The sequence below is a fragment of the Camellia sinensis genome, chromosome 1, assembly GCF_055761805.1.
Source record: "Camellia sinensis isolate YWXY chromosome 1, ASM5576180v1, whole genome shotgun sequence".
Classification (NCBI taxonomy): Eukaryota; Viridiplantae; Streptophyta; class Magnoliopsida; order Ericales; family Theaceae; genus Camellia; species Camellia sinensis.
In genome coordinates, this window is record NC_138961.1 from 189630062 (window position 1) to 189702150 (window position 72089).

The window sequence follows — 72089 nt, forward strand, 5'->3', positions numbered from 1 at the left end:
ATGCAAGACCTTTGGTTTTTGCATGCATATACATGTCGTAACAAGCACAACTTGCATTGATGTGCACTGCTCACATGCATTATCATGCATCTCAAGCGACACGCGTTGTCGCGCATTCGAGTTCACATGCATTATCATGCATCTCAAGCGACACGCGTTGTCGCGCATTCGAGTCCACATGCATTACCATGCATTTCAAGCGACGCGAGTCATCGCATATTCGAGTTCACATGCATTTCAAAAGCAGCGCGTTGTCGCGCATTCCAAGATCATTTGCATTGTCATGCATCTCAAAAGCCGCGCATTGTCGCGCGTTTCAAAATCATGCATCATCATGCATTTCAAAAAAAAAAAGAAAACAACAAAAACAACATGCATCATTTGCATTTCAAAATCAAAAAAAAAAAAAAAACATGCATTATCATGCATTTTCCCTTCATCATGCATTGTCATGCATTCAAAAAAAAAAAAAAAAAACAAACAAACAAACATGCCTATGTCGTGCATCATTGTAAATAGTGCATATATCATGCATTTCACTGTAAATAGTGCATATGTTATGCATTTCACTGTAAATAGTGCATATGTCGTGCATCATTGTAAATAGTGCATATGTCGTGCACCATTATAAATAGTGCATATGTCGTGCATTTCATTATATATAGTGCATATGTCATGCATCACTGTAAATATTGCATATGTCATGAATTTTACTATAAATATTCCATCCATTGCATATTTGTAAATATTGCATTGTAGCTTGCATGCATTCACTGCATCACCCCCATCTATGGCTTGCGCCTTTCCATGTTGAGCTTGGTCTGGTATGTGCCCATACTTTTCACGTCGAAGCATAGTTCTGCATGTGTACGTGCCTATTCCACTACTGGTATTGTGGTTTGAGGGTTGCGGCACCTTTTCTGTGTTAGACGTGGCTTGTTTGTGCCCATGCTTTTCCTAGGCAAGATGCGGTTTGGGCCGCAGGCCTTATCCATTGTAAATATTCCATTCTATTGCATATTTGTATATGTTACATTGTAGCTTGCATGCATTTTCCGCATCACATCCAGCTATGGCTTGTGCCTTTCCATGTTGAGCTTGGTCTGGTATGTGCTCATACTTTTCACGCCGAAGCACGGATCTGAGACTTTTGTGTATGCGCCTATTCCACTGCTGGTATTGTGGTTTGAGGGTTGCGGCACCGTTTCTGTGTTAGACGCGGTTTACATGTGTACATGCCTTTCCTAGGCAAGATATGTTTCGGTCGCGCTCCATATCCACTGTATATACTGCATTGTAGTGTAGTTCGATTGCATCCAACATTAGGATCATAATCTTTTCTGAGCAGAGCATGCCTCACTTATGTCATTCCACCCAATTACTTGTTCCTGTGTCCGTCTACATCACTCATAGTTCTGCATGTGTACGCGGCTATTCCACTGCTGGTATTGTGGTTTGAAGGTTGCGACACCTTTTCTATGGTAAACGGACTTTGCATCTCCATCAATCTATTTGACATTTGTGTGGTTTTGAACCGCTCATGATTGGATCATGATTCAATTGCATTGCATATCGTTTGCATTGTTTATACATAGTTTTGTATGTTTTGCATATTATTTGCATTGTTTTTACATTTGTTTTGTAATTTTGCATATCATTTGCATTACATTAGATTCAATTGCATATCATTGCACTGTTTGTGCACCCCTTGGTCTAAGGAGACCTCAAATCCTACATTCGCGTTGTCGCGCAGCTTTTGATTGCATTGTTATGCATGTTGCTAATGATATTGCATCTGATGAGTTTTCTTTCTCTTTCTGGCACGATATTGTATGTACGATTCATTTGAAGCTGGTGCAACTAGACGAGCCGCACAGGTATTGTATCCTCCGAGTGAGACGTATCGAGAATTGCATAATTCTCTTGCACCCTCTCTGCATTGTAGTGTAGTTTGGTTTGTGCTAGCTTAAAACTGTTGCATGTTATGCTTCGTTACAGCTTTCTTTGCATGATCATAAGTTATGCTCGGTTTCTTGCATCATCAATTGCATTTTTCCCCTGCCTTCGGGCGCATATCTTTATTGTCTTGCATGCTTTGTCTAAGTCTTCAGCCTTGTCAAAAATAGGTCGTCCCTCGGCATTGACACTCACTCCCGTCATTCTTATGACTTTCGAGTTCTGTCAAAGAGGGGCAACTGTAGACACACCATTTTTGACCGTCCTCAAGACTTGGACGTCACCGTTTGAACACTCGGTGATCATCCTTGTTTGTGTTCATCTTGAGTTCCCGAAGGTCTCGGCTACGCGCCTTGCCTCAGGATCTCTCGACTCGACTGTTTTGTGTTTGGTTTTGCACCAAACACTTGTGTTTTTGCTTTGAAGGGCAGGGAATGGCTTGTTGGCCATCTCCACACTCCACCTGCCATGGATTGAGGCCACCGGCTGTGTTTTATTGCCATTGGCCAAATGTTTGGCCGACCGGCACTCTAGATGGTCGACCGGCCATCTATTTTGGTCAAATTGCATTTTTGGCTGGTCGACCACTGTTCATCTGCTTTTGCAGATATTTTTATGCCAGCTGTGCTAGCTAGCATACACTTTGCTCCCCTCCATACACGTGTATAGAGGGATCTCTCTCTTGACTAGCTTGTTTGGAAAGCTTTACAAGAGGGATTGTCTATAAGAGGGAGCCTCTTCTCTCTCCATTAGGGTTACAAAATTTTTCTAGAGAGACCTCTGATATTAGGGTTAGGGTTTGTATCCATTCTATCTCTATATCTCTCTCTTTCTTTGCCTTGTGTGTATTTAGTCTTACTATTGCACACATACACATAGAGTTACACCTTTTCTTGGTTTCTGAGGGGCCAGAGAGCTGTTCTTGGTGTTCTTGAGTGGATTCAAACTCAAAGAACCAGCTGGACCATTGTTCTTGAAGGGGGTCATCAAGGGTAAGAACTTCACCCTTTATTCCCCATTTTTGCATAGCCTTTTTACCAATCTTGCACCTACTTTTAGGCTTTGTGTATAACATATAAAAGTCTTGTTTTTACCTGCCTAAAATAATTGTTTATGGTTGCTTTGAGCTTTGGGGTTGTTTGACCCCTCTTAGGGCTTGTTTAGCCCCCATTTTATGCCATTTTGGTGAGCTCCGGGACCACCATGTTTGGACCTCCTCACCACTGAAATCTTGAGGGATTTCAGTGGTGAGGATGGTGGTTTAAGGTCCTAAGAAGGAGAGGGCCACCCCCTCTCCTTGTTGTCCTTGAAAAGGGCCATTTTAGCCTCATGTGTGAGCACCATTTTTAAGTGCATTTTGGCTATGTCTTAGTTGTTATTTGTGCTTATTTTGTCATAATATAGAACTGTTTTTACTTGGTTTAGGCACACCATGCTTGTTTAGCATACATGTCTTGTAATGCCATCATTTGCCTTAACATGTACTTAGCATGTAGATTACCAGGCTTGCTTGTTTTGGCCAAGCTTTGTGAAGCTTTTAGGCTTGTTTTGCCATGCTTAAGGTCTGATGTAGGTTGTCTTAGCCATGCTTTCCATGCTTTATTTAGCCTCTTTGCATTCTTGGCTTGTAAGCCTCAAGTGTATGAACCATGAGCATGCATTACTTGCATTATTCCAGTGGTTTGGAACCATTTAACATGTCATTTCAGTCCTCATGACATGCTTGCATTTGATGCCCCTTTAATGTGTTAAAAGGTTGTTGTCTTATGCCCCTTGTTTAGGCCTTTGTGCATGCTTGCATGTTTAAGCCATTTAGATGCCATCTAGAAGTGTTATTGGCTTTGTCTTAATATGATAAAACTCTGATTTTGGTTGCTTAATTCATGCCATGTCCGATTTTGCTAAGTGTAGTTCAATACACCTTTAGCTTGCCTTGAATTTTGGCTTTGCTTGCATGCCTTGTTTGTCTTGTCTAGTTGGTTTGGCACCTTTCATGACTTGATTTTCAGAGCTTATAATGCATGCCATTTGTCCATGTTTTCATCCTTTTAAGTGTGCTTGAGAGTTGCTCTTCAATGCCTAAGTGTTGGTCCTTGTGTGCATGCATGCTTGCATGTTATTTGGTCTTCATTTTCTTAGCAATTGGCCATTGTTTTGGGCTTAGTATAGAGCTGCCCAAATTATTTTAAGTCCATTATTCGCATGTGTGTTGCATGCTCACCTTGTGTGTTGTTACATGTTTAGGTTGTTTAACATGTTTGCTCCGTGTGTTGCTACATGCTTGAACATCCACATTGCATCTTGCACACTTGTTGGTTTGCATTGCCTCATGCCTTGCATGCTTGCTTGCATAGGTTGTATGCCTAGTATGCATTGTGCATTGCATGCCCATGTTGCATACTTAGTTAACATGCCTAGGTTGCATTGCATTGGCATGCATGCTTTGCCTCTTGAATTGAGTATGATAGATGTTGAGCCTCACTTGTTTGTTTAATGTGTATCTCATTTGAAATCAAAGTGCATACTTAGTTTCTTGGGCCATCATGCATTGAAATGCGTGGTTAGTGGTCCGAGAATCGAGAACCATGTCCCTTTAAGTCACAAACATGATAAGGGATGTGTTGGTACACACATTTGTTTGAAATGCATTGCCATGCCTTGTTTTGCCCTCTGCTGCTGTCAAAACAGGTTCTGCAGGAAGTTTTGGCCGGTCGGCTACATACAGTGCCGACCAACCAACAATTTGTGGCCGATATCTCCACAGGTGGTCGATGACCATTCCCCATGGCCGGTGACCATTCCTTATGGCCGGTGGTGTTCCACAGCACTCAGAGAAGCAACCTTGGAGTTTGTGCAATTTTCAGAGGTGCCAAACAGTAAAAACAGAGGCAACTTGTGCATGGCAGTGGACTTCCGAATGGAACCGAGCATGCATTACATTGGGCCCTCTTCCCGAGGTTGTTTACTATTTTATTAGATTAGTTAATTTGCTTAAGTAGTTTAATTTGTCTGTAATAATTAATTAGCTTGTAGGTTAATTAATTGTATTATTCTTTTGGTCCCTCCGAGTGAGGGCGAATTTGTAATAAGTGTGGGTGCGTGTGTTCATGTTTTCCAACCCCCACTTCTCTCTCCCTTTTACTTACCTGCTTTGATGGTTAGTATTAGGGCATATTTAATTTAGCATACCTTATGCTATGCATGCGTGCATCATTCATCAGCATTGCATGCACCGGGCTCGACGCATCATGCTAACTGCATAAGTATTTCAAATCTAACTTGAATATGTGCATTAAATGGTCGCATTTCACATGCCATCCTAGGATTAGCCAAGCCTATCCTAATTACATTCTGTATGCGTTGCATTAGGCACTTAACATGGACTTGGATCATACATTGATTGCTAACGAGTTCTTTGTTTTGGCTTGGAGTACACTGTAAGTATTTTGTGCCTTAGTATCTCGCACGAGTGTGAATGTTAACATGACAGCATGCTTACCATGTGGCTAGATGCTTATGTGATTTGAATTGCCTGAATGCCTGTGGGTGAAGGTTGGATTGCTTGAGTTGGAATAACTCATCAAAATCCGTGTTTTAGCCTACTCGCGAGTAGCAAATTTCAAAACATTTTCCAAATAAAAGGATATGCGATGCTTTGTTCCAAATTAGGCGATCTAGTCTATACTTGTTTTGCTGTGCGCATCACAGAGTAATTCTAGCTAATTAACCGGAATAAAAACACATAACGTTTTCAAAATTGGATATCATGGTTAGTAGAGGCCTATCTTCGGATTGGGCGAGAGGGGGTGCTCATAGCTGACCTTCCCCAATCGTACCCAAGTTCCCGAGCCGAGGCAACTTTGGTAATGACGGACACGTGGCCTTAGGCAAACGAGTCAGGGTTTCCTAAATTCCCCCATTAAAAAATATTTAGGTGGCGACTTTGTATCTGGCAAAGCAGTCCATGTTTGGCACTTCTTTTCTAAAAATCTGTTTTCTCAAAACGATTTGCCGGATTTGGACTCTTTGGTTCAGACTAAGAACCGTGACATAAAAGGGTGTCCGAACTGTGGTGGCATAAAGCCCGAGGGCGCGTCCACAACTGCCACCGTCTGACACCGGCGTACCTCACACTGGCCTTATTTTCCTCCTCTTACTTCAATTTCTTGTTTCGCTTTAAATAGCTATGCTTGTACACTGCCCTGGTGTTTTTATTCATGCTCTTAATTTGTTACTTGTGTGTTGATTTCCGTCATCTGTTTAGCAATTCTACTCTTGCACAATCTGTTGCTAGTATACATACACACACATATACTGTTCATATACTTGACATTCTTGATAGCTTGTCACTGTTTTTGACTTTTGCTTTCTGGGCTCTGAACCAAATGCATACTTATTTTCCTGCCACTGTCCTTGGCTTTGTACTATCTGTACATGTTTTGTAAAATGTTCTTGAGTTTTTGTTCACCTTCTTGAGTTTGAATCGTGTTCTTGTCTCTGTTTTCTTGTTGTGTTCTCCAGATTCTTGCCTTCAATCCTTGTTTCCGTAGTTTTAGGTTTTGGGACTTGTTCTAGAACTTACAAACTTTAGGAAAACTTGAAACAAATTCCCTTTGGATCCTCAAAAACTATTGCCCCAACACTCGTTTAGGTTTTGTCGAGGTCCTTTAAACCTTAACAAACCACTACCTTCTAAAATCCAACACCTTCCTCCTAAGCCAACGTCATGGGTATGTGGAGGTGGAGGGTAGACAACCCAATTAAGCCAGAATACTTCAGGCAGGAGTTTGCTATCCCTGCCGATGTTTATCTCAGGTTGGCTGGGGAGGAAGACTCCATTATGCCTAAGAACGACTCTATGCCCTTCCCAGTAGTAGCCTTCGCTGAATGTGGGCTTAGTCTCCCCCTTGACATCCTCTTTTGCGAGGTCCTTCACTATTATAAACTGAACCCAATACAGCTAGCCATTAACTCCTACCGAGTTATTAATGGTATAATTGCCTTAGCCAAAAGAGAGAATGCTAGGGTTACCTCGCCGACATCCAATATTGTTACACCATATGTGGCCTGAAGTCGGAAAATGGTTATGTCTATTACCTTAAGCCGAGGTCCACAGACTATAAACTTGTTGCCGACCTCCCAGACTCCAACAAGGGTGTTGGAGATGATTACTTCATTGTCTCGGGTAACTGGGAGTTTCAACCAGATGATGACCTTCACCTCTAACCCCTAAGCCGAACAGTTTTCAGAGAGGGAGATGGAAAGAGCCAAGTGTCACCTTTACTTGCTTTCAAGTCTTTCTTACTTTGATATTTTTGTATGCTCTAACCTCTGTTTGTTTTTATTTTGCAGTGCTTTCTCAACCTCCAAAGGACTTCCGCAAAAACTTCTACCCCAGCAAGGATTTCAAGAAGCTGATGGACTTGCCTGTTAATCAGCCCAAGGCTCCTCTGCTTCTGAATTTCATCCCAACCTACAGATTAACTTTGCCTGACGTCCCCAAAAAAAACAAGTCCCCTCCTTCTGCTACAACTCCTGTAACAACTTCTTTACTTCAGCCAGATCAGGGATCAACCTCGGATCCAGTAGAGCAGCCATCTACTTCAGTTCCATAACTGATTCTGCCCTCTCAGCGAAAACGCCGACATCGAGCTCCACTTTTTGCACCAGCAGGAAGGACTTGAAGCCGAAGACGCCGAAGTACCGAGGTGTCCTCCTACAACCCAGCAAATCCACCCACAGCTCTTCCAGTGATCCATTTTGGCACTAAAGTTACCGTTGCCATCTCCTCCGACGAAATAGGTCATAAGAAGGCAGTTGCTGATGATCTTCTGGGCGACATTCCGAACGTTGTTACTGCCCAATCTCTATCTTCCCAATCTCAACCCAAACCAAAACCAAAGAGGTTGAAGAAAGCCCAACCCAAGGCAACGGTGACTCAGATTGACACTAAGGACACCTTGCCAAATTCAAAACTGGCTGAAGGCGACAATACCACCTCCTCCGCCGCCGATAAGAGGCCTACCGAGGCCGAACCATCCGAATCCACTAAGTCAAAGAGGCCGAGGTCGGACTTTGCGGCCACCTTGGGTTCTCTCAAATCCGATGCCCCTTGGGCCCCCTCAATCACAATTAAAGACAAGCTAGTTAGAGCTAGTGGCAGCGCTGATGACATCGAAGTCGGCATTGCCCTCTCTACTTCCTTGCTTCTCCCAAAAGATCTCGATCGTAACGCTGAGATCAGCGAGTACAAAAATTTTGCTCTGATGTTGCAGCACTCTGTACAGGTAAGCCCCTATCACTTGGTACTCTCCATTCTCTATTTTTCCGTACTTAGAGAATTTTACTAACTCTTGTTTTTGTCTATTTCTTCTAGGTGATCCAGCATGGCCACTCATTCGTGATGCAGTCCTTCGCCATTAAGAAGGAGTTGGTCCAAAAGACCAAGGAGGCTGCTAATTTACTCAAGTCCCTTAACAAGGCCAAGGGCAAGATGAAGGCCCTGATTGACCAGGCCAAGGCAGCCAAACAAGCCCAAGATGAGGCCGACGAAAGGGTAGGCGCTGCTGAGGCCATTGCTAAGGCCCTTGAGGCCGAGAAAAAAGAGGCCGAAGCAAAGATGATCGAAGCCCAAAAAGAACTTCGAGATGCCCTAGCCACAAAAGAGGCCAAGATCAAAGTGGCGGACGAGAAGACATACGCCGAGGGGGCAGCCGACGTCCGCGAGGACTACAAGAAGCAAGTGAAGTAGGCATGCAACAAGGGTTTCAACGTTGGTTAGATGGTTGCTCTGAAGGAGTTGGCTATCCCTGAGGACTCTCCTCTCAAGAATGCTAGCAACCTCATCCTGCCATTCCCTCCCTCTCCAAGCCAGTCTGAGGACGAAGCTGAGTCCGAGGATCAGGCTGAGGCCGAGAAGAACAAAGAAGCTACTGGGGCCAGGTCCCCAACTTTGAATGAGCAAGTCTTGGACTTGACTCAGGATGAGAAGGGTGAGGTCTCAAAAGATGCTACCCCCGAGAAGACAACATCTGACGCGCCTATCGCTGAGAAGAGCATTGACCAGACTCTTCAAGAGATCGATGCTGAGCTTGCGGCTGAGAAGGCTACCGAGAAGAGTTCTCAGATGTCTTCTGAGCCCCAAACCGATCCGGCTGATGTTGCCAAATAGTCTAATTTTTCTTTAATTCTTTTACCTTGTATTTTTTCCTTTTGAACGATGTTTGGCTCTTATTTGGCCGATGTGCCTTTTTGTAATCTGAACAATTTTTCTTTAATGTCAGGCCGAAGTGCTTTCTTTCTTTATCTGAATGCATTCTCTAATTTCTTTTTTCACTGTGATTGTATGTTTGTATGCTTTACTGCTTTCCATACTTAAAATACTTTGCATGTCTTCAAAGTACACCCTAACTTTCAAAGTACACTGTGTAATCTCTTTGGGGTTAAATACCTCGGATATACCCACTGACTTGTTTATCTTGGCCTTGGCTTAACACTTGAAAACATTCTGTAGAAATATTTTCACAAGTGTTTATTTTAAAACTTGGTACTTCACTTTAAATTAACAAGACTTTTGTCTTCCGTTGTTTTACAAGTCTTAAGAATATGGTAATCTAGGCAAGTACGTAGATACTTCTTTCAACATAACCTCGGCTTAACTTCAACTTGTAAATATTTCTTAAATATTTCAACAAGTGTTAAACCAATTTTAGCTTGTAAATTCCAACTTCCAAGCATTATTCTCCAGCTCTCTGCCCCTAATGTGAACTTAAGTTTCACTTCTGTTCATATTAAGTATGTACCTATGATCTTGTCGCCAAGATTAGATTCAAATAGAGACTGGTCGAGGTTTTTAACCTCAGTCTCTGTTAATCTAACTAATAGGTATTTAGTGTCATTCAAAGTTTTTTATTCTGTTGACACAGCAAATCTAGGTTAATTCAACATAGTTCAACTTGATTATATGCACGTATAATTCAACTCTGCCATATAATAACTCTAAATTATTTGTCATGTTTCAATCAGAAACATCGCCAACTTAGTTCAACTCTATTATATGCAAGTATAATTCAACTTTGCCATATAATAAGTCTAAGTTATTCGTCATGTTTCAATCAGAAACATTGCCAACTTAGTTCAACTCTATTATATACAAGTATAATTCAATTCTGCCATATAATAAGTCTAAGTTATTAGTCATATTTCAATCAGAAACATCGCTATGTGATTGGCCAATCATTTTACACAAGTTTGAAATAAAAAATCGAGCTAAAATTTTATTAACTGCTTCGGCTAATAACAGAAAAACTTAAAAACAAAAGGAAATCTTAGTGATAGAAAAACTTCAGGTTACAAGTATTCTAAGGCCTTGGCAACTCTTTGCCTTTATTGTCTTCAAGCGATATGCCTCATTGCCTAGGACCGAGATGATTCTATAAGGTCCTTCCCAATTTGAGCCAAGCTTGCCCTCTCTGGGATCCTTCTTGTTGCCGACGACTTTTCTCAGCACAAGGTCCCCAACTTGAAACTCTCGTGGGTTGACCTTTTTGTTGTAAGCCTTGGCAAGCTGCTGCTGGTATGCCTCCAGCTGAATTGCTGCCTTCTCCCTTCTTTCTTCTAATTGATCCAGATCTCAGGTTAAAAATGCATCATAAGTCCCATTCTCTACTCCCTGGGTTCTGATCCCTGGGATGCCGACTTCCAGTGGAATAACTGTTTCTGTGCCATAAGCCATGGCAAATGGGGACTCCCTAGTTGATCTTCTCGACGTGGTTCGATATACCCAAAGTACACTGGGCAACTCATCCACCCACTTGCCCTTTGCTGCTTCTAGCCTCATCTTGATCCCATCCATGATTACCTTATTAAATGCTTCTGCTTAGCCATTACTCTGAGGGAAGCTTGGAGTAAAGTAATAATTCTTTATCTTATATTTTGCACAGAAGCTCTTGATTAGCTTACTGTCAAACTGTGTACCATTGTCTACAATTATTTCTCTTGCGATCCCAAACCTGGTGATGATGTTCTTCCATATGAAGTTCTTTACAACAATGTTCCGAATCTTTGCAAGGGGTTCAGCTTCAACCCACTTGGTGAAGTAATCTATTGCCACAAGTAAAAACTTTCTTTGTCTAGTCGCTTGAGGCAGTTGTCCAACAAGGTCCATGGCCCATTGGGCAAATGGCTAAGGGCAGGACACTGGGTTCAGACCTGCTGCTGGTTGGTGTATCAAAGGTGCAAACCTCTGACACTTTTCACACTTTTTGACATAAGCTTCAGCATCTTTCTGCATGTAAGGCCACCAGTACCCCTGGGTAATGACCCTATGAGCAAGTGACCTGGCCCCAGTGTGGCTTCCACATATTCCTTCATGTATCTCATACAAGAAATCTTCAACTTGTGAAGGATGCACATATCTCAGAAGGGGACCAGTAAAAGATCTTCTGTAGAGATGCCCTTCTACTGTCAGACTGAATCTTGCTGACTTCAGTCTGATCTTGTGTGCCTCTTTATGATCATCTGGTAGTTTTTCCTCTTTAATAAAAACTATTATTGCATCCATCCAGCTTAGTCCCATCTCCACACACATTGCTTCATGCTCTGTATTCAGTAGTTCTACACTTGGACCTAATAAGTAGTCAACCATTATTGTTCTTACCTCTTCTGGTTTCATTGCACTAGCTAGGTTGGCCAGGGTATTAGCATGGTTGTTGTCATTTTGGCCGACTTGTTGTAGTTGATAATTTTGGAACAATGCCATCAGTCTGCCCACCTCCTTTACATAGGCCACCATCCTTTCATCTCGGGCTGCGTATTCGCCTGTTGCTTGGTTGACAATAAGTTGGGAGTCACAAAAGACCATTACCTCGTCGGCTTCCATTGCTGCTGCCAATTTCAACCCTACGATTACGGCTTCATACTCTGCCTTATTGTTTGAGGCCTTAAACCCTAAATGGATGGATTGTTCCAGCATTTGTCCATCCGGTGATACTAGCACTACTCCTGCCCCCACTCCTTGTCGGTTTGAACTTCCGTCAACAAATAGACGGAAGGAGTCGCTGACGTAAATACTACATGGCCTAAGTTTCTCTTCTTTTCTCTGTTTGGCTATCCCAACTGGGTTTCCTCTTGTTCACCTGGACATCGTATACCTCGGCTTAATGGAGCCCAATGTATGATCGCGACTGGTGTGAACTCGGCCACGAAGTCAGCCAAACTTGGCCTTTGATTGCTGTTCTTGGTCTAAATTCCAGGTCATATTGGCCTAATACCACTGCCCATCTGGCTATCCTCCCTGTCAAATCTCCCTGCTATAATAGGGACTTCAAAGGATGCTCAGTTAACACCACAATCTTATGGGCTTGAAAGTAATGATTCAGTTTCTTGGAGGCCATTACTAAAGCCAGTGTCAATTTCTCCAAGGGCAGGTATCTGGTCTCTGCATCTGCTAGGGTTTTACTCACGTAGTAAACTGCCCTTTGCTCTCCCTTTTCTTCTATGATTACTACTGCACTCACTGCATGCTCTGAAACTGCCAAGTATAAGAACAGCTCCTCTCTAGGTACTGGATTTAAGAGAACTGGAGTTGTAGTCAAGTATTTCTTCAAGTCGGCCAAGGCGACTTCGCACTCCTCTGTCCATAAGAAGTCTGTGGCTTTCTTTACTAAACTAAAGAAAGGTTTGCATTTATCAGAACTTCTGCTTATGAATTTGTTTAGGGCTGCAGCTTTTCCAGTCAGCATCTGCACTTGTTTTGCCGATGTTGGGCTCTTTAACTCCAGAGTGGCCTTAATTTGATCCAGGCTTGCCTCAATGCCCTTTTTAGTGACCAAGTATCCTAGGAATTTCCCTGAGCCAACTCCAAATGTACACTTCGATGCATTGAGTTGGAGCCGAAACGTCCTTAGGATGTCAAAAACTGTCTTTAGGTCGGCCAGATAATCTTCAGGTTCCTTGGTCTTCACAACCATGTCATCAATGTATACTTCCATTGTTTTTCCTATTAGATGTCTGAACATCTTAGTTACCAATCTCTGGTAAGTTGCTTCTGCATTTTTCAACTCAAAAGGCATCACTCTGTAACAATACAGCCCCTTTTGGGGGTGATAAATGCAGTCTTCTCCTCATCTGTGGAGTACATGGCTATCTGATGGTACTCCCTATAAGTATCTAGGAAGCTCATCCTTCCATGCCCTGAAGTGGCATCCACCAATTAGTCAATCTTGGGTAGTGGGAAACTATCCTTGGGACAAGCCTTGTTCAGGCTGGTGAAGTCCACGCAGACCCTCCACTTCCCATTCTTTTTCTTCACAACCACTGTGTTTGATAACCATGTCGGGTAATTTACCTCTCGAATGGCTCTGGCCTCCAGAAGTTTATCCACTTCCTCTTCTACTGCCTCAACATGTATTAATGTCGGCCTCCTAGCTCGCTGGATGACAGGTTTGGCCGAGCAGTCCACATTCAGTCTATGGCAAGTGACCTTGGGGTCAATGCCAGGTATCTCGTATGGTGTCCATGTAAACACCTCAAGGTTTGCTCTTAGGAATGCTTCCAACTCATTTTCCTCTTCCTCGGCCAATCCTGAGCCGAGAAGGAAGAAGCGCTCCCCATCCCTTTGCTAGACTAAAACCTTCTTCAGGGCTTCCTCACTTTTCTCGGCTGGTTCCTCGTCGATGTCCTTAAGGACCCCCATATCCTCATCTTCAATCTCTGCTGCTTCTGCTTCTCGTATGTTGTAGATGGATTTCATTGCTGCCATGGAGCAATTTTTTGCCTGCACCTGATCTCCTCTGACCTCCTTAATCTTATGTTCTGTTGGGAGCCGTAATAGCTGGTGCAAAGTTGAGGGAACAGCCCCGATTGCATACAGCCATGGCCTTCCCAGAATAGCGTTGTAAGGGAAGGGGGTGTCAATTATGGTGAACTTTATTTTTACCTTCTTGGTGCTAGCCTGCACCTCCAAACTTACTACTCCTAGGGGCCATGTTGGCATTCCATTAAACCCAACCATTGGACCATTAGATTGTTCCAGATCATCCTTGTGAAATCTGACATACATGATGTCACAAAAGCTTCCCTGGTCGATCAGAATTCGCTTTACCTAGCATTCTCCAATCTGGAGGGATATTACCAAGGCATTGTTATGTGGATGTTGCACCATCTCCAGATCATCTTCAGTAAAGGACACCATTGGTCCTAGGCACTCGTCTGCCCTAGGTTTTTTCTATCGGACCTAACATACATGCTGCAAGTGTTTTGCCTTCTGAGTTTCCCCACGGATCTCATTTTTATTGACCTTTGAGTGAATCACATTAATCACTCGTGGTCCGCCTGCTTGCGGTTGTGGTGTTGGAGGAGGTGGTGCTGCCGGTGCCTGAGGCAATCTTGCCTGTTCTTCCATTGTCCTAGCCTCATCTACCAAGTCTCTTAAATGACCTTGTCTTACTAGGTCTTCTAGATGTGCTTTTAGGACTCTGCATCCTTGAGTTAGATTCCCGTCTTCATTGTGGTAAGCAGAGTGCTTACCAAGGCTTCTTCCCATAAATTCGCCAGGGACCCTTGCTAGTGCCCTATAATAAGGTTGATTCCTGATTTTTTCCAAAACTTTGTAAACCAGAATTCGGAATACGATGCTGACTGCCTGTGCAGCCCTTAACCCTATCTCTTACTTGTTGAATCCACCATTACCTCGGCCTCGCTTCGGCGAGCCATTTTTCTTCTCTTGCTTTGACGCTTTTGTTCCCGGCGTGTCCTCCTCGACCTTGGCATACTTTTCTATCCTGGCCATAAGTTCCTCCATACTTTTTGGCAATGTCTTTGCCAGTGATTTTCAAAGCAGGCAATCATCTTTCAGGCCATTCTTAAAAGACACAACTACCACCTCTTGGTTGCATCCTGGTATACGGTTGAACACCTCATAGTACCTTTTGGCATAAGCCCTAAGGCTTTCATCCTCACCAATTCTTAGAGCCATCAGGGCGTCCACCCTCAATGGCTGTAGTTTGTTTGTCACAAATCTAGCCACGAACATCTCGGCTAGGCCTTCCCAGCTTTTCATAGTTCTTTTCGGCAACTTGTGAAACCAGTCTGATGCAATTTCCCCAAAGGATGAGTGGAACACTTTGCAGAGCAACGACTCGTTCTCGGTGTATAGTGCCATTGAGTTCAGATACAAGCCGACGTAAAAGTTAGGGTCAAACTTCCCATTGTATATTTGGAATCTCGGCATGTGGAACCTCTTGGGGGCTTCAAACTTGTCCAATTCTACTGAGAATGGTGTTCTCGGCTTGATCGGTGAGGTTACCTCGGCATCTTGTTACTTTCTCTGGAGGTAATCCCTCAAGTCCTCCTTGGTTCATCCAGGAGCTCAGCTATCAACAGATTTTAGCATTTTCGGTGAGCTACTGCTAGTATCGTTATGAGTCCTCTTGGACCTCTCTCCATTAGTTGCATCGAAACAAATCTCCTTCCCTTGAACATACCGATGTTCTTTGGGGTCAGCTTCTCTGGTGCGATGTGTCCTATGAGAATCTCTCTTCATCGACTCTCCTCGTCCGACCTCTCTTGAAGGCCGGTGAGAGTGTTCCTTGGTCCTGGTGTGCTGGGGGCCTGTAAGGACTGTTTTCCGCCCTCCCTTCTGGGCATTGTTCTTAGGCATTGGAATTGGCGTGTCTTCTAATGGGAATGGTGGCTGCATGACGTTGTTCTGCATCATGAAATTGATGACCGATTGCAGGTCCGCCAATTTGTTCACCAGTCTCTTCATCTCGCCGTCCCTTCATAGGCATCTATCTTTCCATACCTAGAGGTCATCCTCATTATAGTACCTGACTCGGTCTGATTTCTTTGGTATGTCGCCCTCCTGGCCGACGTTTTTCTCTCTGGAATTCTGATCCCAAGTTTCTTCGTTGCAGTTATCCCCATCCACGTTAGGGTCAATGTGCTTACCACTCCCAGTAGGGATGTCGTTCCTAACCTTTTCTTTCTGTTCATCGTTGGCCATCGATTCTCCTTTCTTTTCCACAGACAGCACCAATTTGTGTGTGATGTTTTCTAACCACACTGCCTAACAGGTACTCAGCTAGAGAACACTAGCAGAATAGATTGCGCCCAAACGACCTGTCACAGAAAGAAAAGACTCCGGCGGTGGTTTGTCCACCCGGGGGCACTCCGACGATCAAGTCAGTTATCTCTCAAAGATAGCAAAGGTGCTTAACTCACTATTTAGAATACAAAAAGCTTACCTTAGACCCACGAGGGTGCCTTACTTTTATAAGCAACACTAACCTGATCCCTGTAGAAGCCTAGCTTCAATGAACTCTGGCTCAATGCCTATCCAGGACTCTCCAGTAGATAAATGTAAACTCCATAAGAACTTTATCCTTACCCAAGCTGAAGTCCTCTCTTATTCTAGGACCCTTGTAACTTATCCGCTCATCTCGGATTTCGGTATCTCCGCAGATAACCTCGACGTACCCGAAATTATCTCGGCGTCAAGTCAAGGACACGTGGCACCTCGGCTGGCACTTCGGTGCCACCTTGGCCACGTGTTGCTATCCAAAAAATATGTCCCCACAGTTATGTATTGTAATTTTATCTCAACTTATTAAAATATTTGTTGAAGAAAGAAATAGATTAAAGTTTTATAATACTTGGATATTCTATGAGTGGTTAGTTTCAACAAGACAAAAATTACTTACATTCTTCAATTAAATTGAGTGCATAGAGTAAGAAATAATAATTCTTACATTCACTACACAGAAATGCCTTTAAAAGAAGAAAATGTGCATTTTATAACTCACCATAAATGTAAGAAAATATTACTCCGTTTGTTTTTGTGTGTTTTTTATTTATTACTAGTTTATGTTTTTCTGATAAAAAATATATCAATAAAAATTCCTACAACATATTTATGGTTTTAGAGATTAAAAATTAGGTACAAAATCTCTTTTTAGGAACGGATTTTTTTGTTGTTACAAGAGTCATTGTTACAAGTGTCATTATTATATTTTTAGCGATGAATTAGAATTATTATACTTTTGAGACCAAATTATTTTGTCCCAAAAGGTATGTTTATTAGAGACATTTTAAAATTTTGTCACTAAAAGTCATTTTTTTGTCTTTTTCGGATGACTTTTAAGCAACCATGCTGGTGATGACATGAATTGGCCGCCAAATATTTTTTCCAACAAAATTTTTACTTCTAAAAATAAAAAAGTTCAGTCTTTAAAACTGTTAGTGTATGATTGGTTATCAAGCTGGATTAGTGAGATAAATAAATTTCTTGGATGCATGTTTGTATTGCAATAGATATGCAAATATATAGGAGGACTAATGTGTAGGTTTTAATAAGTGAACTTATTGCTCAATAGATCCTGTGATAATTAGCAGCGATTTTATAAAAATTCGTTACAGAAAATGTCACTCATTGTTATATTTTAGCAACAAATTAAAAAAATCGTCACAGAAAATGTCACTAATTGTCCGTTTTTAGTTATAGACTCAGAAAATCGTAACAAAAAAGTCACTAATTATTAGTTTTTAGAGATAGATTAAGAAAACCGTCATAAAAAGTCTTTTTTAGCGACGATTCTAATAGGATCAACTTTCAGTAACGAATTGATAGGACTTAATAAAGAGAATTAAGTCTAATTATTAGGACTTACTGGTAATTTATTCAATATATAATCGCAATTGCATGATTGCTTTGTATTATTAGTTGTAAGATTAAAAAATTATACAATTTTGTCGATAACATGTCTAATCTTGATAATATAAGTAGAACAATAAAATGTGAGTTATATAGATTAATAATTTCAATCATATAATAAAATCCACTCAATCAAATAAGTGATAGATTTGAATTCGTCATTATGGCTGCATTTGTTTTGATGTAAAATATTTGTCAAAAATATTTTATTTATTTTCTGTTATTTGGTTGAACAAAAAGTAAATAAAATGTTTTTTTTAAGGAAAACATTTTTGCATCATTGTTCTAAAATAACTTACCTTTAAAAATTTCGTAAATTAATTTTTACAAAGTTGACTCTCACTCACTATCTTTTCTATATATTTAGCATTCTCAAATAAAAATCGTAACTCATTAAAAAGTCATAAACGACACTTATTGAATCGGAATTTCTCTTTTAAGTAATAAAATATTTTTATTTTAAGTGTCAACTACAAGTCAGAAAATAAAAATATTTTTTCTATATAAAATTAATATATAAAAAAGTATTTTTATATGTAAAATATTTTACATCGAAATATATTTTCAAAGAAGTTAAGACCCTTCAACAGGGAAAGTAAATTGGACTTTCTATGCCCACGTGCTCGAAATGAGGTGACAAAGCTAGCATGACATACTTCTATATCTCTATGTATAATATATAATTAAGAGTGATTGAGAAATTGTCTAATATTTTTTAATATAATGCTTATAATAATGTGTTTTTACCCAGTCTTGTATATGGTTAGCTGTGTTTTTTTTTTTTTTTGAACTGTGTATACGGTTAGCTTGTTGTCTAACTCCATGACGAATGGTTCTACTGGCACCTACACTATAACATTTTTTTAGTTTAGTGGCATTTAAAAGTGCCACAAAACTATTCTTCTAATGATATTTTTTAGACTTGTGACATTTTAAACAAGTGCCATTTATACTCGTGCCACGCTAGATGCTAATGGCACCTTAGTGACACTTGCAAGTGCCACTACACCATCATGGTAAAAAACTTTCAATGACACTTTGATGTCATGATAGATACTATTTGTGACATTATCAAGCGCCATTAAAAAAGACTTAATGGCATTTCAGTGACACTTGAAAGTGCCATTACACCATCAGGGTTAAAGACTTTCAATGACATTTTAATGTCATGGTAGATACTATTCGTGACACTATCAAGTGCCATTAAAGAAGACTTACAATCTAAAAAATGTCACTATATAGATTTTTAATGGCATTTTTTATGCCACAATTGATATTTTTAACAATTTCATAAATGCCACTAAATCCAATTCCAATTCATTTGTGCCATTAAATGGATACAAGTGCCATTAGAGCTTATTCTAGTGACACTTTGGAAAACTACTACCACTACTATAAAATGCCACTTATATGTTCTTTTCATTGAAATTTTTAAAAACCACAACTAGGCATGTCTAAATACCTATAAAAATTGAATCAATTTTATAAACAACTGAATATTAATTTCATTCATCCTGTAATATTTTCATAATAATAAAAAAAATATATTACCACCATAGGATCATCACATCAAAAATAAAAAAAAAAATTCAAACCACAATCATTTTTTTCTCTAAAAACATAAATTTATTTATATTGCAATAAATATTATAATGAAAATTATAAAATATTCTACCACACTAACAAAGTTAAAGCAAAAAAATAAATAAATAAATAAAAGAAAATTATTCCAACCATAGGTTCTGAAAAACCATAATGATTTCCATCTTCCAGAGAGACATTATCAAAACAAATTTAGTTTCCAAATACTCAACCTCACTTGTAGAAATATTCTTGGTTAGCATCTATAACTTGCGAAATCTGCATCCAAAAGATAAACATATAAAGGTAATTGAAACTATATTAAGTTAATATAAATTTGTTAATGAAATTAGTATTTACGAAAGAAATATACCACAACTAAAGCGGGCCAAGCAACATGAGCTCCAATAGCTTGTCTAATTGTTTTGACAAGTCCATATGGTTGGATCAAGCTATCAATAGGTTTAACTGGCACTTGAACATGTATCTCCCAATAGTTAGGTCCTAGTTTTTCCCCTTCTACTTCTTTAGATGGGTCTGTGCTTTTAAGTACTCTGATTGAAATTGCTTCTGTTGGCCTAATGATACTTTTTAGAACAACTATATCTCCCACCTATAAATCAAGATTTACTACTTAAGTAATTATATATTTACAATTAATAAATAATATTTAAAAAATAAACTAGTACAAAGTACCAGAGTAAAGATGTTCATAACTGAAAGTGATATACATTTCTATAATAGATAAGCAAGCCATGTGATTTAATCACTTAATTGGTTCACCACACTACAACAAATTATATAAAAGTGACAACCGTAAGCCTTTAGACAATATCAAATAATAGCTTACAAAATAATAACAACCAAAGGCACCAATCAACAACAATCAAAACCATGCCCATTATCAATATTAGGATCTCCTAAACTCAACAATGTAAATCAAATGTAATTGTGAAACATGACAATCAACTAATTACTTTCAAACAAGATTTTGAGGGAATCAGAAAGAGCCCATGCGGTAATAAATGATTGAGAGATCTTTTGTTGAAGCTCCACAAGAAAATTATAATAAATTTTTTTCTTTAAAAAAGTACAAGCTTCGTCATGTCATGGTTTTTATTATGTAGCACATTTTGTCTAGATTTAAACAATGAAATTTAGGTCTACAATATTCATTCCTTGGTTAATTGTAAGACAAGTTTTGCATGTTGTTCTAAAATAAAGCTAGAAGTAATATAATATATATGATTAGCTCTTAGTGGGTACCTGAGGAAAAGAGGCATCTTGTATTGATGATATAGACCATACTTGATGTTGAGCTGCAATGTCAAGAGGATTAGAAGCTGTTGTGACCTAACCAAATTTGAACTAATTAATTTTACAAACACACACACACAGATATATGTATGTATATATTTGTGTAGGAAAATATTAATAAAAGTACATTTAATTCTTATTATTAGATGCCAAGAGACAACGAGTCAGTATACAAGTATACTGGTATGAGTACAAGATATGATACCCATGTGTCCACCGGACACAAACAAAAGTATATTTAATTCTTGTTATGGGACAAGTAGTTCCACCCGCACCGAGACGAAGTGTAGTTTCCCAATATACGGTAGCATTTAGTTTCTTGTCCGTATACAACTAAATATAAATTGAGTATAAAAAAATAATAAAATAAAAAATAAATATGGTGGGTCAGCCCTGTATAAAAAAGTTAATATGACCACTATTCTGCAAAAAATAAAGTTAGTATAATTTAATCATAAGTAAATTACTGAAGAAGTACAAAAATACACCGCTTTATGCTTAAATCATTCGAATTGACCAAAACCTTAAGAACAAAAGTTGTGAAAAATTAAATTTCTTAAAAGGCAACGTGAACGAATTTAGTATAAGCCAAACAGGTTGAGAGAAAAACTTGATAGAAGAATCTAAACGGAATTCGAATGAAAAATCTTAAGCTGAAAATAAAAAGAAACTGCCCTAAAATGATTTTTTATGAAAAAGTTCAAGACACGAAAAGTATTCAAAATTATGTTTTACTTCAGTTTACACGAAATCAATAAAAATGAGCTCATTTCGTGAGTTAAAACAGCATCTAAAATATGCATTCCTAAAATAAATAAAAATTATTGTAACCAAGATCATCCGATTACAAGTTCTAATCGATCTTTTTAATAAAAAGTTAAAATACAAAAATTGTCTAGAATTACATATACATGTCTCTTCCCAAATTTCATAATTTATTGAGGTCATTTACTATTTTTCAAGATGTACAAATCAAAGCAATTCAAACTATACCAATAAGTTCATTTGTAATTTTTTGTACCTTAATTCCACCACTTCGGCTCTTCATTTCTGGCTCACACATATATCTAATGTGCCTCCCGTATACCTAATATTGCTTTGAAGCCAAATTTGCACGAGGATATCGTCCTGAGTTTGACCCACACTCCCTAGACGGTTAGCATAGACGTACGCTCGTAAAGCAAAGCACTCGTCTATTCCTAAAAACGAGGCAACAATATATATAATAACAACTTCTCATCTACTTATGAGAACAAATATAACAATGTCAAGCCTAAGGCATTCAAATAAATCTCATAATCTTCAATTTTGTTTTATACACTTTTTTTTCACCAACACTCAAATAAAATAACAATTCATAGAGGCATGGTGAAATATTCAGAATTATCTATGAGTTCCTAATCTATTTTATATTCATGTATCCATGAGTGTGATTACAACCATAAAATAAATACATATAAAATCTCTAAACCTTGCATACAAAACTAACCAAAATAGTTGAAATCAATTCATTATCTACATGCAATTTTAATATCAAACCAACTTCAAATAAATAAAAATAATAAAATAAATATAAATCAAGAAAAGTAAATTTTGCACTCACAATTATTTTTTAAAAAATTAAAAAATACTTAAAAATTAATAAAATTACCAAAATAAAATTCGAACCCTTTTTTATTTTCCCTCCTCTTTCTCGGAACTCCCCCGGCTCTCCCTCTCTCTCGGTTTTTTCCGCCGCTTTCTCTCTTTTGTTTTGTTTTTTTTTTTTCCTTCACACGGGCGCAGTCCTGAGCCCTCTCCTTTTTTTTTTTTTTTGTTCACACAGGGGTACAACCTCTCTTTTTTGTTTTCCTTTTTTTTTTTCTTTCTTTTCTTTGCCTCTCAGGCTGATAACCTAATAATTATTATATTATATTTTATTATATAAATATAACATGTATAAATATACTATATAAGATTTATATATATATATAACACCTTTATATATATAGATAAATTTATAAGTATTTAGATTAATGATATATAATTAAATATCACAATAAATTAATTAAGTACCATATTAAATTTTCATATATCCACGCAATTAATAATAATAAATAATGACTTAAGAAAAATTAGGATCGCTACAAGTAGTGTACCAAAAATTTATATATTTATTTATAAATAAATTTGTTCACATTTTAAATAAATAAGTAAACATTATTTTTGATCTTTATATTTTTAATTAGATCAATTTTAATTTTTAATTTTGTGTCAATTTGGTCCAATTAATAATACCATTAGTGTTTTTGATGAAAATTGATGGTTGAATTTGTTCAGATTAACTCACCGAGTTAAGCAAATTTATTATTTTGCCTCTAAAAAAATGACATGTCACTTATACGCATATTTGTCATTAAAAAGTGCTAACAATTAGGGCAAATTACACTATTAGTCTCTCTATTTTGGCTATTGTGTTATTTTAGTTTTTGTAATTTCAATTGAATCGATTTTAATTTTGAATTTTGAATTTTGTCTCAAATTGGTTCAACTGATAACATGTTATATTGAGTTCAATTTATTTTTTTATATTTATTTTGTGCATTTTAAAAAATTTTGGAAGTATATTGACATTTTTTGTTTTTCAAAATGACATTAGATAGCTTGGAAATTTTTTGGTTTAGTGGCATTTCTCAAAATGCCATAAAATATTTGTTTATGATACTTTTCACTTAATGCCATAAAAAGTAATTTACATCTATCTAGTTTAGTGATATTTTAAAAAAATGTCATTACTACTAAAGTTTAGTGGCATCTTTTAATAAATGTCATTAAAACAATTTCTTGTGTCATTCTTTTATAAAATGTCATAAAATTGATACTATTAAATCACATTTTTATTGTAGTGCAGTGACACTTTTTTTTTATTGAAATGTCACTACAGCCTTGTATATTTGTGGCTCTTTGACATTTTTCTAAAACATGCCACCAAATATTCTTTTTGTGACATTTTTTAAAAACATGTCACTAATATAGTGTCACTAAAATGTGTTTTTGTTGTAGTGCCATATGCATCTTTATTTAGTATAATTATGATTTTTGAGTTTTGTCAAAAATGCAAATATATACATGAGGATATGTTCGAGATTATTTTTATAGCAATTTGAAGGACTATGTAGATAAAGTTATGGTAAATTACAAATATAGTCTCTGAGATTTATTTTAAATACAGATTATTTATTGTGGTTTTGAAAATTGTAAATACACTCGTCAGTTTTTGTCATTTAATACAGTTGATAGAAAAAATAAAATTTTTAACTATCCTTCTGCATAACAATAAAATTATTAGAGGTGTTAATTAATATATATTCAAAAGAATTGAGAAATCATCTAATATTTTTCAATACAAGACTTATAATAATAATGTATTTTTAACCAGTCTTCTCTTTTTGTGGTTAGCGTATTGTCTAACTTTACCATGAATGGTTCTTCCGTTGCAGCTATGCAATTTTTCTTAGGTAAATTATAATTATAGTTTTTGAGTTTTTGAAAAAAAATGTAATAAATTTTATAAAATTGGTATAGTTATATGGCCACTTAGGCCGAAGGTCCACTTCTAAAAGTTTTAGGATAATACGCTCAAACTTAAATCTTCTTGTGCTAAAAGGACATTATTTGTCTAAAAAGACGCATATTTGTTTATATCTTAGCTATCTATGTATCTATTTGTTTGAAATGTCATCTATTTGTTTGATTATATATTTTAATGTCTGCCTATATGAACACGTGACACCTATTTATTCACCTATCTATTCAATATCACATATTTGTCAACCTCACTGCCGCTAGTGGCTAGTGACTATTCCAGCAATGGTGATTTTCCAACATGTGTCCTAATTATCACAAAAAATGATTAAACATTAGACTAAATAACATATAACTCCATGGGTGTGGATTTTTTTACCAATTAACCCTTGTTATATTGACTTTTCTTTAAATAAGATTAGAGAAAACAGAACTGATATTTTTATTTTGTTGTCATTAATTTTGTGTTCTAAATATTAAGTACAAACACTTTTTTTTTTTGAGTTAATTATAATTTTATCACAATCTTATTTATTTCATTCTTAAACTATCGATTTTGTTTATTTAGTTCGCGAAGGTTTTTACTTCAATTTATGTGGGTCCAATTGGTAACATCCGTGCAAATAACTAACAGTATAACATTAGCGTGATAAGGGCCTCTCCACTCATAGTTAATTGGTTTTGAGTTGGATGTTTTAATAAAGCCACACACATAAAATTTGATCGGTCAATAATAGGTTGGGTTCAGGCCAACCCATCTTATATTTTTAAAATCTGAACCTGTTCATGTGCTTAAAAATATGGGCTTATGGGTCTCGGGGGCAAGTTTGGCTAATATGGGCCTAATTTGACCCAAATTTCAACTTTAATTTAGATTTTTTTATTAAATTCCAAAATAAGTATTAAAAAAAATTAAAGAATCACAATAAAAAAATTTGAAGTACAAAAAACAATTATAATCACCTTTTGAATCACAGAAAAAGGAAAGAAAATATTATTTATTAAAATACAAAACTACATCTATTATAATAATGTTATTGAATTGTATGCTTCTTTAATCTCAGAAAAATTTAATTTCTACTTTCATAGATGGCATGCTAGTAACTCAATTTTTTTACTTTCAATATTATTATTTACTAAAAATTCATACGTTCATGCAAGTTAAAAAAACTAAAAAATAAATAAAAAAAGAAGAAGAAGAAGAAGGATAAAGTGAAATAATAAATCAATTATTTGGTGTATATGGGTCCAATGTGCTCTTGGGATGAGCCTATGGGTCAAGTTTCGAGTCAGGCCTCAAAACAACCATCAAGCCCAACACATATATTTTAGCGTTTAGTTGAGTCAGGCCATCTTCGGGACAATGCTAAGTAGAAAATAAGGAAAGTTACAGTCGGTCCTTTGGACCGGACTTAATACCCATGAGATCCTATTCCAAAATAATTTAGCCCACCTTCCCATTTTACCCCTGATAACCCATACGTTTGACTTCTCTACTTTGTGCACGTCACTGCCATGATCTAATATCGCCCCTTCCATCCATTATCAATCATTTCCGATTGCCGGCTACAACCTTTGGTGACCTCTGATGATCACCTCTGGCAACTTCCAGCCATTGTCAATCATTTCTGATCGTCGGCTATATCCTTTCATCTCAAGTACATCACTACACCACCTCCTCCTCAGATCTAGTGGCAACAAAATAAAAGAGAAGAAAAATGATGAAGAGAATGAAGAAGAGAGACGATAACCCATTACCATAAAATAGTTCTCATTATTTTTCACATTCACAGATCAAGACAAAGAATCAAAAATCAAATTAAGTGATAAATTTATCATTTTTTGTTTGTAAAAATATTACAGAAGGAAAATCAAGCAATCACTATTACAAACCAACACAAGAATCAGAGATACATTCAGTGATAAATTTATCACCGACTGTTTACACACAAAAAATGCAGAAGGAAAATTTAATCATCAGCATTACAAATGATAAATTTATCACTGCTAATAAATTTATCAAGTTTAATATAAAACCAAACATATTCAATAAATTTACTAATAAATTTATCATTGATATAAACAGTAGATAGGAGCTCTGGTGACCATGTCAGTGCTACATCACCTTGTAGTGTTTTTAAAGGAAGGGGACTCAATCCATAACATGCATGGTTTCAACTTGATAATATCATCTTGAATTTGGACAATTAGAGCATGATTTTGAACAAATAGTTTCAAATTGGAAGTGTTTTCATGTTATACAATGTTTTTCCAAGTTTTTGTACCAAAAACGTAAGTTTTGGACCTTTGAATATCAAGTTTGGACTTCAAACACAATTTTGGAAATTCCAGAATTCGATCAGTTCGCTCGAGCGAGGAAATCTTCGCTCGAGCGTAAAATTCATGCTCCCAGCATTTTTGTAGACATTTTCATGGTAGCTTGAGTGGCAAAGTGCATGCTCGAGTGAACCTAATTTTTCTCAGTCTTTTGCTCGAGCGACCGTCGAGCATCCATCGAGCGAAAAATTCATACAACCAATACTTTTATAGAGTTTACAGACCGCTTGAGCGATAGAAGTTGCGCTCGAGCGACCACTCTTATTTTTGAACCTCCATTTGAGCGAAAGAAGCTATGCATGAGCAAAGACCTTGTTTTCAGCAACGTTTGACTAACTCTTTTAAGTGCATACTTGCATCCTCATGTCATTTCAAGTACTCTTAGGCACTAATTGAGCCCATATAAACATGGAATGAGTTAGAAACACATGAGAGAAATTTAATTAAAGCATAATGGTTATTGAACGGTACTTCAATTGTATTTTTGTTATGTGTTTTGTATAGGTGAACGTCCAAGGCCTAGTGACAACATAACCCACTGTGAGTAATAACTCTATAAAGATATGTTCAAGTTATATTTACTTTTGAAAATGTTATTGTTATTGAAATTGATATATGAATGCTCAAATGGTTTATTGAAACTTTAGTTTCTTATGAATGAATGAAGTTTCCTTTCGAAAATGTATTCATGGCATCCTTTAGTGAGGCCCTCTAGTTCCCTTTTGAAAATGTATTCGTGGCATCCTTTAGTGAGGCCCTCGCCTGAGGGATATAACACCATGGCCTATTGCTTAATAAGCCCTCACCTAGGGGATATAATACCATGGCCCATTACTTAATAGGCCCTCACTTAGGGGATATAATACCATGGCCCATGGATAAAGAGGCCCTTGCCTAGGGGAAATTAATACCATGGCCCATTGGGCCTTACTAGGGGGAAACAATACCGTGGCCTATTGGATATTTGAAACACATAGTTCTCTGATGTTAGACCTTCATGGTCACATTGAATATTGAACATTGATTGACCCTTGAGGTCCCATTGTTAATGATACTCTACTGGATGTGCGACATGAATTGAATGAAATGGTTATTAATGTCGAGATTGACTAGAAATCTGAAACTAATATTCGTAATGGCTTTGAACTTCATTCATATGACCTCTTTATTTTGTTATTAATCATTGGTCATTATCTCACTATTTATATATATATATATATATATATATGTAGGTGAGCAAGATGAGCATCATGGATAGAATTTGCCTCGGAATTTCCCAGTGGTCAGCCTTTTTGTGGAGCTCCTGAGAAGGAGCCAACTTGGACTCGTGTGGAGCCAAGCAAGTCTAAACCCCTTTTTATTATGAGCTTTTAGTTTGATTTTTGGTATAGGGGGTTTTTGGGTATGTATGACTTCTTAAGTTTTGGGAATTGTGGACTGGATGTTGCTTTAAAACTTTTGTGATGTATGCCTTTATCTATAGAATGGTTGTTCAGTTTTAATGCGAAGTCTTTTCATATACGCACGGCTCAATAGAAAATTTTTACGTTATGTTATACTTCCGCTAAGCCTCGTACTTTATATTCAATGGATTTTTTCTTTGAGGCCAAAGGTAATCTAGGATTATTGGCCAGTTATGACGCTAAACTTATAGGGGCTGGTTTGGGTCGTGACAATATAAATGAATGGGATGTACCCGTATCAATCAACACATTAACAACTGAATTGCAAAACAAGAAGGTACTTCTTACTATCGAAGGCGCTGGTACTAAATCTGGCGTAGTAACAGCATACACACGCCTTGCAGGTCTCTGTTTAACTAGCTCATCCCTTGGAGCATAAGCCTAATACACTGACTGAGCCAAAGAGGCTCCCCGATTGGCCCTTGAGGCCTATGCTGAGTGTGCCAATTGGTGGCTTTGTGTCTATCTCGAACCAGAAGCACTGGGTGTGCCACCCAACTAGGGCAAAATCTCTTCATATGCCCCACCTGTCGACACTAATAACAAGTGAGCGACTACCCTCTCCTCTGATTCTGGTTTCGAGAACAAGCCAAAGATGATGCAGACCATTGCCCTCCTCCTCTCTGTAGGCAAGCTGGAAACTTGTGGCCCAATAACAAGTGAAATCTCCTTGACCACCTCTCCCAAAACCCGAACTCGGTACTGAAAAAGTGGACCTCGACTGAGCTCCCTAGGACTGTGTAGACACCCTATTTTTGACCGCCCTTACGACTTGGATGTCATCGCTTGTACATCCAATGATGAGCATATATGCTTGTTAAGTACTCAAAGTCCTCAGCGGAATGCCACAGCTTTGAGCCTTCAAACCTTGCACCCTCGTTACCTTAATTTTAGACCAAAACCTTGAATTTTCAAGCCTGTAACCTTTTGTGGCCTGCTGGCCCCTCTTTATTGGTTGTCGGCCATTGTTTCTAGTTGCTGGCCACCAATGTGTTTTGCGGATATTTTTCTGTTAGCTGTGCTAGCTGTTGGCAAAGATGTGTGCACCTTCCTACACTTGTATGTATAGATATTTCTGAGGGAGTTTCTTTGTTTTCTATATATAGAGGGCCTTCCCTCTTGCTTTGGGGTTGGAAAAATTTTGGAGCAAAATTTTTCCTCTCTCTCTACAATTCTCTCTTTCTTGCAAATTTCTTCACCTTTGCCTATACACTCTGCACCTTTGCCTATACACTCTTAACCAAACCTCTCCATCTTTGAGCTGAGGTATCTTTGAGCCTTCTTTGAGTTCTTGAGGGTGTGTTTGTCTTGATTTGTTACCTAGAATTAGTTCTCATCTTCAAGAGATATAAAGCTTTGCTTCTCTACTTGTTTTATTTACTCTTTTTCTTACTGTTTTCCCACTATTTTTGGGCTATAAAACCTCTGTGTTTTTGGGCTGAAACTTAGGTTTTAAGGCCAATAAAGGTTGATGGGTGGTTCACCCTTCTTCACACCTTGCTTTTAAGGCCTTTACCCTTGTGTTTCCCACTATTACACTATCTTTTTTTGAGCTTTTAAACACTAATTTTCAGAGTTATTTCAGTGGCTAAAATCATGTTTTGAAGTCCAAATTGGAGGGGTTAGTCTTCCCTCCTTGTGTTTTGCTTAAGCCTAGAATGATCCATGTTTTAGCTTATTATTCTAACTATTTTTGTCTTAATTCCAGCATGTTTTAGGACTTCTTTAGTACTATTTTAGGACTGTTTTTAAGTGCTCATTGCATTTGAGCCTTATATTGCGTACTTGTAGTGTAATTGTCCTCATGAGTTTGGTGTTTTAGGCCTTAGACACCACCTTATTTGAGTTGATTACATTTATTTAGTGCTTTTCTTATTTGTTCTCACCTTTAATCACCTTTGCAACCTCCCTCCTTTCTTGGCTTTTTTTCTTTGCTTTGAAAGTGGTTTCAAGCTATTTGTTTGTCTAAGCATGAGATCGAGGTGTCATGCTTAATGGTTTTATCTCTTTAAGGGTTCATTACCAATGGTATGATATCTCTTTCATGCCCAAAGCAACATTTGGTTTGAGCCCTCTTTCCATTAGAGGACTCAAAATTCACTTGTGGACTTAATTTATTAAAGAATTAAGAGGTAATTAAAATGGAATAATAAAATTGGTGAATAAAAAGGTGAAAAATAACAACTTGTTTGGGCTCAATCGGATGTTAATTAAACCCTTGAGCCTTGAGTCATTTCATACTCATTAGTGATGAAAACGGTTCAAGATTCATTTTCAACTACTTCCCTTGATCTTTCATGATAGGGAGGTGGTTTTTGAGAATCATATTTTGTTGTATTCATTGAAATTGCACACTTGGTTCATATGCCATCATGCATTGAAATTGCATCCATTGGTGGTTTATGAATCAAAATTACTACTCCTTTGAGCTGTTCAAATGATAAGGAGGAGAGAGTTGTGCAAACAAACCCTTGAGAACACCCTGACTCTGCTCTATTTGCTCTTTGTTGCGTCAGGACAGTCCAGTCATCAGTGGCTGGCAGGCCGTCATTAGTGGACGGCTGGCCCTCTGTCGGCCACCAGTGCAAAATCTAGCAGTGTACTTTTGAAGTAGAACAGAGTTGGTTCTGAGGTAGAAAACAGTGTAAGTGTTCAACTGTGCAACAGAGACATCTAGCAGGAGAAATAATGGCCTTTTCAGGTGGAAAATCTGTGCATGCATGAGCATTCCCTGTTTCTTGAGGCAGAATAATTAGAATAGCTAGCTTAGTGCTGCTTTCATGTTGTATTCATTAATTCGTTTTGTTTTCTTATTGTAATTAATTAATTAGTTAGTTCAATTAGTTATTTAATTTGTTGTAATAATTAGTTAGCTGGAATAGTTAATTATTTTGTTGTTGTAGTAATTAGTTAAGTAGTTTAGCTAAATTATTCATTTAGGCTTGTAATAGTTAATTAATTAGATTAGTTAATTAGCTAGTTAGTTCATTTGGACCCTCTTGTGTGGGAGCGCAATGTTATAATAATGTGTATGTCTTCCAACCCCACGTCATTCTTTTTTTTTTTTTTCTAACTACTTACGATGGTTAGATTAGAACATCATGTTTTGATTAGCATTCTCCATGTTTGTATTCACCTGTGTTGCATGTACCGAGGCTGGGTTTATCATTCTAATTGCATTGTTAGTTTAAATATTTATTTGAATCCGTGCTTAGACCGCATGCTATCAAATTGCTTCACATGCCAAATTAGTAGCCGAGCCTAGTAATTGCATATCGCATGCATTGCATTAGTCGTATTGCATAAGTTAGGATCATGCATTATTCTAACTCTATCATTGTTTTTGGCTTGGAGTACTAGGTGAGTCTTTACTCGCTTTAGTATCGCATGTTGATGTTGCCATGTCTAGCATGCTTGCCGTGAGGCTAATTGCTTAAGTGCTATAATTGCTTGAATGCTTGTGGATGAAGGCTAGTTGCTTGAATTGGAATAATTTGAGTAATGTTTATATGCAATCATTTTTTTTTTCAAGTGGTACATATTCGAAACAATTTTCAAAACAAACATGAATCAAGTGTTCCAATTTTTGCAAGTTAGTCTATACTTGTGTGTGTGTGCATCTCAAAGTAATGCTAGTCTAAATAAACTGAAAGAAGAGCATATAATGTAAATAAGATTCACATCTTGATTAGTAGAAGCCGATCTTTGATCGGGCAAGCGGGGGTGCTCAATTCATGACCTTATCCTCTCGTACCTAAGTTCCCGAGCCAAGACAATCTTAGTGATGACGGACACATGGCCTTTGGCACGAGTCATGGGTTTCCTAAATTTTTTAAAAACATTTAGGTGGCGACTTTGTATCAGGCAAAGCAGTTCATTTTTGGCAATTTGATTCAAAATCAATTTTTCAAAAGATTTGGTTGATTTGGACTCTTTGGTGTTTATCTATTTCACATTGCATTTGTGAGATCAGATTTAGAATCGCGAGAGTCCGATACTGTAGGGTTTATTTGTCTTCTGAAAAAGGGGCACGAAAAGTCGAGCTACGGTTTCTGGCGACTCTACTAGAGAATTTAGAGAACTTGACTTGAACTTCATGATATGAAAGTTTATCTACACTTATATGTTTCTTTGCATTGCATTTACATTGGTACAACTAAGCCACTGTGTTTGCCATCTCTTATTCCTGGGCAGTTTGCCGGAGGCTTACCTAAAAGCTTGCTAAAAGGTTGACCAGTCACGGGCTCTGCCATGATGGGAACACAACCCTTGGATCTAGACTACCGCTGTACCATTTGATCCTCCTTTCACTTCTCGGTATTAAGTGTGAGAGGTATATTATGTAGTCTTGCTGAGGTATCCTTCTGACCATTCGGCCTAGTTGCATATCGAAAAGCCATGAAAATTGTTCTAAACTAGGACATGATACTCACCCGAACACAGGATTGTGTGAAACCTCTTTGTTTGAATAGTAAACCCTAGTTCTTGATGAAACAAGGACGGGGTAACCTTACCCCCTCATGGGGGTGTTTTGCTCTCACTTAACTGGTATGTGCTTCACAGTGAAACTGTGCAGGAATGTGCATATCAGTTGCAAGTTTGGTATCCGTTTTGGGGGGAGAATTCAGTATTGAGTGCAGTCCTACAGCTTTGATTACATCTGTGTTGGTAAAATCACTAACTGAGGTGCTGTGCGATTTCTGATTATTGCTTTCTTTTTGCTTTATTTCTTTTTGCTAGGTAGTTTAACACCATAGCTTCAGAAAGTTCGGATATCCCTTAAGTACTCTAGACTTGAGTCAGAAGGCTTTGCAAAGCCGGGATCTTGTTAGGGGATAGCCCGTGTTTACTTCACTCCCACCAGTTACAAGATGGAGAAGAGTTAGACAGAGTTCACCGGTCTAGTTTTTACAACAGTTACCCCTCAATTCACTTGCATCCAGTCAAGCTCAGGGACAGTCTTCTACTTCTAGTCTAGCACGAGATTTCTCGCCTATTCTGATGGCGCAGTGTCCCCCAGTCAGTATGGAGGAATTAATACATCATCTTCAGTAAACAGTTGAAACCCTACAGCAAGACACTTCCCGTCAGGCTGAGGTAATAAACAAGCTACAACAACAACAACCACAACTGACAGCAGCTTCTGCATCCCATGTACCTGCCACGGGTATTCCAGCACCTGGAGCCACTGCCCATACTGCTAATGTCCATGAAAATCAGGGCAATCTGGCAGACTCAATCCTAGCATAAGCCTCCAAAACATTTGTGTATCAAATTGAAGCTCCATTTGAGTTTGAGGTTGACCCAACTGTGCTTAAGGTCAATAAGCTGGAGAAGCTGTTCAAGAGAGAACAAGGTGTTAATTCCATCCCCGACATAGAGGACGAGTATACCGACTTTGCAGTGACATTGCCAGATCGGTTCAAAATGCTGCACATTGATCGATTTGATGGCTCCGGCGATCCCATGGTTCATCTATGGCTGTTTTCAGACATCTTGTAGCCGATGGGCCTGACTAGATTACAGAAGTTGTCACTCTTTGGTCGTACCATGTCTGGTATAGTAGCCATTCGGTATGCGAAGTTGGAAGGAAATGGCCGAGGCCTTTATTGCTCAGTACTCATGTAACACACAAATCGAGGTCACAACTCGTGATCTTGAGGCAACATGCGAAGAGCCGAAGGGGGGCTTTTTAGAATTTGTGACGAGGTGGAGAGCTAAAGCTTCAATGATGAGCACAAGGCCTTCCGAGAAAGATCAGATAAGGATGGTAGTCTGCAATCTGCATGGGAAGTTGTTATAGAAGATGATTGTCCTCCCTCTATTCACATTCACCGAGCTCCATGAGATAGGGGTGCAGATCGAAGACGCCATGAAGCAGGGGTTGATCACAGATGAGAAAGAGTAGGAAAAAAGGCCTTTTGTGCATAGTTCCAATGCTACCGCTAGTGGTAGCACAGCTACGAGGCCGTCAAATGTGAACGTTGTCACTACCACAACCCAGACTGCCAATCCTTTTGCCAACACAACTCCATAAACTTCAGCCAACTCTGCCCGATCCTAGAGCACCTTTACCCAACTCTACATGACCCTATCTCAAGCCATGAAGGTGTTGGTCAAAAAAGGGCACCTCAAACTATGAGAGCCTCGCCCACTACTTGATCCTCTTCCACCCAAACGCAACCCAGCAAAATACTGTGTGTTTCACCAATATCATGGTCATGATACCGACCAATGCTTTTGATTGTGTCATGAGATTTAAGACCTCATTGATAACAAGGTGATCGCACCACCCTAGAAACCAAATGTAACTACAAACCCTCTCCTGGCCCACAATCAAGTTCCTTCACCTCAAAATCTAAACCCAATCTGTACACTGGCCATCCCCTATGACCCCACCGTATATATTACCCCTTCCCACCTACCAAGACCGACGTTTTTCATTTCTGAAAGCATAGATTTGTGCATGATGGACACGTCCGCACTTCAACCTAAGCCTATGGTGGTGATAGTTGCAGTAGAATGGAGGCTGGCCTTAGAGGAAGGTATGAGTCCATTGCTGGAGAGCTCTCAGAACCTACCTAAGGGGGTGTACGATCCAAGCTGTTACATTATGCCGACTAGTCAAGTCAAGTCGGAATTGGTATTGCCAACTATAGTAGAGGTTAATGTGGTTAGGGAAGATGGCCTGAGCTAGGGGTTGGATGATTTGGCAGAACTCGAGGAGGATTTAGACAACCTACAGTTCTTTGATGAACAGGATCATGGGGACGTGCAGATTGGCTTGTTTGACTTGAATGGATCAACTGATAACTCAAGGTGGCTGAGTGATAAGCCAGATAAGGAGGAAGGAACTGAAATGAAATCTGAGGAAAAGGAAAAAGGAATTGCTGTAGTGGTCGGAAGGGCCGATGAAAGTGAAAAGCTGCCAGAGAACGCTATCATGGAAAATTCAACTCAGGAATTGGGCGCTGTGATCACTGTGAACACAGGACGGGAAGCTGCACTGAAGTGGTTTGAACGAGAGAGGGTTGAAGACAACCAGGAAGTTGTAATGGCCCAACACTCTATAGGGGATACTTGTGATGTGAAGGTAATACAAACGGAGCCATACAACTATTTTTCGGTTGCTGAAGATGTATGGTGGGATGATGCCGATTTATATCTAGCCACACCGACGAAGATTGGGGTGAGTGCCTTCTAGGCAACACATGGTACACAGAAGAAATAGATCACATGACAAGAAGTGGGCGGTATTTTAAGCCACTGCACTTAGATCGAGCTGAGGCAACTGGAAAAGACAGAGAGGCTGAGAAACAGAAAGAGAAGTAGCTGGAAGAAGAGGTAGTGTTGAAACAGCTTAAGAAAATCCAAGCTGACATCTTAATTTGGGGTTTGCTCATGGCCTCTTGGGTTCATCGACAGGCAGTACTGTCAGCAATGGACAAGGCTAAATTGTCCATTGACACTACCCCAGAACAGCTTGTGAGATTGGTCTTCCCAGGTGGCGCCAGGCCAACTCTAACCTTTTCTGACAAAGAACTACAGCCAGAAGGCTCAGCTCACAATAAACCCTTGTACATATCTATTGAGTGCAAGGAGAAATGGGTGACGGTGGTGTTGATAGACACCGGTTCGGCCATCAATGTCTGTCCTTCCCGCATAGTTTATGTAATCGGCCTTAGACCAGCAGACTTTGTGGCCACAGCCCAAGTAATTCAAGCATATGATAATACAAGCAGGGAGGTCATGGGTATGGTGCAAATTAGAGTTCAGGTGGGCCCATCTCAGCAAGATGTCGAGTTCCATGTCCTAGATGTGCTGGCCACCTTCAATTTACTGTGAAAGTTGTCTCCTCCACCCTCCACCCTCCACTCTCCACCCTCCACCAAATGTTAAAATACCCTCATAGGGCAGGAGTGGCTATTTTTTTTGGGAATTCATTCATCCATCCACCGCTAGAAGTAACTACACCAATGCTAGAAATCACCCATGGCGAGGAAGATGTATTCTTCTTAGGGTTCACTCTGCCTGAAACCCGGGTAGTGCAGACCATTTCTAGCCGTTGATGAGGGCATGCATGTCAGCGCCCAGTCTATCTAATTTATGAACAAACTGTATCATGTGCTAGGAATGAGACTCGAAAGAAGTTGCCGAAAAGGTGTCACAGCATTGACAGATGTGCCACATAACCCACATGCCCTTGGTCTGGGCTATATACCCACTAAAAAGGACTGGATCAGGAAAGGAGAAGAAACCAGAGGCAGAGCCAAGGCCAAGGCCAAGCAAGCCGGGAAACACTATGAGCCCATCCACAGGCCAATCTAGGGAACGCAAAATGGCTTCTTTGTTCGGGAGGGCGAAGATTTCCCCTTTTGCGGCTTTCTCGAGCCTTGGGTGAATTCCACGAAGCAGCGTATCCCTGGGTTTGAAATCTTCTTTGACCTGTAGCTACAAGATAGTGATACCGAGGAAAAGGTTGAACCAAGTACTGATGCTAAACAAAGCATGGAAAGTGACTCAGATAACAACGAACTTGGGGTAAGGGCAACACTGGCTTGTCTCCTTATAGATCTTGCGGCGGACTCAGAGAACTTGGGGGATAACCTTACCATCTCCATGATCGGGGAGGAACCGGGTGTGAACCCAACCAACAGCATTTTGGATGCACTAAAGGGACCATCTCTTATTTCGCAGCTGGAGGAGGGCTATCTGTCCAGTTCTTCTGAGACTAAGTCTGGTATTCCCGGGGATGGTAACCCGGATGCCAAGGTCTTGTCCAGGTCCTCTTTTTCTTTTGCTTTTGAGTCGATTGTAACCAAGGAGCCGAAACTTTTGAATGAGAACGCTGTCAATTCTGAGTATTTTCTGTGCCGCTTATTTATTGTGTTGACCAAGATTTTCAGAATTTTAATGAAAACAAAGAGGAAGGAATTCCTTTGGTTTTGAAAAACTTGATTAATCAAGAGGAGGAGAGGTTTGCTAAACCATGTGCTGATGAAATCACTGCTTTTAATGTGGGTACTGAGAAGGATCCGCATCTAGTCCAGCTTGTGTCCACGTTGTCTTTGGAGGAGCGCGAGTGCTTAGTCGCTTTATTAAAAGATTTCAAAGATGTTTTTGCGTGGTCCTACGAAGGCATGCCTGGAATCAATCTTGAGATTGTACAACATCAGATCCCTCTTAACCTCGAGGCCTAACCTGTCAAGAAGAAGTTGCATAGAATTCGCCCGAATTAGGTGCTAAAAATCAAGGAAGAGATCACCAAGCAGATCGAGGCAGGTTTCTTGTTAGTATCTGAGTATCTGACTTAGTTGCCTAACATTGTCCCAATGCCGAAAAAGAATGGTAGAATCTGGGTGTGTGCGGACTTCCGGGACTTGAACAGAACTAGTCTGAAGGATAACTTCCCTCTACCGTACATTGATGAGTTGGTGGACTTTACTGCGGGCCATGCATTGCTATCCTTTATGGATGAGTTTCCCGGGTACAACCAAATTTTGATGGCGCCGATGACAGAGAGAAGACAGCATTCACTACGCCATGGGGTACCTACTACTACCAAGTTATGTCGTTTGGGCTGAAGAATGCCGGGGCTACCTATCAGAGGGCTGCGACCACCATTTTGCATGATATGATCCATAAAGAGGCCGAGGTGTACGTGGACGACATGATTATCAAGTTCCAAGAAAGAGAGGGCCACTACACCACTTTGAAAAAATTCTTTTAATGGATTAGAGAATACAAATTGAGGTTAAACCCGCAGAAATGCACCTCCGCCATAACGGCAGGGAAAATGCTGGGCTTTTTGATCACACAGAGGGGCATTGAAGTAGATCCTTCCAAAATCAAGGCCATCTTAGAAATTCCACCACCAAGGACTGAAAAGGAGGTGTGAGGCTTTCTGGGTAAAGACAAATTCATAAGACGGTTTATTTCCAAATTAACCTTGACTTGTGAACCATTATTTGGTCTCCTAAAGAAAGGAAAGAAATTTCGATGGGATGATTGATGTCAATTTGCCTTTGAGTAGGTTAAGCAGTACCTTCAGAACCCGCCTGTGTTGTTGTCGCCAGAGTCGGGGAAGCCTTAGATTCTCTACCTGTCAGTAATAGACACGACTATGGGATGCATGCTTGCTTAGGAATCTGAAGATAGGGTAGAGAAAGCCATCTACTATTTGAGCAAGAAAATGTTAGAATATGAGACCCGCTGTACTCCGCTGGAGAAAGTTTGCCTAGCCTTGGTATGGGCTACCAGGAAGTTGAGGCACTACTTGTAGGCTAGCCTGTTGGTTGCTTCTCTTCTCTGAATTTGATCTCAAATATGTCACCCGCAAGTCAGTCAAGGGAAGAGCTGTAGCGGAGTTCTAGGCAGACCACCTAGTAGAAGGGGATGTGGCAATGGAATACTTGTTCCTAGATGAAGCCATTCTGCAAGTTGAGGAGGAAACTTGGATGATGTACTTTGACGGAGCATCCAATTAGTACGGTTATGGGATAAGTTTGTTGTTGATAGCACCCGACCACTCCCATATACCTTTAGCCTTCAAACTCCGGTTCAAGGTGTCCAATAAAGAAGCAAAACATGAAGCGTATATCGCTGGTTTAGAAGTGTAGCTCGGCTTTTTCATGCCCCTTTTCAAAAGGTTTGAAAGAAAACCCTACAGTTCGGACTCCCGCGGTTCTGAATCTAATCTCACAAACGTGAAATTGATAAACACCAAAGAGTCCAAATTCAGCAAATCGTTTTGGAAAATTGATTTTGAATAAAAAATGCCAAAGTTGGACTGCTTTGCCAGATACAGAGTTGCCACCTAAACATTTTATTTTGGGAAAATCTAGGAAACCCATGACTCGTGCCAAAGGCCACGTGTCTGTCATCCCTAAAGTTGCCTCGGCTTGGGAACTTAGGTACGAGAGGGGAAGGTCATTAATTGAGCACCCCCACTCGCTCGATCAAAGATCGGCCTCTACTAATCATGATATGATTTTTTTTATAAACATCATGTGCTCTTGTTTCTGTTATTAAGCTAGCCTTCCTATGTGACGCGCACAAGCAAGTATAGACTAATTTGCTCAAGTTGGAATAATTCAAATTCATGTTTGTTTTGTGAAAAGGGTTTGAATTTGCCACCTTAAGTGGGCTTAAAGTTTGCGAATTTTCCACTAAACATAGTGGGCTTAAAACTGAGTTGCCACTCAACAAATTGGGCTTAAAACATACATTCGTTGAATCGTTCCAATTTAAACAACAAGCCTTCATCCACAAGCATTCAAGCAGTTTAACATGAAAGCATTTAACCTCATGGTTAGCATGCTAATCATGGAAATCACTCACACTCATGCAAATACGCTCAAGCATTAAAAACTCACCTAGTATTCCAAGCCAAAAGAAGACAAAGTTAGAAAAAATGCATGATTCCTAATTATGCTAAATGACTAATGCAACACATGTTATATGCAATTAATAGGCTCGGCTACTAATATGACATATGAATCAATTTTGATAGCATGCGGTTAAACACGTATTCAAATAAATATTTGAAATGACAATACAGTTTGAATGATGTGCCGAGCCTCGGTGCATGCAATACAAATGAATGGATGCAAGCATAAAGCATAAGGTATGCTAATTGAAATATGTCATTAATCTAACTATCAAAAGCGATTAAATAAAAAGGAGAAAGATGTGGAGTTGGAAAATATACACATTATTACATTATGCTCTCACGAAGGAGAGTTCAAATGAATAAAGCTAACTAACTAATTAAGCTAAGCTAAGGTAATTAGGATAATTATTACAACACTTGAAAGAATAATTAACTAACTATCTAAACTAATTAATTAAGAATTTAACTAGGCTAAGATAATTAAATATTACAACATCAACTAATTAACTACAACTAATTAGGCTAATTAAAAATTACAACACAATTTATTAAGATAATGAAACAATTAAATAATCAAACACTTTCGATATGAGCACCAAGGAAGATGGACGGAGGTTGAATGCGTATCGCTTGAAAGCTACTCTGTCTGCCCAAGCCATCTCTATTTCACCTTCAGCCACTGCCTCTATTTCTGCAAAATTGCACTGCTGGCCACACACCAAGGGCCGGCCGTGCATTGATTTGGTACAAAAATCTGTTTCTGTGCTCTGAGGTGAAATCAGTGCAGATAGAGCATTTTCAAGCTCTGTTTGTCCTTCCTTCCTTCTCTGTCATTGGAAAGCCTCAAGAGAAGGTTGGGATTGACTCCAAAACCATCAATAAGCGATATGACTGCTTGATGATCTCGAATATCATTTTGGACCAAAAATGAACGAATGTAATACAAATGGACCACCCCTCCATTTTTATCATGGAATGAACTCAAAAAAGGAAGTTGAGACACTTCGAGGACATCAAAAACACCATGAAGTGATGTTTGATGACCCTTGATACAAGAAACTTGGCATAACGTCTGGCCAAGTTCAAGCTATGTAAGCCATTTTCTTTAAGTGTGTTGATCCAAGTTTTAAACCAATTGTTTTAGTCATTTCCATTCATTAGCCCATTTGTCAAAATGTGATGTTAAAGTCCTCTAAATAAGAAGTGATGTCAAACAAGAGGTCCTTCTAAGACATGAGAAGGAGACTACACCGTTGCTGATGAATCTCCGAAGAAATTAAGCCATTAAGTGTAGGTCTCCTTTACATGCATTAAACAACCTCAATTGGTTGGAACCATTCTCATGAATGAAAGATATGGATGGTTGATTGATTAGTAAACTTAGGCCCCAAACATGGAAAATGAACAAAGAAAACATATCAAACAAGAAGTATGCCAACTTAATGAGACCATAAGTGTATTAAACAAGGCATGAACCAATTGAAAAGACCTAGACAATCTCAAAACAACCCTAAATACATGAAAATCAAAGGTAAAACATGCATGAAAAGGGGTTGAAAAGCTAGACAATAAAGATGAGAATTAAGGCTAGTAAACAAAGATAAGGAGGGGTGGCTAAACCCTCCATTTTTGAAGCTTCAAAACATGGTTCTTAGCCTTTCAAAACCTCTAAAACTCAGTTTAAATATCAAAGGAAATGAGTGAAAATGAGAAGGTTTGAGTTATGAATAAAGGTATAGAAAAAGCAAGCTATTTCAACCCTTTTGGTAACTCTTCAAACCCAACTCCAAACACTTCAAACAAGCTCAAAACAATCCAAAACAACAAGAAGTATGAAGTAAACGATAGAAATGAAGGCAAGAAAAGAGAAGACAAGCATATACCTTTCAAGAAGTAAGCTTATTATGGATGCTTCAAACTTGGTTTCAATGCTTTTTCAAGCTTGAATTACACTTCTCCAAGATTAACCAAGGCTTTTAGGTCGTAAGACAATGTCGTATATGGTGTATATAGGTGGTGTAAGCAAGCTAGGTTAGCTCAAAGATGCCTTGCAATAGAAGAAGAAGGAGTCAAGAGCTCTCAAGGTGTATAAATCATTTCTAGAATTTTATTCAACCCTCAAAACAATCCCAGAGCTTCGATTTTATAGAATTCGAGCTCAAAAGGTGATAAATATCTTCAAAAATGGATAACTAGCGGCCTCCTGCCCAGAACAGTGTTTGTCGCCATCGAAGGCCGGCCGACCATTCATAGCCACCACCGGCCATCATTGATGCACGGCCGGGCCTTGATGGCCTCCCTTGTTTTTTTGGTTCAAACTCAGCTCAGGGTGAGAAATGGTCCACAAATGAAACCCATGGGCTCAAACAAGGTGAACATTGAAGATGTGAGGCTATTCCGGAAGCTTGATTGATTCTGAATCGCTGCGAATTCATAATTCAACTTTCATCATTGAGTGCATTAAACCAAGCGTCTAAGTCTTGTGGGCGGTCAGAAATGGGGTGTCTACAAGAAGTCGCCCTAGAACTAGGGGCAAAAAGATTGGAGGTTATTGGGGACTCAAACTTAGCTGTTTCTCAAGCAAATGGAGATTGGAAAGTCAAAGAAGAAAAGATGAAGGTTTATCATCAAACCCTAGACGTTCTGATTCCTAGGTTTGAAAAGCTGACTTTCGTGCATCTACTAAGAGAGAACCAATAGGTTCGTTGATGCTTTAGCAACTCTATCTTCTATGGTAGACATCCCACTTGGAGTCCGGATGCATCTGATTATCATCGAGCAAAAATATACACCGGCTTATGAAATTATTGCTGCAATAGATGAAGCGCAAGACAAAAATCCCTAGTACTACGATATTTGGAACTTCTTAAAAAAGGAGATTTATCCACCAGGGGCAAATGCAAGGACAAAAGGGGAATATGGCGAATACCCGTCCAATTTATCATCTGCGGAGGTAAACTATATAAAAGAGGTCATCTAGGAATGCACAAGTTATGTGTCGAAGAAGAGGAATCAAAGCGCCTAATGGAGGCCATCCATAGAAGAGAGTGCAGGGCGCACATGAAAGGAGTGATGTTAGCCCAAAAGATTCTGAGGCAAGGTTACTCTGGTCCACCATGGAGAGGGATTGTATTGGTTTTGTTCGGCAATGCCACAAATGCCAAATTACCTCAACTTCAATCGGCAGAGCAACCTCCATCCCATAGACCAAGGAATACGGAGTTACCCCTGTAGATGTTCGAATTGATGTTTTGTAGCCCCAAAAAGCAAATGGCAGCTTATCTGGCCAGTCCTTGTAAGTTTCCACCATCTTCTGTAGAATGTGCTAGATGTTCTTGTTGGCGACCTCAACAGCTCTGTTGGTTTGCGACTGATATGTGGATGACTAATGAAAAGCCATGTTGTATTTCTTCAACAAGTTGATCACTTCTTTCTTGAAGTGGGAACCATTATCCGAAATGATCTCATTCGGGACCCTATAACGACAATTGATGTTATTCCTGATGAACTTGGCTACGTACGACGCTTTCAGAACTACGTAGGATTGGGCCTCGACCTACTTTGTAAAGTAGTCTATCGCCACCAGGATATACTCATGCCTGTTTGACCTCTTCGGAGTAACTACCTGAATAACATCAATTCCCCAGATTGAAAATGGCCATGGTGAAGTCATGTTGTACAGCTTTGACGGCGGGATATTTATGCGATTTGCATGAATCAAGCAATTGGGGCATCGCCAAAAAAAACCAATACAATCCTCCTCCATGGTTGACCAGTAATAACCCTGTCTGAGAATCTTCCGAGCTAACATCACTCCGCTCATGTGCGACCCGCACTCTCCTCTACGGATGGCCTCCATAAGGCGCTTCGATTCTTCCGCATCGATATACAGTTTATGCATTCCTAGATGGCCTCGTTTGTATAATTTACCCCCGCAGATGATAAACTGAGTAGCCATTCGTCGTATTGCCCTTTTATCTTTGGCATTTTCCCCTGGTGGATAAGCCTCCTTTTCCAAGAAGTTCAAGATGTCATGATACCAGGGGTTCTGATCTTGTACTTCATCTATTGCGGCAATCAGCTCGTAGGCTGGCACATACCTTTGTTCAATGATGATCGGATGCATCCGGACTCCCAAAGGGATGTCTATCATGGAAGATAGAGTTGATAAAGCGTCAGTAAACCTATTGCTTTCTCTTAACAGATGCGTGAAGGTTAGCTTCTCAAACCTAGCAATCAGAACGTCCAGGGTTTGGTGATAGATTTTCATCATTTCTTCCTTAACCTTCTAGTCTCCTTTTACTTAAGACATAACCAGGTTTGAGTCCCCAATGACGTCCAACCGTTTTGCCCCTAGTTCCAGGGTGGCTTTCAAGCCAGCGATACATGCCTCATATTCTGCTTCATTGTTTGATACCTTGAACCGGAGTTTGAAAGCTAAAGGTATGTGGGAATTGTCGGGCGCTATCAGCAACACCCCTATCCCATACCCGTACTAGTCAGACGCTCTATCAAAGTACATAGTCCAAATCTCTTCTTCGACCTGCAGAATGGCCTCATCTGGGAACAAATACTCTACTACTTCGTCTCCCTCCATTGGGTGATCGGCTAGGAACTCCGCTACCGTTCTCCCTTTCACAGACTTGCGAGTCACATACTTCAAATCAAATTCAGAGAGAAGAAGCAACCAACGGGCTAGCCTACCCGTAAGTGTTGGTTTCTTAAAAAGATATTTGATGGGATCTAATCTCAAAACCAGAATTATGGAGTGAGCTAATAGGTAGTGCCTCCACTTCTTGGTAGCCCATGCCAAAGCTAAACAAGCCTTTTATAGCAGAGTGTAACGGGTCTCATATTCCAGCATCTTCTTGCTCAGGTAATAGATGGCCTTCTCCACTCTATCCTCGGATTCCTGCGCAAGCATGCAACACATTGTCGTGTCGGTTACTGACAAATACAAAATCAACGCTTTCCCGGCTATGGCAGTGACAGCATAGGTAGGTTCTGTAGATACTGCTTAATTTGCTCAAAAGCAACCTGGCATCGGTCATCCCATTGGAATTTCTTTTCTTTCTTCAGGAGACCAAATAGTGGTTCACAAGTCAAGGTTAATTTTGCAATAAACCGTCTTATGAATTGCATTTTACACAGAAAGCCTCACAACTCATTTTTCAGTCCTTGGTGGTGGCATTTCTAAGATGGCCTTAATTTTGGAAGGATCGACCTCAATGCCCCTCTGCGTAATCAAGAACCCTAGCATTTTCCCTGCTGTGATACCAAAAATGCATTTCTGAGGATTCAGTCGCAACTGATATACTCTGATCCGTTGGAAAAATTTCTTTAAGGCGGTGTAATGGCCCTCTCTTTCCTTGGACTTGACAATCATGTCGTCCACGTACACCTTAACCTCTTTGTGGATCATATCGTGCAAGATCGTAGTTGCAGCCTGTTGATAAGTAGCCCCAGCATTCTTCAAACCGAACGGCATTATCCTGTCCATAAAGGAGAACAAAGTATGGCCTGCGGTGAAGTCTGCCAATTTGTCGATGTGCGGTAGAGGAAAGTCGTCCTTCGGACTGGCTTTGTTCAGATCTCTGAAATCCACACACACCCGAATTCTGCCATCTTTCTTCGGCACCGGAACAATGTTAGCAAACTAAGTAAGATACTCAGATACTAACAAGAATCCTGCTTCTATCTGCTTGGTGACCTCTTCCTTAATCTTCAAGGCCCAGTCCGGACGTATTCTCCAAAGCTTCTGCTTAACAGGTCAGGCCTCAGGGTTAAGAGGGATCCGATGCTGTACAATCGCAAGATCGATTCTAGGCATGTCTTCGTAGGACCATGCGAAAACATCTTTGAAATCTTTTAATAAAGCGACTAAGCGCTCCCGTTCCTCAGAAGACAATGTGGACTCGATCTGGACCAGACGCAGATCTTTCTCAGTGCCAACATTAATTGAAGTGATTTTATCAACCAAAGGCTTTACAAATCTCTCCTCCTCTTGATCAATCAAATGTTTCAAAACCGGAGGAATTCCTTCCTCGTCATTTTTATCAAAGTTTTGAAAGTCCTAATTAACGCAATATACTAAAGGCACAGAAAAGCACTCAGAAACAGCAGTGGTACCATTCTCATTCACAACTTCTAGTTCGTCTAATTCTTTGGTTACAACCAACTCGAAAGAAAAAGAAAAAGACGACCTGGAGAAAATAACGGCATCCGGGTTATCAACCCCAGGAATACCGGACTCTGACTCAGAAGAACTGGAATCTGGTTCCGACTCCACAGACTCTGTGGAATTAGATTCTGGTTCACCACCCGACTCAGAACTGCTGGACCAAAAGCCTTCCTCGAACTGCCAAACGAGAGAGGGTGTGATAGATGCATCCAGAATGCTAGAAGAAGGGCCCACAATCGTTTAATCTCCAATCATGGAAACAGAGAGGTTATCCCCCAAGCTCTCCGGTATGATCTGAGGATCTAAGAGAAGACAAGCCAACGCTGCTCCTAGCTCAAGTTCTATACCATCAGACTCATCCTCTATCCATTGTTCAGCGTCAGCTAGTACGTTAGTGTGCTCTTCTGCAACTTCATCCCCTTACAACTGTAAGTCAAAAAAAATCTCGAAGCCGGGCAAGCGCCGTTTCTTAGAATTCAGCCATGGCTTCGAAAAGTCACAGAATGGAAAATCTTTTCCTTCTCGAACAAAGCGGTCGTTCAGGGTTCCTTGAATAGGTCTATGCACCAGCTCGTAGTACTTCCCAACTTGCTTAGCCTTGGCTCTTCCTTCCATTTCCTTTCCCTTCCTTACCCAATCCTCTTTGGTAGGTACGTAACCTAGACCAAAGGTATGAGGGTTGTATGGCACTTCGGCCAATGCAGTGATGCCCTTCCAGCCACTCCTTCTTAATCCCATTCCAAGTATATGATGTAACTTATTTATGAGGTAGACAGATTGAGCACTGACATACAGTCCCTCATCAACAGCCAAAATATCTTGTACTACCCGGGCCTCGGCTAGGGTGAATCTAGACAAAAAGACATCCTCCTCGCCGTGTACAATTTCCAAGATCGGTGTAGTAACTTTCGGTGAAGGATGTATGGAAGAGTTTTCAAAAACAATAGCTACCCCATTCCCATGGGGTTACTTCAGCATCTGGTGTAGAGTGGAAAAGACAGCTTTCACTTAGTGCAACCACAGCCATCCAACGAGTAAATTAAAGGTGGCTGGAACATCCAAGACGTGGAATTCGATGTCCTGTTGCGCCGGGCCAACCTGAGTTCTAACCTGAACTGTCCTCATCACTTCCCGACTTATATTGTCATATGCCCGAATCACCTGGGTTGTCGGTACAAAGTCTGCGGGTTTCAAACTGATAGCATAGGCCGTGCACGATGAACACACATTAATTGCAGACCCTATATCAACTAGGACAATTGGTATCCACTTCTCTTTACATTCCACAAAGATGTAGAGTGCCTTGTTGTGCTCAGAGCCCTCAGGCGTCAATTCTTTATCTGTGAATGTCAAAGTCGGTGAAGCGTCACCTGGGAAAACCAGTCCCACTAACTGCTCGGGGGTTGTGTTAATAGAGAGCTTAGCCTTATCCATTACTGATAGGATGGCTTGTCTATGCACCCGTGAGGCCATGAGCAATCCCCAAATGGAGATGTCAGCTTGAATCTTTTTTAGCTACTTCAGTACAGCTTCCTCCTCTAACAGTTTATCTTTCTATTTCTCAGCTTCCTTATCTTTCCCTGGCATTTTCGGTTGGTCCAGCTGTGGGGGCTTAAAGTACCGCCCACTCCGAGTCATGTGATCGACTTCCTCGACATACCATGTATCGTCTGACAGATTCTATCCCCAGTCCTCATCAGTATGGGCAAGATGCAAATCATTGTCGTTCCACCACATTCCTCCGGCAACCGACAAGCAACTGTCCGGTTCCGTTGTCAGCATTCCTGTATCCGCAACACAGTCAGTCCCCGCAGGGCCTTTTGCTTTTCTAGCCTTCTGATCAGTCTCAATTCCTTCACTCTTGAACTGCTTCAACGCGACCTCCTATTCTGTATTGGCTGTACAAACGCTGTCCAATTCCCGAGCAAAATTCTTAATACCGGTGCTCTCCGGTATCTCTCTCTTAATGTTGACCATTTCGACCGTTGCAGAAGTTCCCGTTTCCAGCTGTTCTTGCTTCGGTTGAGATTTCTCATCAACATCCGGCTCATCACTAAGCCACCTTATATTATCCGTTGACCCATTCATGTCAAACTAACCAATCTATTTATTCTCCAGATCCTGTTCGTCAAAGGACTGTAGGTTACTGATGTCTTCCTCAAGCTCAACTAAGTCATCTAGCCCCTAGCTTGGCCCGTCTTCCCAGACTACATTAACCTTCATTCCCTTTGGCAATTTTACCCCTGGCTTGGCCTGATCAGTTGGTGCAATATAGTGGTAGGCATTGTATGCTTCCTCAATTAAGCTCGCAGAGCCCTTAGGCATGCCTTCCTCTACCACAACCACCACCACGGGTTCGGGTTGGGATATGGACGCGCTCATCATGCACAAGTCTGTGCTTTCTGGGATAAACAGCGCCGATTTAGGTAGGTGGGAGGGAGTGATGTATATGTTGGGGTCGTATGGGATGGCCATTGTTTGGATAAGGTTTACTTGCCTGGGTGGTGGGGGTTGATTATGTGGTGGAAGAGGATTTGTAGTGACGTTAGGCTCCTCAGGAGGCGCTATCACTTTGTTGTCAATGAGATCCTGAATCTCATGACGGAGTCTAAAGCATAGGTCGGTTTCATGACCATGCTGGTGGTGGAAGGCACAATACTTGGCCGGGTTGTGTGTGGGAGAGAGGGGATTAAGCAATGGGCACGGTTCTAAGGGCTTTAGAGGCCCCTTTCTGATCAAGACCCTCAAGACCGCAGACAGAGACATGTAAAGTGGGGTGAAAACCCTCTGGCCTCGGGGTAGGTACTTTGCAAGTTGTGAGGTGGCTCCAGATGCACCGATAAAGGGGGTGGTTATTTTCAGTGTGGTGGTGACCATACCAACATCAGAAGTTCTTACAGCTGCATTGCTACTCATAGCTGCATTTGAACCGCGTGTAAACTATCTGTACCCCTATCTCATAAAGATCAGCAAATATAGATAGGGGTAAGAAAATCATCTTCTGCAGCAACTTCGGTTGCAAATTACAAACGACCATTCTTATCTGGTCTTTTTCAGCTGGCCGAGTTATCATCATGGAGGCCTTGGCCCTCCACCGAGTGAGTCGGAGAAGCCCTCCTTCGGCTCTTGTCGAGTTGCCTCGAGGTCATGAGTTGTGACCTCGATTTGAGTGTTATAAGAATATTGGGCAATGAAGGCCTCAGCCATCTCTTCCCAAATCCTCTTTATAGAATCTTCCAGTATAGCATACCAGATGGTCATGATACCCGACAAGGTCCGGCCGAAAAGGGATAGCTTTTGCTGTGATAACCATGTTCTGTATTATGCTAATTAATCTGAATTACGATTATGATTATGTGTTTGATATGATTTTGTGTGCCACTTATATGAATATATGTGGTTTTGAATTTCTATCTGTTCACCATAGGAATATTTGTTCAACTTACTATTATAAATTGAAAATTGAAGGCCTTATCGGCCACATAAATCGAAATTGACTACGCCTTTGTGATTAGCGTAATTTTTAGAACCTACGGTGAAATTTAATTGAAAATTGATTTAGATCAAAATAATTAGATTCAGAACGATTAATTAAGCTTTATTATTTAACTCTAACCAAATGTGATTAGTGAGAGACTATAAAAGGAGCTCTATTATACTTATATTCATTTTATTTGAGCTCAAAGTTGAAAATTGCTCTAAGGAAAGAGAGTGAGGACCGGCTAGAGAGAGAGAGAGAGGGGAGCAATTGGAGATTGAGCAAGAGGCTTGGAAATCTTGAAGATTAACTCAAGAATTGGCTAGAATTTGGGTGTTTGAAGCTCCTAGGTGAATAAATTCATAGATTTTAGTTTGTAACTTTGTGAATTCAAAGTTGAATGGTGATCAAGAACATGAATTGAGTTAGTTTTGATGAATTGGGAGTCAATATACACATGCATGTAGGAGATTTCCATGAATTGTATGTTTGAGCTTGAAATTTGCATGAGCTAGCATGAATAATGTTAAACATGGAGAATTGGGCACCAATCTTCACATGCATGCATAATTTTCATGGGTTCCATAATTAGAAGTGTCATTTGCATGATTTGAAATAGAAATGAAGTCAAAAATTTGAATGCATCTTGATTATAGAAGATATGGAGCTTATATGAGGGTTGCATGCATGAGACTTGATTATACTAAAGAAATGTTGATAAATTTTGAAGATTGGACCATGATTTTGAGCAATTCGCCTCATATTGTTTGTGTACTCATGACATATAATGTGTTTCCCTATTTTGGTACCTTAATTTGAGCATTGGAGCCTTTGAATATCAAGTTTGAGCCTCAAGAACAATTCTGGATTTTCCAGAATTTGGTATGTTCGCTCGAGCGGGGAAAGCGCCGCTCGAGTGGGAAATACGAGCTCCCAAAAGTTTTGCAGGCATGGATGTCTGCTCGAGCGGGGATATTTACGCTCGAGCGGAGAGCCATGTAGTGAGACTTTCAAATCGAGCGTCCGAATTCACGCTCAAGCGTAAAAAATGAGGCAACCAGTACTTTTGCAGACCTAATGGGTCCGCTCGAGCGGGAAAGTCAACGCTCGAGTAGGGACCCCTGTTTCAGAAATTTTGTAAAGATGTTCTATGTTTCGTTTTCCGTTCTCTTTCACTTCTAAGTACTCTTAGGCATGCATTGAGCATTATGAATGAATTAAAAGGATAAGAAAGAAGCCTGAGAGGGATGTATGAATTAAGAACAGATTAAATCATTTGTGACCCATACGTGTTATGTAATGTGTAGGGTCAAGCTCCAAAGCAAATCATCCAACCGATCACTGTGAGTAATATCTTAATAAAGATATTTTGAAGTATGTTATTTGTCCAATTACTTATTTCCCTGTAAGTCTTATAAGTTTGTTAATTTGAATTGTGGACAAATGCTTGCTATGCCATATGGTTGGGCCTAAGGCCGTCTGACCTGAATGATAGTCTGACTCGAATGATAGTCTGGCATGAATGATAGTCTGACACGAATGATAGTTTGACATATCAATGAATGGGCCAGAGGCCATTGGATATGAATGAATGGGCCAGAGGTCGTATGACATGAATGTATGGGCCAGAGGCCGTATGACAAGAATGAATGGTCCAGAGGCCATATGACATGAATGAATGGGCCAGAGGCCGTATGACACGAAAGGATGGGCCAGAGGCCATATGACATGAACGAATGGGCCGAAAGCCGTTTGATAGGAATGATTGGGCCAAAGACCGTCGGATAGGAACGATTAGGCCCAAGGCCGTCTGTCGTACATTGTTATAGTGTATCTTCTTTACTCGATATTATTCACTGGGCTTCGCTCACGCTCATTCATGTGTATGTAGGTGAGCCAAGGGATGTCTAAACCCAGCCTTGGTGAAATATGTGGGAAACAGTCAAGGTTTTGAAGAGTCAGCCCAACGTCCCACACACGAGACTTGTCTTCGCCTCTTTTGTTCTTTCGTTATAGTTTTGTTATGTTGGTGAAAACATTGGATCACTTTTGTATATAAACTTTGGGTTTGACTGACTTAGACTTGAATGATCCTGTATGTGCAGTTTATATGTTAACTTCCCTTTTGATGTGAGTTATTAACGAATACTTATGTGAAACATTATGATGTGCATATAAGCACAGCTCTATGGACAAAGTTTTAAATTTTTGCTTCCGTTTGGCCCCTTTACTCTGATGAGTTATGTCTTATATGGATTGAGGTCGTAGGTAATCTCTTGATTATTGGCCCTTTATGTCCTTAACCCATAGGGGCGGGTTCGGGTCATGACATTTGCAGTCTAATCAGGCCTATCGGCTGCAGAATATCTGAAAATAGCCGCAAGTGGACGATAGGATCACCCGAACCGTCGAAGCGGTCTATGTGTGGCATTTTAAATCTATTTGGCAACGTCACCGCCGAATCTGTATAGTCGTCCTCTATATCTGGGATCGAATTGACACCCTGAACTCGTTTGAACAGCTTCTCAAGCTTGCTCACTTTCAAAGCGGTGGGATCAACCTCAAACTCAAACGGTGTGTCTGTTGGATAAGCCAATGCTTTGGAAGTCTGAGGTGGGACTGGCCCTGTTGGAATGTCTGCATTCTCTTGGACATTAGTTGTATCCCCAGGTATCGGAACCCTAGCTGGGGGTGGATGCGAAGCAGAAGCTGCTGTTTGTTGTGGTTGTTGTTGTTGTTGAAGCCTAGCAATTAGTTCAGCCTACTGGGCTACAATCTCTGTTTGGCGAGGAGCGTCTAGCTGCATGGCCTCGATGGTTTGTTGAAGTCGACGCATCATATCCTCCATACTGTATATGGGGTACTGATCTATATACTCTCTTTCTGAGGTAGAAACAGGAAACTAGGTCCAACTGTGCACAGGTGATGTAGATAGTGACCACTGAATTGACGACTGCTGAACCGGTGATCTATGCCTGACTATCCTCCGTCTCGTAACCAAGGGTAGTGAAGCAAACACTGGTTGTCCTCCAATAAGATCCTCAGATCAATAAATCCTCCTGACTCGAGTCCAGAGTACTCGGGGGGTATCTGCCTCGTCGGAAGCAATTATGAAATACTACCTTGCAAAAAAAAAAAAAAAGCAAAAAGGAAATAACAATCAGCAAACGCACAGCACCTCGGCTTAAACAAGGACAACACACAGTTGAAATCATAAGTTGGACAATCTATACTCAAATACTGATTTTTGCCCCCAAACTTTCTGCCTCAAAACTGATACCCTCATGATACCCAGACTTGCAACTAATACATACACTCCTGCAGGGTCACACTCTAAAAGCACATATCAAGCAAGTGAGAGCTAAAACACCCCTATGATGGGGTAGGATTACCCTATCCTAGTTTCGTCAGGAACTAGGGGTTCATTACGCATGCATGCGGTTTCATACAATCCTGCATTCGGGTAAGCAACCGGTCCTAGTTTGGAACAGTCTCTAAGGCTTCCGATATGCAACTAGGTCAATTGGCCAAAAAGGGTGCCTCAGCAAGACCACCTAATATACCTCTCGCTCCTAACACCAAGAAGTGAAAGGAGGATCAAACAGTACAGCGGTAGTCCAGATCCAAGGTTTGTGTTCCCATCGTGGTAGAGCCCATAATCGGTCAGCCTTATGGCACGCTTTTCTAAGCAAGCCTCCAGAAAACCGTCTAGGAATAGCAGATGGCAAACACTGTGACTTAGGCGCACCTATGCAAATGCAAATGCAAAGAAACACATAAGTGTAAATAAAACAACATATCATGAGTTCGAGTCAAGTTCTCTAAATCCCCAGCAGAGTCGCCAGAAACTGTGGACTCGACTTTCTTCACGCCTGTAGACACTCCATTTTGACCGACCTTAAGACTCAGACGTCACCAACTGAGCGCTCGGTAATGTTGCATATTGTGCTCGTTTTGAGGTTGCAAAGTCTCGACTGAGAGCCTTGCCTCCGGGCTTCGGAATCTTTTTATGCCTTGCCTCGGTTTGCAAACCAGGTCTCGTTTTCTTTGTTTTCTCTTCCTGAAGAGAGGGAGAGGTCTCGTAGACCATCTCTCAATGGCCGTAGGTTATGTTTCGTGGTCGTAGGTTGTTTTTCCCGTTTGGAGACCAGTTTCCGATTTTTCGGAGTCGTCGGCTGTGTGCCTCGGTTCGGGACCGCTTAACTACCTCCGTTTGCTCCGATTTTTGGCACACACCTTGTTTCCTCTCCCTAGAGGGACGCTGTGGCCCGGGAGATCACCTTCAAGGTCGAACGCCACTTCCGACGCTTAACAGTCAGTTTTCGGGGCCCCCGGCTGCGCGTTTTGGGCCTCGAACCCTCGTTTTGCATCGGTTAGGGTTTATTTTTGGCATGGACCCTAGTTTCATTGTTAGAAAGGTGGTAGTATGGTGGGAGACCACCTTTTTTTCTTGGAGAGCACTTTTCTTTTCACCGCCCGATTTTCTTGTTAGAGAGGTGGTCTCCCTCACTTTTGCGCCATAATTTCTGGTCTCCCATACCACCATTGTGTTGCATTCATCTAGGAGGCCACCTAGTTGGTATGGCCGACCACCTTTGGTGCTTGACCCTTTTGATCCCTTGGTCTCTCTCACTTTTGAGCCACATTTTCTGGTCTCCCGTACCACTACTGTGTTGCATTCACCTGGGAGGCCACCTTTTTGGCATGGCCGACCACCTTTTCTTGTTGACCCTTTTGACCCTTGGTCGGCTGACCACTTGAACTGGTCGGCCAGCCATCTCCTTTTTGGCCTACCTGAGTTGCATACAGTTGTGCCAGCTGGGAGGCATTTGCCCCATCCTCCGAGATTTAATCCTTTTGTTTGTCTTCTTAAGGAGGCTTTGGCCCTTTTTTCTTAGCTTCTAAGAGAAGCTTGACCTTTTGTCAAGCTTCTTGAGGAAGCTTGACCCCTTTGGTCTAGCTTCCTCAAGAAGCTTGACCCTTTTGGTTTAGCTTTTTTTAGAAGCTTGGTCCCTTTGCTCGAGGCTTGTCCAAAAAGCCTTGGACCTCTTCTTCTATAAGAGAGGCTCTCTTCTTCATTTGCAAAGGTTGAACACTTTGGCTAAGTCATACATACACTCTCCTCCATATCCCTCTATTCCAAGCTTCAAACTCCATAGTTCTTGACCCCTTTGCCTACCACCTCACAACCACACCTCCCCATCATCCATCTAAACATCTTGGAGCTTTTTTTTAGAGGCTAAGGAGTCACATTGTTGGTCCAGAGCTACTGGAGTTGCTGTGCTACAAGGGTAACACATTTCTTCCCTTTCAAGCACTCTTTTTGCTTCATATCTTAGCTCTATTTGCAAGCATCTTTGGGTTTCATCATAAACTGAAAAAAGTTTTGTTTTGAGCTCATAAACATGTTTGCTTAAGGTTATTTTTCTGTTGGGGGTCATCTACCCCCTTGCATGCTTCACTTCCTCATGTTTTGAGCTGTGCATTAGAGCATTTGTGTTGGCCATGGTTTGGCCTTTTAGCCACTGAAATCCAACGGATTTTCAGTGGCTAACATGTGTCTTTGAGTCTCAAAATCAGAGAGGGGTGACCCTCTCATCCCTTGATTTGTTTACTAGCTTTGTTGGCCTTCCAAAGGGGCTCCTATTTGCATATTTCAAAGCCATGTTTCAAGCCCTATTTCGTGAGTTTTAAGGTCTGCATAGGCTCTTTCCAAAGCCCATTTTTCCATATATAGTGTCTATTATGCATGTGCAGAGTAATCCTCTTCAAGGCCTTTCAAAGGGCCCTTCACTTGTATGCTTCCTAGCCTCATTCCAAGCCCTTTTTGGTGGGTTTTAGGACCCTCATAACCTCTGTCCAGAGGTGGTTTTTCCATTTTGTGTGTCCATCATGTATGTGTAGAACAACCCCTTTCATGGCCTTCCAAAGGGACACATCATTCTTGCATGCATGGACTATATTTCAGTGGGTTTTTGAGTATATTTTTGCATGGCATACTTCTGTTTTTGGCTGGTTTGGTGACCTCTCATGTGCTTCATATAGTTGTAGTGCAAATCATGGTTCACTAGCTTACTTTGCATGCCTTGTTGACCCTTGTTTTTAGCACTTTTTGGCCATGCCTTAAACTGATATTGTGCATATTTTGGATGGCCCTAGCTCTGTTTTTAGGTCTCATGGTCGAATGATGCTTGTTTTGCATACTTGTAGTTCAATGTCCATGTCTAGCTTTGAGTTTTGAGGTCTATCATATGCATGTGCAGAGGTATTTTCATGTTTTGGGGTCATTTTGCATCATATTTCAGAGCCTATATGAATGCCATATCCTCATGTTTTCTACTCTTTAAGTGTGCTTGAGAGTTGTCCATAAATGCCTTGTTTTCGGACCATTGAATGAACTTCATTTCTATGCATTCCGAGCCATCATTTTAGACCAATTTCCCACTGTCTTGGACCTGCCTAGGGTCTATTTGGGGTTGGTTTTTCCATTTGTGCATTGCTTTGTGTACCTCTAGTGTAACGCACTTCACTAGTTTCGGTATTCGGGTCATCTAGCATGCATTGTGTGAAGTGTTTGCATGATTCGAGACCATTGTGCATCATATTTCAGAGCTGGATCATGTGCCATTCTATGCCATATTTCATCTTTTGCCATGCTTTGTTAGAGTTGCATGTTGTGCCTTAGGATCGAGCCTTTGCATTCGTGCATGTTTGCATGTATTTCGGTTGTCTCGTTTTCATCATATGGCCACTGATTTGGGCGCAGCTGAGGCCTCTCCATTTTGGTATAAGTCCATCGTGCATTGTGTATGCCATGTTACAATGTGTTGTGCATATTATGTTGTTTTAGGCATTGTGTATGCCATCTCATTTCCTTGCATTGTGTATGCTAGGTTGTTAGTCGCATTGTGTATGCCATATGGTTCATAGCATTGTGTATGCTAGTAGAATGTTTGCATCTCATCCTTGCATGTTTGCATGATTAGGTCGCATTGCATTAGGATTGCATGCTAGTTGCATTTGCACATGTCATGCCATCCTTATTTGTTGCATTGTATTTGGAGGAAGGTTTAGTCCAAACACGGGAAATGAGGGACGTTTCGTACTCCAAGTGATGAAACGTGCCTCGATTCTCGGTCGCCGACACTCTTGACTGTCCATGATAGAGTTGTTGGCTTTACTTGCTTATATGTGCGTTCATTTCATATTGAGTCATGCAATTCGACTCCTCGGCCATCATGCATCGAGATGCGTGATTGGTGGCACGAGGATCGGGGATTACATCCCCTTGAGCTTGTGCAAGGACGGGGAGAGTGATATTGCACACATATGTTGAAAATACATTGCCTTCTCTCTCTCTTGCCTTTGTTGCAGAAAAACCAGAATCCAGGGCAGAAAGTGGTCGGCCAACCAGGTTTTCTGGCAGGCCGACCACCTTTTTTGGTTCCCACCACAAAGGGTGGTCGGCAGGTGTCTCCCAAGCCAATATCTGGTCGGCATCCTTCCCAGGGTGGAGTTTCAGTCTCTTGGAGGCTTGTGCAAATTTCTAAAATCAGTTGCAAACAAAGGCGAGACGAGGCATCGCGATGGAATTTCCCGACGAGGCGACTCGAGCATGCATGCATCCACCGTTACCCAAAACAGAGCTGAAGCAGTCACATTCATGTAGTTTACATGCTTACTTAGCTAGTTTGTTAATTAGTTAATGTTGTGTAATAATTAGCTATAGTTGTTATTTATTCGGACTGTATTATTTATTCGGAGCCCTCGAGGGGGGCAATGTTGTAATAAGTGTGCATGTGTATGATGTATGTCTTCCAACCCCACGTCTTTCTCCCTTTTATTTATCAGCTTGTGATGGTTAGATTAGGGCATGTTTCAATTAGCATACTTATGCTCACATGTTTGCATTCATTCATCTGTCTTGCATGCACCGGGCTCGGCGCATCATACTAACTACATTGTATTTCAATCCCGAGTTGAATACTTGTTAGTTGTAGCATTTCACATGCCATCTTTAGAATAGCCGAGCCTATTGTAGTTACATTCCTGCATGTGTTGCATTAGGCATTTCAACATAGTTAGGATCATGCATGGATTTCTAACATAGCTTCTATTTTGGCTTGGAGTACTCGGTAAGTGTTTATGCTTTAGCATCCTTGCATGTGTGTGAGTGATTTCCATGATAGCATGCTTACCATGAGGCTATATGCTTATGTGATATACCTCCCTGAATGCCTATGGGTGAAGGTTGGATTATCTGAATTGGAATAATGTATTGACTGTGAGTTTTAAGCCCACTTGAGAGTGGCAAACCATTACGTTTTCTAAGCCCACCCGAGGGTGGCAAATCCACGTCTTAGCCTACTTGCGGGTAGCACCATCAAACCATTTTCAAAATAAACAAACATGAGATGTGTTGTTCCAATTCAGGCGATCCAGTCTATACATGTATGCTGTGCGCATCACATAGTAAATCTAGGCTAATAACCGGAATAAGAATGCATAATGTTTTCAAAACCCGATATCATAGTTAGTAGAGGCCAATCTTTGATCGGGCAAGCAGGGGTGCTCACGAAGTGACCTTCTCCAATCGTACCTAAGTTCCCGAGCCGAGGCAACTTTGGTGATGACGGATACATGGCCTTAGGAAAACGAGTCAGGGTTTCCTAAATTTTCCAAAATAAAATATTTAGGTGGCGACTCTGTATCTAGTAAAGCAATCCATATTTGGCACTTCTTTCAAAAAAATCTGTTTTCAAAAACGATTTGCCGGATTTGGAGTCTTTGATGATTCATCGGTCTTCCATTACACTCTGCGAGATTAGATACAGGACTGTGACATTTGAGTCCTGAACTATAGTGAGCCCAAATGAACAAAACGGGATTTCCCTCCCCGGACGTTCGGGGACGTCTACAGCGCCCCCTTTCGGAGAGCATCGAATTGGTCCTACAGTTCAGACTCCTGTCACGGTTCTGAATCTAATCTCACAAAGTGCAATGTGAAATTGATAAACACCAAAGAGTCCAATTCGGCAAATCATTTTGGAAATCGATTTGAAATTAAATAATGCCAAAACTGGACTACTTTGCCAGATTACAGAGTCGCCACCTAAATATTTTTTTTGGGAAAATTTAAGAAATCCTGACTCGTGCCAAAGGTAACGTGTCCGTCATCACCAAAGTTGTCTTGGCTCTGGAACTTGGGTACGAGACGGGAAGGTCCTGAAATGAGCACCCCTACTCGCCCGATCAAAGATCGGCCTCTACTAAACATGATATGTTGTTTTAAAAACCTCATATGTTGTTATCCGGTTTTTAGACCAACTTTACTTTGTGATGCACACAAGCAAGTATAGACTAAGTCGCAAGACTTGGAACGGATTCAACTCATATTTTCTTTTTGAAAATGGTTTGAAATTGCCACCCTCAAGTGGGCTAAAATGCGGATTTGCCACTAAACATGATTGGCTTAAAACATGATTTGCCACTTCGCAAAGTGGGCTTAAAACATTCATTCATTGAATTATTCCAATTCAAGCAATCAAGCCTTCATCCACAGGCATTCATGCAACTAATCACTTAAGAAAATAGCCTCATGGTAAGCATGCGAAACATGACAATATGGCAATTACACTCATGCAATATGCTAAAGTGTAAAAGCTTACCAAGTACTCCAAGCTAAAACAAAAGCTCGTTAGAAACAATGCATGATCCTAACTATGTTAAATAACTAATGCAACACATGCAATGATGTAACTAAATAGGCTCGACTATCTAATCATGGTATGTGCAACACTTTGATAGCATGCTTTGAAACACATATTCAAGTAAGTATTGAAATACAATGCAGTTTGAATGATACGCCGAGCCTCGGTGCATGCAAGACAAATGAATGATGCACGCATGCGAGCATAAGGTATGCTAATTGAAAATGTCCCTAAACTAACCATCGAAAGCGGTTAAATAGAAGGAAGAAAGACATGGGATTGGAAGATATGCACACACACCCGCACACTTATTACAACATTGCGCCCTCTCAAAGGAGGGTCCAAATGAATAAGCTAACTAGCTACACTAATTATTATAAAACGAAACTAATTAACTATTCTAGTTAACTAATTATTACAATACAATTGAATAACTAGCTATGCTAAGCTAATTAAAATATAACAAATTGGAATTAATTAACTAGTTGCACAAACTAATTAAAGCAATGAAATGTCCTCGAGGGCCAAGGAGACATGCATGCTTGGTTGGTTTCCTTGAAAATCTATCGCCTTGCCATCGGCTGCCTCTGTTTGCACTCATTTGATCTCTGAACATTGAACCAACTTCCAGACTGCCTCTGCTCCAAAATAGGAATACTGTAGACACCCCATTTTTGACCGACCTTAAGACTCAGACGTCACTAATTGAGTGCTCGGTGATGTTGCGTTTTGTGCTCGTTCAGAAGTCTCAGAGTCGCGGCCGTGAGCCCTGCCTCCGGATTTTCGAACCCTTTTCTGTGCCTTGCCTCGGTTTGCGAACCAGACTCGATTTTCTCTGTTTCTTTTTTTGAGGGGAGGCGGAGGTCTCGTAGAGCATCTCTCAATGGCCGTGGGCTACATTTTGTGGCTGTAGGCCATTTTGCCCATTTCGGAGCCCGGTTCCCGGTTTTTCGAAGCCGTCAGGCCGTGTGGCTAGGTTCGGGACCGCTTAACCACCTCCGTTTGCTCCGGTTTTTGGCACACACCTTATTTACTCCCTTTTGAGGGACACTGAGGTCTAAGAGACCCACTTCGTGGTCGAATGCCACTTTCAGTGCTTAACAGGCAGTTTTCGGGGCCCCGAACTACGCGTTCTGGCCCCCGAACATTCGTTTTGCATCGGTTTTCGTTCATTTTTGGCAGGTACCTCTGTTTCATCACCAGGAAGGCCGTAGAAGGGTGGGAGGCTAGAAATTGTTTCAGCAACCAGTTATATTCCTCCGGCGCCCTCCGACGCCCGTTTTTCTCACTTCCAAGCCAATGTTGACCACCCTAGGGTCACTTTCTTCAATCATAACCCCCATATTTGTGTTGTACACACATGGGAGGACACCAAAAGTTGGTGGCCGGCTAGTAATTCCACCTGATCCTTTTGAACCCTTCCTAAAAATGGCCTATTCTCTCTCCTGTTTTACAGTTGACAATTTTGAACCACAGGGTTGTGTTGAGGGCATCTGGGAGGACACAAATTTGTGGTCGCCGGCCATTAATCACACTTGACCCTTTTGACCCTTGGCCGGCCGGCCATGGGGGGTGGCCGGCCGGCCACCTGCAGCTCCAAAACCTGGCCGGCCTTGATCCTTGCACCCTGCTTAGTTCAGAACTGACCTTTTTGACCCCCCAGATTTTGTATCCGGAGGGCCAAATTTTGGGGGGGGAAACTTGAATGTTTTCCCCTCCATTTTTTCCCCTCTTTTCCCCCTCCTTTTGCCTATATAACAGAGCATCCAGCTCTGGTTTTGGGTTGACAAAAAATTGCTTAGGGGCTCTTGCATGCATATCTCCCTCCATCTCTCTCATTTCCTTCAAAAAACACCCAAATCCTACCCCATTTTCACACCATCACCTAGCACCACTCCACCACTTCCATTTACAGTAGCTTGGAGGTCTTCTTAGAGGCTAGGAGGCAGCAAATTTGGTCCAAGAAGTTGTTAAAGACTGGTCTACAAGGGTAAGCACCCTTTCCCCTCTTTTTGGCTCTTTTTTTTTTGTATCTTTTTTTAGTTATTTTGCTTACTGTTTTGAGCTCCGACCAAAACTGAAAGTACCCTTTATTTGAGCTCTATCTCATGTTTCGTTAAGGGAATTTTGTCATTTGAGGTCCCCATCTTGCACCTCCTTCTTTATCTCTTCTTTAGGCCCCAATCTTGCATGTTATTTTTGGCCTATATGTAATCTGTTTTGGGGCGTGTTATAAACTGTAAGTGAGCTTATTTTGAGCCCTTATTCAACATTGAAGAAGGGCTCATCACTGTTTAGATACCCCATGTGCTACTTGCTTTGAAATCCATGTTTTTGCCTCATTTTGCATGATTTTTTAGCCTATTTTTCTTCTGTTTTTGGACCTTGGTCCGAACTGAAAGTGGCCATATTGTGACCCCCTTGTCATGTTTCATTAAGAGTCTTTTCACGTTTGAGGCATGCTTTGTATACTTTGTGTTATAACCTCTTTTGGGCCCTACCTTGCATGGCATTTTGAGTATGTTTATATGCTGTTTTGGGGGCTTCCATAAACTGTAAGTAGTCATATTTTTCGTCCCTCTTCAGTTTTTTAGAAGGGTCTTTTTCTGTTTGGGCTTTGCATCTACCACTTGCTTCATTGCCTCCCTTGCGGAGCCACTTTTGTATGCTAATTTAGCCCAACTTGTGTTCACTATTTGGCCATGCTTTAAACTGTAAAAATTCTTGTCTAGGGGCTTCCTTGCTTCTGTATTTTCATCTCATGTTCAAATTATGTTTGTATTGTATAGTTATAAGCCATTTCATGCACGAAAATCCATGTTTCGGGGCTCGTTCCATGCATCGGGTTTCATTTTACCGGGTTTCGGGGCTGTTTTGCATCTCATTTTACCTCTGATTTTTGCATTATAGTGTGCCATATTCCATTTTTTGCCATGTCTTGTTAGAGTGGCATTCCGTGCCGTAAGTTCGGTCCTCAGTTTGCACGTCTCGAGTTGTTTCTTTTTCATCCGATGGCCTCCTATGTAAGTGTGGCTGAGGTCCACTCATGTTGGTGTAAGCCCATATTGCATTGTGTATGCCATCTCATTTCATAGCATTGTGTATGCTAGGCCGTATGTTAGCGCATTGCATATACCATGATTACCTCGTGCATCGCGTATGTCATTTCATAACATTGTGTATGTTAGGATTGTATCTTAGTTGCATTTCATGCATGTCATGCATATTGCATCGTGTTCGGGATAGGAGTTAGCTCGGGCACAGGAAACGAGGTGCGTTTCGTACTCCGAGTGACGGAACGTGTCTCAATTCCCCCAGTCGCCGACACTCCGGATTATCCATGATGGAGTTAGGTTTTGTTGTGTTTCCATGTGCATTCATCCTATATTGAATTGTGCAATTCGACCCCTCGGCCATCATGCATCGAGATGCGTGATTGGTGGCACGAGGATCGAGGCATGCATACATTTGTGAAAATACATTGCTATGCCTCTTTCCTGCTCTCTGTTGTAGCAAATCAAGAATCAGCGGTCTTCTGAGGCTTGGCACGCATTTCAAGAACAGGTGCAAACAGAGGCTAATTGGGGCATCGTCATGGATTTCCGCGCAAAGGCAACCCGGGCATGCATCATTCATCATCCGGAATGGAATCAAGGCAGTCCCTGGCTTGCATGCCAGTTTATTTATTTTCTTAGTTAATTTGTTAATTAATTAGGAACTTGTACATATTTGGACTGTAATATTTATTTGGACTGTACTATTCTTTTATTCGGGACTGTATATTTATTCAGACCCTCTGCGCAAGGGCAATGTTGTAATAAGTGTGCGTGAGTGTGATGTATGTCTTCCAACCCCACGTCTTTCTCCCTTTTATTTACCTGTTTATGATGGTTAGATTAGGGCATATTTCAATTAGCATACAATATGATAGCATGTTTGCATTCATTCATCTGTTTTGCATGCACCGGGCTCGGCACATCATACTAACTGCATCGTATTTTCAATTCCAAGTTGAATACTTGTTAGCTGTTGCATCTCATATGCCATGTTAAGAATAGCCGAGCCTGCTATAGTTGCATTTTTGCATGTGTTGCATTAGGCATTTCTTTATAATTAGGATCATGCATGGATTTCTAATGAGTCTTTGTTTTGGCTTGGAGTACTCGGTGAGTTTTATGCTTTAGCATACTTGCACGTGTGTGAGTGACTGTCATGAATAGCATGCTTACCATGAGGCTATATGCTTATGTGATATAACTGCTTGAATGCCTGTGGGTGAAGGTTGGGTTATTTGGATTGGAACAAATCATCAACTGTGAGGTTTAAGCCCACTAGATAGTGGCAAAACCATCTTTTTCTTAAGCCCACCCGAGGGTGGCAAAATCTGCATTTTAAGCCTACTTGCGAGTAGCAAACCGTCTTTCAAACAAACAAACATGAAATGTTTTGTTCCAATTCAGGCGATCCAGTCTATACTTGTATGTTGTGCGCATCACATAGTAAATCTAGGCTAATAACCGGAATAAGAACGCATAATGTTTTCAAAACTAGATATCATGGTTAGTAGAGGCCGATCTTTGATCGGGCGAGCGGGGGTGCTCACGAAGTGACCTTCCCCAATCGTACCCAAGTTCCCGAGCCGAGGCAACTTTGGTGATGACGGACACGTGGCCTTAGGCAAACGAGTCAGGGTTTCCTAAATTTCCCAAAATAAAATATTTAGGTGGCGACTCTGTATCTAGCAAAGCAGTCCATGTTTGGCACTTCTTTCAAAAAATTTGTTTTCTCAAAACGATTTTCCGTATTTGGACTCTTTGGTTCAGATTACGAACCGTGACAATTTGAGAGTCCTGAGCTGTAGTGACCCCAAATGAACAGAACGAGACTCACCCTCCCGGGGTGTTCGGGGACGTCTACAGTTTCTGGCGACTCCGTTCGGGATTTAGAGGAATTGACTCGAACTCATGATATCTTGTTTTGACTACATTTGTGTGTCTCTTTGCATTGCATTTGCATTGGTGCGCCTAGGACACCGTGTTTGCCATCTGCTATTCCTGAACGGTTTGTCGGAGGCTTGTCTTGTCAAGGCATGACCATAAGGCTGACCGGTTGTGGGCTCTGCCAGTATGGGAACACAAACCCGGTTTTACCGGGGCACCCTTTTTGACCATTCGACCTAGTGCATATTCAGATCCGTAGTGACCATTCCAAATTAGGACAGGTTGCTTACCCGTTTATAGGTTGTTTGAAATCCGCTGCGTGCGTAGTGAAACCCTAGCTCCTGACAAAATAGGACAGGGAAACCCTACCCCAACATAGGGGTGTTTTGGTTCTCACTTACTTGTTATGTGCCTTTGGGGTGTGTCTCCATACGAATGCATGTATCAGTTTACAAGGTTTGGGCATCAGGCCTGCGGGCGTTAGTTCAGTATTGTGGGTATCAGGCCTGCGGGCATCAGTCAGTATTTAAGAATCAGTTATCTGCGGGTATCAGATTCAGTCTTTGGGAATAGTGATTCAGGGATAATAATCAGTGTTGGAGGGCAGTGTGTATTCAGCTTGTCAACCGTGTGTTGTTATGCCAGGCTGTGTGTCATGCATTTATTTTAAGCTGTTATACTGTCCGTTTATCTGTTTATTTATTTCCTTTTCGCTTTATTTATCTTTTGCTAGGGCAGGTTCTAGCACAATTGCTTCCAACCCAGCAGACATTCCCCAAGCACTTTGGACACGAGGTCGTCGACTCAATCGATCTAAAGATCTAATTGAAGGACAGCCAGTGTTCCACTCTCTACCCCCGGTTATCAGGCAAAGACCGAGGAAGCGCAGTGTATCCGAGCAGAGGACTACCCCGTCAGTGGACAGTCAGATTGGGATCCCAATTACCGCTATAGAAATAGACTTGCCAATTGTTCGGACAAACCAGGGCAGTATGGCAACACCAACAAAAGTCGAGGAAATGATGCGTCAGATGCAAGAAACCATGAGAGCCATGCAACAGGATGCCATTCGCTGGGATGAGTTTGCCAAACAACAGGCCGAGATCATGGCCCAGCAGGCCGAGCTAATTACCCGACTGCAACAGCAGAATGCGGCATCTGCTTCACATCAAGTTCCTCCTCCGCCAGGGGCTCCCTTACCCGAGCAGGCACCTACTGTTCAGAACGCTCTGCCAAACACCCAGAACACCGTACCAAATATCCAGAACCTGCAAGAGGACATGAACCTTCCAACAGGGCCAGCTCCGCCCCCGCTTCCGCCTCAACTGTCCAAGACCCATACACCCAACCACCCGGACTCCCCCTTCGAGTTCGAGATTGACCATACAGCTCTGAAACTAAGCAAGCTTGAGAAGCTCTTCAAGAAATTGCAAGGGGTAAAGGCTATTCCGGATATCGAGGACGGATGTACCGATGTGGCCGTGACATTTCCCGATAGGTTCAAGATGTCGCAAATTGACCGCTTTGACGGGTCCGGGGACCCCATGGTCCATCTTCGGCTATTCTCAGACATCCTGCGACCAATGGGCCTAACCCGACCACAAAAGCTTTCGCTATTCGGCCGAACCCTGTCGGGTGTGGCCGCCACCTGGTACGCGAAGCTAGAAGATGAAGTAAAGAGGAGTTGGGATGAAATGGCTGAGGCCTTTGTCGCGCAATACTCGTACAACACTCAGATTGAGATTACAACTCGTGATCTCGAAACGACAAGGCAGGAGCCCAAGGAAACTTTCTCAGACTTTGTAACCCGATGGAGGGCAAAGGCGTCGATGATGACTTTGAGGCCCACTGATAAGGACCAAATCCGGATGATTGTGCGCAATCTCCAACCAAAGTTGATGCAGAGAATGATTGTACTCCCCTTTCCCACTTTCTCAGATTTACACAAGATGGGGGTACAAATCGAAGACACAATGAAACAAGGTCTGATTGACCAGGATAGGGAGCAACCGAGGAGGACTTTCAATCGTAACAACAATGCAGGCCCGAGTGGCGCTGCAAACACAAGAGCTTCGGAGGTCAGCATGGTCACCACCATCCCCCCTCCCCTTCCAAGGCCCATGGCAGCCACACCCTTCTCCGGTGCATCCAGAAGCAATACTCAAACCTCTAAATAGCAGCCCAGAGGCCAAAGAACCTTCACCCCACTATACATGCCTTTGTCTAAGGCTCTGGGGGTCTTGATCAGAAAGGGGCATCTAAAACCCCTAGAGCCGAGGCCATTGCTGAACCTACTCCCTCCCTCTCACAACCCAGCCAAGTACTGTGCATATCACCAGCAGCATGGCCATGATACTGACCAACGTTTCAGGCTGCGTCACGAGATTCAAGACCTCGTTGACAAAAATGTGATTTTGCCGCCAGAAAAACCCAACGTCACAACCAACCCCCTCCCTACACACAACCAAACTCCACCTCCCAAAAGAGTCAACCTTATCCCGACTGGGGTCGTGTCTTATGATCCTAGCATCTATATTACTCCTACCCATCTACCCAAGCCGGAGGTGTTCCTCCCCGACTGCACTGACTTCTTGTGCATGTTGGACATCTCCACAACCCAACCAGAGCCGACCGTGGTGACCATCGAAGATGGGGAAGGGCAGACTTCAGGAAGGAATGAGATTGTTGAGTCTAGTATTGAACAGAGTTTTGCTGGGGGAGCTTACGATCCAAGCGAGTACATCTTGTCAACAAGCCAGATTGGGCTGGGTATAGAATTGCCAGAGACGGGAGAGCTGTGTGTAATCCAGGGGGATGGATTTAGGCAAGGGGCAGATGATCTGACAGCTATAGAGGAGGACTTTGCCAACCTACAATTTTTCGATGACCAAGAACCAGGGGACGCGGTAATCAACTGGTTTGACTATGAGGAATCGGCAGAGGCCACTGGATGGCTCGATGATCAACCAAATGTAGTGGGAGAATCCCAACCAGAACAGGGCCCGGCAGGGGCGAGGGTATCAGCTGTGGCCGGAGGGGCCGGAAGTCAAGTTGCATTGCCAGAGAGCGCCGGTACAAAGAATTTCGCTCAGGACGGAAGCATTATGAAGGTTGAACGACAAACTACACTGACGCAGGTGGAACAACAAGGTTCTAAGAGAACCGGAAAGGCCAAGGTCCATGAAGGGATCGAAAGTGCTGCGGGCACAAGAACAAAGGATGTTGTGGGCATGCAGACTGAAAGTGCTGTGAGCACGAACATGCCCGAACCAGACGGGTGTCTTTCGAATACCAGCGGAATGTGGTGGGAAGACGATGACTTATGTCTTGCCCACACGGACGAAGACTGGGGAAACAATCAACCGGATGACACTTGGTACCTCGATGAGGTGGATCACATGACAAGAAGCGGGCGGTATTTCAAGCCCCCGCACCTAGACCAACCCGAGGCATCCGGGAAGGATAAAGAAGCGGAGAAACAGAAGGAGAAGCAGATTGAGGAGGAAGTTGTGCTGAAACAGCTAAAGAAGATACAAGCAGACATCTCCATCTGGGGACTGCTTATGGCATCGCGAGTACATAGGCAAGCTGTCCTATTTGCTATGGACAAGTCCAAACTCTCCATAGATACCACATCAGAGCAGCTGGTTGGGCTGGTTTTCCCAGGAGGAGGTTCCCCCGGTATTAACCTTTTCAGACAAAGAACTACCGCCTGAGGGCACGAATCACAACAAACCCCTCTGCATTTCCATGGAGTGTAGAGACAAATGGATACTGGTGGTACTTGTTGATACCGGGTCTGCTATTAATGTCTGCCCAACCAGAACAGCGTATGAAATCGGGTTGAAGCCCGCGGACTTCGTGCCGACTACTCAAGTAATCAGAGCATACGATAATACCAGCAGGGAAGTGATGGGGACTGTCAAAATTCAAAACAAGGTTGGTCCAGGACAACACAACATTGAATTCCATGTCATGGACGTTCCCGCAACCTTTAACCTACTTTTGGGGCGACCGTGGTTGCACCAGGTCAAGGCAGTTTCTTCCACTCTATATCAGATGCTGAAGTACCCTCACGGGAAGGGGGTAGCTATTGCCTTTGGGAATTCATCAATCCATCCGCCGCCGGAAGTGTCCACCCCAGTATTGGAAATCGAGCATGGCACTGAGGATGTGTTCTTGTCAGGGTTCACTTTAGCTGAGGCTCGAGTGGTACAGAATGTTATGGCTGTGAATGAGGGGGTGTACGTCAGCGCTCAATCTGTCTACCTCATGAACAAGTTACAACACATCCCCGGAATGGGATTGGGAAGAAGCGGCCGGAAAGGCGTCGCAGCATTGGCCGAAGTGCCACACAACCCTCACACCTTTGGATTGGGTTATATCCCCACCAAAGAGGACTGGGTGAGGAAGGGGAAAGAGATGGCCGGAAGAGCCAGAGCAAAGAAGGCTGGGAAGCCTTTCGAATTAGTGCATCGGCCCATTCAGGGTACCCTAAACGGACGCTTCGTCCGGGAGGGGGAAGACTTTCCATTTTGCGGCTTCCCAGAGCCATGGCTGAACGCGGAGAAGAAGCGCGTGCCTGGTTTCGAGATCTTCTTCGACTTGCAACTACCCGGGGATGACGTTGCCGAAGAGCAGACAGACCCATCAGCTGAGGTTGAGCAGTGTAAGGCAGTGGATTCTGAGAGCACCGAACTTGAGATGGGGGTAGCGCTGGCGTGTCTACTTTCAGATCCTTCGATCGACCAAAAGTGCTTGGGGGATAACTCCTCGGTTTCCATGATTGAGGATAAAACGGCTGCGGGCCTTCCAGCGACTATTTTGGATACATCTATCGCACCCTCTCTCACTTGGCAGTACGAGGAGGGATTTTTGTCCAGCAACACCGGGTCAGGTAGTGAGCCGGAATCTAATTCCACCGAGTCCTGTGAGTCGAAATCAGGTTCCAGCTTGACTGAGTCTGAGTCTGGTAATCCTGGGGATGATAACCCGGATGCCACAGTTATGTCTAGGTCGTCTTTTTCTTTCTCATTTGAGTCTGTTGTAACCGAGAATTCGGACGATTTGGATGAGCTTAATGAGAATCAAGTAACTGTGGTTTCTGAGTACTTTTTTGTGCCCTTACTTTATTGCATAAATTCAGACTTTCAAAATTTTGATAAAAACGACGAGGACGAGATTCCTCCGGTTTTGCAACGTTTAATTGAGCAGGAGCAGGAGAGATTTGTCAAACCCTTAACAGATGAAATCATCACCGTGAACATTGGTACTGAGGAGGACCCGCGGCTGGTCCAGATCGGGTCCACGCTGTCTTCGGAGGAACGCGAGCGCTTAGTCGCTTTACTAAAAGATTTCAAAGATATTTTCGCGTGGTCCTACGAAGACATGCCTGGGATCGATCCTGATATTGTACAGCACTGGATCCCCCTTGACCTTGAAGCCCGACCTGTTAAGCAAAAACTCAGAAGGATCCGCCTCGACTGGGCTCTCAAGATTAAGGAAGAGGTCACCAAGCAGATCGATGCAGGCTTCCTGCTGGTATCCGAATACCCGACTTGGTTGGCCAACATCGTTCCAGTGCCGAAGAAGGATGGCAGGATCCGGGTATGCGTGGATTTCAGGGATTTGAACAGAGCTAGTCCGGAGGACGACTTTCTCTTACCGCATATAGATGAGTTGGTGGATTTTACAGCAGGGCATGCTTTGCTCTCGTTCATGGATGGCTTCTCAGGGTACAATCAGATAGTAATGGCACCAGAAGACAGAGAAAAGACTACATTCACCACCCCGTGGGGAACATACTGCTACAGGGTAATGCCGTTTGGGTTGAAGAACGCCGGAGCTACTTATCAACGGGCCGCGACCACAATATTGCACGACATGATCCACAAAGAGGTTGAGGTGTACGTGGATGACATGATTGTCAAGTCCAAGGAAAGAGAGGGCCACTACACCGCCTTGCAAAATTTTTTTCAAAGGATCAGAGAATTTCGGTTGCGGCTAAATCCTCAAAAATGTACTTTCGGTGTCACAGCGGGAAAAATGCTGGGGTTTCTGATTACACAAAGGGGCATCGAGGTCGACCCTTCAAAGATTAAGGCCATCTTAGAAATGCCACCACCAAGGACTGAAAAGGAGGTGCGAGGCTTTCTGGGTAAAGTGCAATTCATAAGACGGTTTATCTCAAAATTAACCTTGACTTGTGAACCACTTTTTGGTCTCCTGAAGAAAGGCAAGAAATTCCAATGGGACGACCGATGTCAAGCCGTTTTTGAATAGATCAAGAAATATTTACAGAACCCGCCCGTGTTGTCGCCACCAGAGCTGGGAAAACCGTTGATATTGTACCTTTCAGTGACTGAGACTATAATGGGCTGCATGCTCGCACAAGAATCGGATGATAAGGTGCAGAGGGCCATCTACTATCTGAGCAAGAAGATGTTGGATTACGAGACCCGCTACACTCCGCTCGAGAAGGCTTGCTTGGCTTTGGTATGGGCTACCAGGAAGCTGCGGCACTACTTGTTAGCTCACTCCGTAATGTTGGTTTCACGACTAGATCCCATCAAATACCTTTTCGAGAAACCGGCGCTTACGGGTAGGCTAGCTCATTGGCTGTTGTTGCTCTCCGAATTCGATCTGAAATACGTAACACGCAAGTCGGTTAAATGAAGAATAGTAGCAGAATTCTTGGCCGATCATCCAGTCGAAGAAGGTGAAGCAGTGGAGTATTTATTCCCAGATGAAGCCATTTTGCACATCGACGACGAATATTGGACGATGTACTTTGACGGAGCATTAAATCAATACGGGTATGGGATAGGGGTGTTGCTAATAGCACCCGACAATTCCCGTATCCCCCTAGCCTTCAAACTCCGGTTCAAAGTCTCGAACAACGAAGCAGAGTATGAGGCGTGCATTGCGGCCTAGAAGTGGCCCTGGAACTAGGGGCAAGACGCTTGGACGTCATCGGGGATTCGAACCTTGTTGTGTCTCAAGCAAACGGAGACTGGAAAGTCAAGGAAGAAAAGATGATGATGTACCACCAAACCTTGGACTTGCTAATCCCTCGGCTTGAAAAACTAAACTTCGCTCATCTTCCAAGAGAGAACAACAGGTTCGCAGATTCTTTAACAACTTTATCTTCCATGATAGACATCCCATTTGGAATCCGGATGCGTCCAGTCGTCATTGACCAGAAATTTGCGCCAGCCTACGAGTCGATTGCTGCTATAGATGAGGTTCAGGACCAAAACCCCTGGTATTATGACATTTGGAATTTCTTGGAAAATGAAGGATACCCGCCAGGGGTAAATGCCAAGGATAAAAGGGCAATCAGAAGAATGGCTGTCCAGTTCATCATCTGTGGGGGTAAGCTGTATAAGAGAGGTCATCTGGGAATGCACAAGCTGTGTGTTGAAGCCGCGGAATCGAAGCGCCTGATGGAGGCCATCCATGGAGAAGAATGCGGTGCGCATATGAATGGAGTAATGCTAGCACGGAAGATCCTCAGACAGGGTTATTACTGGTCCACCATGGAGGAGGATTGTATTAGTTTTGTTCGGCGATGCCACAAGTGTCAGATTCATGCAAACCGCATGAACATCCCGCCGTCAAAGCTGTACAACATGACTTCGCCATGGCCATTTTCAGTTTGGGAAATCGATGTGATCGGGGCTGTCACTCCGAAGGGGTCGAATGGGCATGAGTTCATCCTGGTTGCGATAGATTATTTCACGAAGTGGGTCGAGGCCCAATCATATGCGGTGTTGAAGGCGTCACACGTTGCAAAGTTTATCAGGAACAACATCATTTGTCGCTATAGGGTCCCAAACGAGATAATTTCAGATAATGGTTCCCACTTCAAGAAGGAAGTGATAGACTTGTTGGAGAAATACAACGTGGCTTTTCATAAGTCATCTCCATACCGGCTGCAAACCAACGGAGCGGTCGAGGCCGCCAACAAGAGTATCAAACATATACTGCAAAAGATGGTGGAAACCTACCGGGATTAGCCAGATAAGCTGCCATTTGCTCTGTGGGGTTACAGGACTTCAATCAGAACTTCTACCGGAGCGACTCCGTATTCATTGGTTTATGGGATGGAGGCCGTTCTACCTATCGAGATTGAGGTTCTGTCGTTACGAGTATTGGCTGAGTGTCAAATAGCCGAAGCAGATTGGCAGCAGAGCAGATTTGAGGAACTCATGCTTTTTGATGAAAGAAGACTAAAAGCACTATACCATGTTCAAGGCTATCAGCTCAGAATTGCCCGGGCTTTCAACAAGAAAGTTAAGTCCAGGAATCTAAAGGAAGGAGATCTGGTGCTCAAGGACAACCGAGCTCCCATCCACGAACCAAGGGGCAAGTTCAAACCCAATTGGATTGGTCCCTACATCATCAAAGCTATCTGGTCAGGTGGAGCTGTGGTTCTGATGGATCTAGATGGCCTAGA